The following is a 71,788-nucleotide window of genomic DNA, read 5'->3' on the forward strand; positions in this document are numbered from 1 at the left end:
CAGTGGGATCCGGAGGAGATCGCTAACCAGTGGCAACCTGAGGATCCTCCTCAGTACACTGGAGAGAGCAATTTTGATCCGTGAGCATAAACCAACTTAGTCCAAAAGCCTAAGCTTGGGGGAGTATGTATTTCTCACCGACATTACATTCATGTTCACACACTCATACTAGTTGTCGGTGCTCATACTTTTTAATTGTACTATCCATGCTAGTTTATTTTCTTTTCTTGCTTTCTTCTTGTGTGTTTGAAAAACCTTAAGAAAAACCAAAAAAATAGTTGTAGCTTTTAGCTAGTTTACTTTTTATGCATGTAGTAGTAATAATTAGAAGAAAATCCAAAAAGATTTCTCGTTCTTCTTTTGCTTGTTGGGAGCTTTCCCGTGTAAATAGTTTTATTTCCTTTCTTTTCTTTGGGGGTCGAAAGGAGAGGACCATAATGAAAATGTTGAAGTGGATCTTATATGCATTATTGTTGATTTAACCAAGAGCCCGTATTACCTTGTCTTCTCCCTTGAATTAAATGCTTGCAGATTCCAGCTTAGTCCAATGCACGTGCACCATTATCATTATCCATGCCGTTTGGTCGTGCAAGTGAAAGGCAATAATGATGATATATGATGGACTGATTGAGATGAGAGAAGCTGGTATGAACTCGACCTCTCTTGTTTTTGTAAATATGATTAGTTCATCGTTCCTGATTCAGCCTATTATGAATGAAACATGTTTGCAATGACAATTAGAGATTAGAGTTGCTCATGCCATGCTTAATTAGCTAGGAGTTTATAATGGTTTACCTTGCGTGCCAACATGCTATTAAAATGGTTGTGATGTGGTATGATAGGGTGGTATCCTCCTTTGAATGATTCAAGTGGCTTGACTTGGCACATGTTCACGCATGTAGTTGAAACAAAATCAACATAGCCTCCACGATATTTATGTTCATGGTGGATTATATCCTACTCATGCTTGCACTCAATGTTTATTAATTTTAATGCATGTTCATGACTGTTGTCGCTCTCTAGTTGGTCGCTTCCCAGTCTTTTTCTAGCCTTCACTTGTACTAAGCGGGAATACTGCTTGTGCATCCAATTCCATAAACCCCAAAGTTATTCCATATGAGTCCACCATACCTTCCTATATACGGTATCTACCTGCCATTCCAAGTAAATTTGTATGTGCCAAACTCTAATCCTTCAAATGAAATTCTGTTTTGTATGCTCGAATAGCTCATGTATCAACTAGGGATGTATGTATCTTCCATGCTAGGCGGGTTATTCTCAAGAGTGGACTCTCCTCCTCATTCACGAGAAAATGGCTAGTCACCGGGATGCCCAGTCCCTTGCTCAAACCAAATCAAAATAATTGCAAACAAAACTCCCCCAGGATTGTTGTTAGTTGGAGGCACCCGTTGTTTTGGGCAAGCCATGGATTGATGCTTGTTGGTGGAGGGGGGAATATAAACTTTACCATTCTGCTTGGGAACCGCGTATAATGTGTGTAGCATAGAAGATATCGAGATCTCTTGGTTGTTATGTTGACAATGAAAGTATGCCACTCAAAATATTATTTATCTCTATTTTAAAAACCGAGCTCTGGCACCTCTACAAATCCCTGCTTCCCTCTGCGAAGGGCCTATCTATTTACTTTTATGTTGAGTCATCATCCTCTTATTAAAAGGCACCAGTTGGAGAGCACCGCTGTCATTTGCATCCATTACTATTAGTTTGCATTGAGTATGGCTATGACTGGATCTCTTTTACCATGAATTACAATGTTTAGTCAGCCCTTGATCTTCAGAGGTGCTCTGCATTTATGTTTTGCGGTTTCAGAAAGGGCTAGCGAGATACCATCTTGTTATATCATATTATGATTGTTTTGGGAAAGTGTTGTCATCCGAGATTTATTATTATTGCTCGCTAGTTGATTATGCCATTGATATGAGTAAAAATGAGACCTAAGTGTTATTCTGAATATGGTTAGTTCATAATCTTTGCTGAAAACTTGAATGTTGGCTTACATATTTACAACAACAAGAGCAAACAGAGTTTGTAAAAGTTTTTCTTTATCACTTTCAGTTTTTCAACTGAATTGCTTGAGGACAAGCAAAGGTTTAAGCTTGGGGGAGTTGATACGTCTCCATCGTATCTACTTCTCCAAACACATTTGCCCTTGTTTTGGACTCTAACTTGCATGATTTGAATGGAACTAACCCGGACTGACGCTGTTTTCAGCAGAATTGCCATGGTGTTATTTTTGTGCAGAAATAAAAGTTCTCGGAATGACCTAAAATGTCACGGAGAATATTTTTGGAATTTATAAAAAAATACTAGCGAAGGAATCAAGGCCAGGGGGCCCACACCCTGTCCATGAGGGTGGGGGCGCACCTACCCCCTGGGCGCGCCCCCCTGCCTCGTGGTCCCCCTGGTGCTCCACCGACCTCAACTCCAACTCCATATATTCACGTTCGGGGAGAAAAAAAATCAGAGAGAAGGATTCATCGCGTTTTACGATATGGAGCCGGCCAAGCCCTAATCTCTCTCGGGAGGGCTGATCTGGAGTCCGTTCGGGGCTCCGGAGAGGGGAATCCGTCGCCGTCGTCATCATCAACCTTCCTCCATCACCAATTTCATGATGCTCACCGCCGTGTGTGAGTAATTCCATCGTAGGCTTGCTGGACGGTGATAGTTTGGATGAGATTTATCATGTAATCGAGTTAGTTTTGTTAGGGTTTGATCCCTAGTATCCACTATGTTCTGAGATTGATGTTGCTATGACTTTGCTATGCTTAATGCTTGTCACTAGGGCCCGAGTGCCATGATTTCAGATCTGAACCTATTATGTTTTCATGAATATATGTGAGTTCTTGATCCTATCTTGCAAGTCATTAGTCACCTACTATGTGTTATGATCCGGCAACCCCGAAGTGACAATAATCGGGACCACTCCCGGTGATGACCGTAGTTTGAGGAGTTCATGTATTCACTATGTGTTAATGCTTTGGTCCGGTACTCTATTAAAAGGAGGCCTTAACATCCCTTAGTTTCCAATAGGACCCCGCTGCCACGGGAGGGTAGGACAAAAGATGCCATGCAAGTTCTTTTCCATAAGCACGTATGACTATATTCAGAATACATGCCTGCATTACATTGATGAATTGGAGCTAGTTCTGTGTCACCCTATGTTATAACTGTTGCATGAATAATCGCATCCGGCATAATTATCCAGCACCGATCCAATGCCTACGAGCTTTTCACATATTGATCTTCGCTTAGTTACTTTTCCGTTGCCACTGTTACAATTACTACAAAACTGCTACTGTTACTTTTGCCACCGTTACCATTACTTCCATACTACTTTGCTACTAAATACTTTGCTGCAGATATTAAGTTATCCAGGTGTGGTTGAATTGACAACTCAACTGCTAATACTTGAGAATATTCTTTGGCTCCCCTTGTGTCGAATCAATAAATTTGGGTTGAATACTCTACCCTTGAAAACTGTTGCGATCCCCTATACTTGTGGGTTATGAGACAACAGGGTGCGTCCAGGGGGCAGGTGCGCCCTGGTGCCTCATGGGCCCCTCATTCCTCTGTTTGACCTAATTCTGCCTCTATAAATTCTCTAAAATCGGGAAACCAACAGAGAGCCACCCAAAATACTTTTTTCGCCGCCGCAAATTTCTGTTCTAGCGAGATCCCATCAGGAGGCCTTTTCCGGCACTCTGCCGGAGGGGGAATCAATCACGCAGGGCATCTACATCAACCTTGCTGCCCCTCCGATGATGTGTGAGTAGTTTACCACAGACCTACGGGTCCATAGCTAGTAGCTAGATGGCTTCTTCTCTCTCTTTGATCTTCAATACAATGTTCTCCTCGATGTTCTTGGAGATCTATTCGATGTAATTCTTTTTGCGGTATGTTTGTTGGGATCTGATGAATTGTGGGTTTATGATCAGATTATCCATGAATATTATTCGAGTCTTCTATGAACTCTTTTATACATGATTTTTATAGCTTTGTATTTCTCTCCGATCTATCAGTTTGGTTTGGCAAATTGATTGAATTATCTTACAATGGGAGAGGTGCTTTGTGATGGGTTCAATCTTGCAGTGCTCTATATCCCAGTGATAGAAAGGGACAAGACACATATTTGTATTGTTGCCATTAAGGGGAAAACAATGGGGTTTATTCGTATTGATAGGATTTACTTTGTCTACATCATGGCATCTTGCTTAAGGTGTTACTTGATATGTCTCCAACGTATCTATAATTTTTTATTGTGCCATGCTGTTATATTATCATTCTTGGATGTTTTACAATCATTTTATAGCAACTTTATATCATTTTTTGGGACTAACCTATTGACATAGTGCCAAGTGCCAGTTGCTATTTTTTGCTTGTTTTATACTTCGCAGAAAATAAATATATACCAAAAGGAGTCCAAACGCAGCGAAACTTTTTGGAGATTTTTCTGGACCAGAAGACACCCAGTGGGGCAAAGAAGTACCAGAGGGGTGCCACGAGGGGGGCACAACCCACCTGGGTGCGCCTGGTGTATCGTATAATTAACTCACGATACTGAAATTGTTTGATGTGTGTCGTATAATTAACTCACGGATACTTGTGGTGACATGGGAGTATCTAGATGACATTAGAGTTGGTTGATGTGTATCATATGGTGTTATTTTAGTACGAACTTTTGTATAGATCGAACGGAAAGAATAACTTTGCATTATTTTAGTACGAACTCTATCGAAAAAGGGTTTCCCCCGCTTTGTATTCCAAAGCAACCAACACCGGGTACAGAGATCGCTGTGGCGAGCAGCACAACACACCAAAAGAAAAAGAAGAAGAAACAAATGCCAACCACGGCAGCTCGGCAAAGCACGGATGACCCGCCACCGCGGCGCCCACCGGATACAGACCACCACAGACCGAGGCTCCGAACCGCCGCGTACCAAGCAGCACCTCCAAGAAGGGATGCGACGCCGACGACGCTGCTGCCCGGACGAGTCCTCGGGTTTCCCCCGGCACGCGGAGGGAGGTGGGGGTGGATACCACCGACACCCTCCAGGAAGGAATGGTGTCACCGCGTCGAGGCCGAAGCCGGCAGAGATTTCTCCCGCATTCCAACCCCAACCGCCCAACCGGACGGAACTGACCCGCCAAACCGTCACCCATCACTATGCGCCAACGCAGTAGCGCCGCCGCCACGCCGCCTCACTACAAACACCACCACGAGGCCGAGAGGACCGGAGAGAAGCTCACCACGACGGGAGCGGCAACACCGACGCCGAGCGGGAGGGAACCACCTCCACCGCAGTCGTGCGGGAGGCCCGTGCCTCCGGCACTGTCGCGGTAGCCGGCCGGACGCGGCAGCGGGGCATGCCGGGCCACCCCTGGCCCAGCCAGGCCCGAAGCGGGCCCGTTAAGCCCCGTCGGCCTTGATGCAGCAGGCCGGCGTCGGCGCCGCCGGCACCCAGCCACTCGTCGCGTCTCCCCCGCCTCCCAGAAGCCACGCCGGAGACCATCCCCGCCACCGGCCCGCCCAGGCCCAGATGGGCCCGAAGGGCCCAGATCTGGGCCGAGCGGACGACGCCAGATCCCGCCGCCGCGCTGCCCCGCCGCCCAGCTGCTCGCCTGCATGCGCCACGGAGCCCCGCCGCCACGCCAGACCGCCGCCGCCTAGATGCACCCCCCCCCCCGGAGCAGCTCTGCCCGCGCCGGAGAGTGACCAGGAGGGGAAGGGCTAGGAGGCCGCCGCCACCAGCAGCCCTAGGGCCAAGCCGGCCGCGGGGGCCGGCGACGGCGGCGAGAAGGGAGGAGGGAGGGGGCCTGGAGGGAGGAGACCGGTCGTGCGGCCGGTCGCCCGTGGGGGGCGACGCGGTCGCGAGAGAGAGGGGGGACCTCCGTATGGAAAATCAAACGGAAAGAATAACTTTAAGGTGGTTTCGTACCCTACAAACAATTTCGTCTTATGTTCTCCACTAGATAAGAACTTTGGAGTGATTCTTCATTGCACATTGAGGGATGGTTATATGATCCAATTAGATTAGCATTGTTGAGAGATTGCACTAGCGAAAGTACAGACCCTAGGCCTCATTTTCAAGCATTGCAATACCATTTGTGCTTCATTTTCCACAGTTTACACCTCCGGTCATATTCACGTAGTGCTTAGGTGAAGCCCTGCGTGGATCACTTCACCATCACCGTCACCACGCCGTCGTGCTGACAGAAGTCTCCCTCGACACTTTGCTAGATCAAGAGTTCGAGGGACATCATCGAGCTGAGCATGTGCAGAACTCGGAGGTACCGTATGTTCGGTGCTTGATTGGTCAGAACGAGAAGAAGTTCGACTACATCAACTGCGTTAACAAACGCTTCCACTTTCGGTCTACGAGGGTACGTGGACACACTCTCCCCCTCTCGTTGCTATGCATCGCCTAGATAGATCTTGCGTGAGCGTAGGAAAATGTTTGAAATTGCATGCTACGTTTCCCAACTGTGGCATCTGAGCCAGGTCTATGCGTAGATGATATGCACGAGTAGAACACAAAGAGTTGTGGGCGTTAATAGTCATACTGCTTACCACCAACGTCTTATTTTGATTCGACAGTATTGTTGGATGAAGCGGACCGGACCAACCTTACATGACCACGTTCATGAGACCGGTTCCACCGACAGACATGCAACTAGTTTTAGATAAAGGTGGCTGGCGGGTGTCTGTTTCTCCAACTTTAGTTGAATCGAATTTGACTACGGCCGGTCCTTGTTGAAGGTTAAAACAACAAACTTGACGAAACACCATTGTGGTTTTGATGCGTAGGTAAGAATGGTTCTTACTAGAAGCCTGTAGCAGCCACGTAAAACTTGCAACAACGAAGTAGAGGACGTCTAACTTGTTTTTGCATGGCATGTTGTAATGTGATATGGTCAAGACATGATGTGATATACGTTGTTGTATGAGATGATCATGTTTTCTAAAAGTTATCGGCAACTGGCGGGAGCCTTATGGTTGTCGCTTTATTGTATGAAATGCAAACGCCATGTAATTGCTTTACTTTACACTATGCGTCAGCGATAGTTGTAGAAGCAATAGTTGGCGAGACGACCACGACGCTACGATGGAGATCAAGGTGTCAAGCTGGTGATGATGGAGATCATGACGGTGCTTTGGAGAGGGAGATCAAAGGCACAAGATGATGATGGCCATATCATGTCACATATTTTGAATGCATGTGATGTTTATCTTTTATGCATCTTATTTTGCTTAGTACGGCGGTAGCATTATAAGATGATCCCTTACTAAAATTTCAAGGTATAAGTGTTCTCCCCGAGTATGCACCGTTGCGACAGTTCGTCGTGCCGAGACACCACGTGATGATCGGGTGTGATAAGCTCTACGTTCACATACAAGGGGTGCAAGACAGTTTTGCACATGCGGAATACTCAGGTTAAACTTGACAAGCCTAGCATGTACAGACATGGCCTCGGAACACTGGAGACCGAAAGGTCGAACGTGAATCATATAGTAGATATGATCAACATAGAGATGTTCACCATTGAAGACTACTCCATCTCACGTGATGATCGGACATGGTTTAGTTGATTTGGACCACGTGACCATTTAGATGACTCGAGGGATGTCTATCTAAGTGGGAGTTCTTAAGTAATTTGATTAATTGAACTTTAATTTGTCATGAACTTAGTCATGATAGTATTTGCAAATTATGTTGTAGATCAATAGCTCGCGTTGTAGCTCCCCTATGTTTTTTGATATGTTCCTAGAGAAAACTAACTTGAAATATGATAGTAGCAATGACGCGGACTGGGTCCGTGATCTGAGGATTATCCTCATTGCTGCACAGAGGAATTATGTCCTTAATGCACCGCTAGGTAACAGACCTATTGCAGGCGCAGATGCAGACGTTATGAACATTTGGCAAGCTCGATATGATGACTACTTGATAGTTTAGTGCACCATGCTTTACGACTTAGAACCGGGACTTCAAAAACGTTTTGAATGCACGGAGCATATGAGATTTTCCAAGAGCTGAAATTGGTATTTCAGACTCATGCCCGTTACGGGAGGTATGAGACCTCTGACAAATATTTTGCCTACAAGATGGAGGAGAATAGCTCAGCTAGTGAGCATGTGCTCAGAATGACTGGGCACTACAATCGCTTGAATCAAGTGGGAGTTAATCTTCCAGATAAGATAGTGATTGACAAATTCTCTAGTCACTATCACCAAGCTACTAGAACTTCGTGATGAACTATAATGTGCAAGGGATGACGTAAAAGATTCCCAAGCTCTTCACGATGCTGAAATCGGCGAAGGTAGAAATCAAGAAAGAGCATCAAGTGTTGATGGTTAACAAGACCACAAGTTTCAAAAAAAGGGCAAAGGAAAAGAAAGGGAACTTCAAGAAGAATGGCAAGCAAGTTGCCACTCCCATGAACAAACCTAAAGCTAGACCCAAGCCTGAAACTGTGTGCTTCTACTGCAAAGGAAATGGCCACTGGAAGCGGAAGTTCCCCGAATACTTGGCGGATAAGAAGGATGGCAAAGTGAACAAAGGTATATTTGATATATAGATTATTGATGTGTACTTTACTAGTGTTCGTAGCAACCCCTGGGTATTTGATACCGGTTCAGTTGCTAAGATTAGTAACTCGAAACGGGAGTTGCAGAATGAACAGAGACTAGTTAAGGATGAAGTGACGATGTGTGTTGGAAGTGGTTCCAAGATTGATATGATCATCATCACACACTCCCTATACTTTTGGGATTAGTGTTGAACCTAAATAAATATTTTTTGGTGTTTACGTTGAGCATGAATATGATTTGATCATGTTTATTGCAATACGGTTATTCATGTAAGTTAGAGAATAATTGTTGTTCTGTTTACATGAATAAAACCTTCTATGGTCATACACCCAATGTAAATGGTTTATTGAATCTCGATCATAGTGATACACATAATCATAATATTGATGCCAAAAGATGCAAAATTGATAATGATAGTGCAACATAATTGTGGCACTGCCGATTAGGTCATATTGGTGTAAAGAGCATGAAGAAACTCCATGTGGATGGACTTTTGGAATCACTTGATTATGAATCATTTGATACTTGCGAACCATGCCTCATGGGCAAGATGACTAAAACTCCGTTCTCCGGAACAATCGAGCGAACCAATGACTTATTGGAAATAATACATACCGATGTATGCAGTCCGATGAGTGTTGAGGCTCGCGGCGGGTATCGTTATTTTCTGACCTTCACAGATGATTTGAGAAGATATGGGTATATCAACTTAATGAAACACAAGTCTGAAACATTTGAAAAGTTCAAATAATTTCAGAGTGAAGTGGAGAATCATTGTAACAAGAAAATAAAATTTCTACGATCTGATCGCGGTGGCGAATATTTGAGTTACGAGTTTAGCCTTCATTTAAAACAATGTGGAATAGTTTCACAACTCACTCCACCTGGAACACCACATCGTAATGGTGTGTCCGAACGTCGTAACCATACTTTATTAGATATGGTGCGTTCTATGATGTCTCTTACCGACTTACCACTATCGTTTTGGGGTTATGCATTAGAGACAGCTGCATTCACATTAAATAGGGCACCATCTAAGTCCGTTGAGACGACACCGTATGAACTGTGGTTTGGCAAGAAACCTAAGCTGTCGTTTCTTAAAGCTTGGGATTGCGATGCTTATGTGAAAAAGCTTCAGCCTGATAAGCTCAAACCCAAATCGGAGAAGTGCGTCTTCATAGGATACCCAAAAGAAACTGTTGGGTACACCTTCTATCACAGATCCAAAGGCAAGATCTTTGTTGCTAAGAATGGATCCTTTCTAGAGAAGGAGTTTCTCTCGAAAGAAGTGAGTGGGAGGAAAGTAGAACTTGGTGAGGTAATTGTACCTTCTCTCGAATTGGGAAATAGCTCATCACAGAAAACCGTTCCTGTGATGCCTACACCAACTAGAGAGGAAGCTAATGATAATGATCATGAAACTTCGGATCAAGTTACTACCGAACCTCGTAGGTCAACCAGAGCATGTTCCGCACCAGAGTGGTACAGTAATCTTGTTATGGAGGTCATGTTACTAGACCACGATGAACCTACGAACTATGAGGAAGCGATGATGAGCCCAGATTCCGCAAAATGGCTTGAGGCCATGAAATCTGAGATATGATCCATGTATGAGAACAAAGTATGGACTTTGGTTAACTTGCCCGATGATCGGCAAGCCATAGAGAATAAATGGATTCTTAAGAAGAAGACTGACGCTGATGGTAATGTTACTGTCTACAAACCTCGACTTGTTGCAAAAGGTTTTCGACAAGTTCAAGGAGTTGACTACGATGAGACTTTCTCACCCGTAGCGATGCTTAAGTCCGTCTGAATCATGTTAGCAATTGCCACATTATGAAATCTGGCAAATGGAAGTCAAAACTGCATTCCTTAATGGATATCTCAAAGAAGAGTGTATATGATGCAACCAGAAAATTTTGTCAATCCTAAAGGTGCTAACAAAGTGTGCAAGCTCCAACGATCCATCTATGGACTGGTGCAAGCATCTTGGAGTTGGAATATACACTTTGATAAGGTGATCAAAGCATATGGTTTTATACGGACTTATGGTGAAGCCTGTATTTACAAGAAAGTGAGTGGGAGCTCTTTAGCATTTCTGATATTATATGTGGATGACATATTGCTGATTGGAAATGATATAGAATTTCTGGATAGCATAAAAGGATAATTGAATAAGAAGTTTTCAATGAAAACCTCGGTGAAGCTGCTTACATATTGGGCATCAAGATCTATAGACATAGATCAAGACGCTTGATAATTTTTTTCAATGAGTACATACCTTGACAAGATTTTGAACTAGTTCAAAATGGAATAGTCAAAGAAGGAGTTCTTGCCTGTGTTGCAAGGTATGAAGTTGAGTAAGACTCAAAACCCGACCACGGCAGAAAATAGAAAGAGAATGAAAGTCATTCCCTATGCCTCAGCCATAGGTTCTATAAAGTATGCTATGTTGTATACCAAGACCTATTGTGTACCTTGCCATAAGTTTGGTAAGGGGGTACAATAGTGATCCAGGAGTGGATCACTGGACAGCGGTCAAAGTTATCCTTAGAAGACTAAGGAAATATTTCTCGGTTATGGAGGTGATAAAGTGAAGGAAATATGCCCTAGAGGCAATAATAAAGTTGTTATTTATATTTCCTTATATCATGATAAATGTTTATTATTCATGCTAGAATTGTATTAACCGGAAACTTAGTACATGTGTGAATACATAGACAAACAGAGTGTCACTAGTATGCCTCTACTTGACTAGCTCGTTGAATCAAAGATGGTTAAGTTTCCTAGCCATAGACATGAGTTGTCATTTGATTAACGGATCACATCATTAGAGAATGATGTGATTGACTTGACCCATTCCGTTAGCTTAGCACTTGATCGTTTAGTATATTGCTATTGCTTTCTTCATGACTACATCCAGGTTCCGCTATTGGTTATTGACCGAAAACGTGTCTCGGTCATGTCTACATAGTTCTCAAACCCGTAGGGTCCGCACGCTTAACGTTCTATGACGATTTGTATTATGAGTTATGTGATTTGAAGACCGAAGTTCGTTCGGAGTTCCGGATGAGAACGGGGACATGATGAGGAGTCTCGAAATGGTCGAGACGTAAAAATCGATATATTGGAAGGCTATATTCGAACATCGGAAAGGTTCCGAGTGATTCGGGTATTTTTCGGAGTACCGGAGAGTTACGGGAATTCGTATTGGGCCTTAATGGGCCATACGGGAAAGGAGAGAAAGGCCTCAAGGGTGGCCGCGCCCCTTCCCCATGGACTGGTCCGAATTGGACTAGGGAAAGGGGGCGCCCCCTTCCTTCCTTCTCCTTCTCCCTTCCCTTTTTCCTATTCTATGTGGGAGGTGGAATCCTACTAGGACTAGGGAGTCCTAGTAGGAATCCACACTTTGGGCGCGCCCTATGAGGGCCGGCCTCCTCCTCCCTCCATCCTTTATATACGTGACCAGGGGGCATCCCATAGACCACACAAGTTGATCATTGATCTCTTAGCCGTGTGCGGTGCCCCCCTCCAGCATAATCCACCTCGGTCATATCATTGCACTGCTTAGGCGAAGCCCTGCGCCGGTAGCTTCATCATCACCATCATCACGCCGTTGTGCTGACGAAGCTCTCCCTCGACACTCTGTTGGATCGTGAGTTCGTGGGATGTCACCGAGCCGAACGTGTGCAAATCACGGAGGTGCCGTACTTTCGGTACTAGGATCGGTCGATCGTGAAGACGTACGACTACATCAACCGCGTTGTCATAACGCTTCCGCATACGGTCTACGAGGGTACGTGGACAACACTCTCCCCTCTCGTTGCTATGCATCACCATGATCTTGCGTGTGCGTAGGATTTTTTTGAAATTACTACGTTCCCCAACATAAAGAGTTCGTCGTAAAGAGTTACGTCGATGCAAGCTTTGACACCGATCCGGATGACTCTGAGTCTCGATCTAGATACATATTGAAAGTGGGAGCAATTAGCTAGAGTAGCTCCATGCAGAGCATTGTAGACATATAAATTTGCAAAATACATACGGATCTAAATGTGTCAGACCCGTTGACTAAACTTCTCTCATAAGCAAAACATGATCACACCTTAGTACTCTTTGGGTGTTAATCACATAGCGATGTGAACTAGATTATTGACTCTAGTAAACCCTTTGCGTGTTGGTCACATGGCGATGTGAACTATGGGTGTTAATCACATAAAGATGTGAACTATTGGTGTTAAATCACATGGCGATGTGAACTAGATTATTGACTCTAGTGCAAGTGGAAGACTGAAGGAAATATGCCCTAGAGGCAATAATAAAGTTGTTATTTTATACTTCCTTATATCATGATAAATGTTTATTATTCATGCTAGAATTGTATTAACCGGAAACTTGATACATTTGTGGATACATAGACAAAACACAGTGTCCCTAGTAAGCCTCTACTATACTAGCTCGTTAATCAAAGATGGTTAAGTTTCCTAACCATAGACATGTGTTGTCATTTGATGAACGGGATCACATCATTAGGAGAATGATGTGATGGACAAGACCCATCCGTTAGCTTAGCATAATGATCGTTAAGTGTTATTGCTATTGCTTTCTTCATGACTTGTACATATTCCTTTGACTATGAGATTATGCAACTCCCGGATACCGGAAGGATACCTTGTGTGCTATCAAACTTCACAAGTAACTGGGTGATTATAAAGATGCTCTACAGGTATCTCCAAAGGTGTTTGTTGGGTTGCATAGATCGAGATTAGGATTTGTCACTCCGAGTATCGGAGAGGTATCTGGGCCCTCTCGGTAATGCACATCATTATAAGCCTTGCAAGCAATGTGACTAATGAATTAGTTGCCAGATGATGCATTACGGAATGAGTAAGGAGACTTGCCGGTAACGAGATTGAACTAGGTATGAAGATACCGACGATCGAATCTCAGGCAAGTAACATACCGATGACAAAGGGAATAACGTATGTTGTCATAACGGTTCGACCGATAAAGATCTTCGTAGAATATGTGGGAACTAATATGAGCATCCAAGTTCCGCTATTGGTTATTGACCGGAGAGGAGTCTCGGTCATGTCTACATAGTTCTCGAACCCGTAGGGTCCGCACGCTTAACGTTCGATAGCGATTTGTATTATATGAGTTATGTGATTTGGTGACCGAATGTTGTTCGGAGTCCCGGATGAGATCACGAACATGACAAGGAGTATCGAAATGGTCGAGAGGTAAATATTTATATATTGGATGATAGTATTCGGACATCGGAAGTGTTCCGGAATGTATCGGGTACATATCAGAGTACCGGGGAGGTTATCGGAACCCCCCGGGGGAAGATATGGGCCATATGGGCCATAGGAGGGAGGCACACCAGCCCACAAGGGGTGGCGCCCCCCCAAGGAAGGAGGCCGAATAGGATTAGGGGAGGGGGCGTCTCCCCCCCTCTTTCCTTCTCCCCCTCTCTCTCTTCCCCTCTTTCCCCCTCCGGTAAAAGGAAGGGGGGGCCAAATCCAACTAGGAGCCCAAGTAGGATTCCTCCTACTTGGGCGCGCCTAGAGCTGGCTCCCTTCCCCTCCCTCCTTTATATATGTGGGGAGGGGGCGCCTAGAACACACATCCAACATTGTTAGCCGTGTGCGGCGCCCCCCTCCACAGTTTACACCTCCGGTCATATTCACGTAGTGCTTAGGCGCAGCCCTGTGCGGATCACTTCACCATCACCGTCACCATGCCGTCGTGCTGACAGAACTCTACCTCGACACCTTGCTGGATCAAGAGTTCAAGGGACGTCATCAAGCTGAACGTGTGCAGAACTAGGAGGTGCCGTACGTTCGGTGCTTAATCGGTCGGAATGAGAAGAAGTTCGACTACATCAACTGCGTTAACAAACGCTTCCGCTTTCGGTCTACGAGGGTACGTGGACACACTCTCCCCCTCTCGTTGCTATGCATCTCCTATATAGATCTTGCATGAGCGTAGGAAATTTTTTCAAATTGCATGCTACGTTTCCTAACAAACCAAACTAGTGATAAAACAAGAAACTAAAGATTCAGTTACAAGATCTAAAGATATACCTTCAAGCACTCACCTCCCCGGCAACGGCGCCAGAAAAGAGTTTGATGTCTACTACGCAACTTTATTCTTCTAGACTCGTGTTGGGCCTCCAAGCGCGGAGTTTTTTAGGACAGTAGCAATTTTCCCTCAAGTGGATGACCTAAGGTTTATCAATCCGTGGGAGGCCTAGGATGAAGATGGTCTCTCTCAAACAACCCTGCAACCAAATACAAGAAATCTCTTGTGTCCCCAACACACCCAATACAATGGCAAATTGTATAGGTGCTCTAGTTCGGCAAAGAGATGGTGATAAAAGTGTAATATGGATGGTAGAAATATATTTTTATAATCTGAATAAATAAAAACAGCAAGATAGCAATTGATAAAAGTGAGCACAAACGGTATTGCAATGCTTGAAAATGAGGCCTAGGGTCCGTACTTTCGCTAGTGCAATCTCTCAACAATGCTAATATATTTGGATCATATAACCATCCCTCAAAGTGCAACGAAGAATCACTCCAAAGTTCCTATCTAGTGGAGAACATAAGACAAAATTGTTTCTAGGGTACGAAACCACCTCAAATCTATTCTTTCCTTCATACTAAAATAACACAAAGCTATTCTTTCCATTCGATCTATCCTAGAGTTCGTACTAAAATAACACCAAAGAAAATTCAGATTCATAATACTTAATCCAACACAAAGAACCTCAAAGAGTGCCCCAAGATTTCTACCGAAGAAACAAAGACAAGAAAGTGCATCAACCCCTATGCATAGATTACCCCAATGTCACCTCAGGAATCCGCGAGTTGAGTGCAAAAACATACATCAAGTGAATCAATATGATACCCCATTGTCACCACGAGTATTCATTTGGAAGACATATATCAAGTGCTCTCAAATCCATAAAAGTACTCAATCCGATAAAATGAAATCTCAAAGGGAAAACTCAATTCATCACAAGATAGAGAGGGGAAAACACCATATGATCCGACTATATTAACAAAGCCCGTGATACATCAAGATCGTGACATCTCAAGAACACGGGAGAGAGAGAATAAACACATAGCTACTGTTACAAACCCTCAGCCCCGAGGGTGGACTATTCCCTCTTGGAGATCTATTCAATGTAATTCTTTTTGCGGTATGTTTGTTGGGATATGATGAATTGTGGGTTTATGATCAGATTATCCATGAATATTAGTTGAATCTTCTCTGAACTCTTTTATGCATGATTGTTATAGCTTTGTATTTCTCTCCGATCTATCAGTTTGGTTTGGCCAAATAGATTGATTTACCTTACAAAGGGAGAGGTGCTTTGTGATGGGTTCAATCTTGTGGTGCTCTATATCCCAGTGACAGAAAGGGACAAGACACATATTTGTATTGTTGCCATTAAGGGGAAAACGATGGGGTTTATTCGTATTGATTGGATTTACTTTGTCTGCATCATGGCATCTTGCTTAAGGTGTTACTTGATACGTCTCCAACGTATCTGTAATTTTTTATTGTTCCATGCTGTTATATTATCATTCTTGGATGTTTTACAATCATTTTATAGCAACTTTATAACATTTTTTGGGACTAACCTATTGACATAGTGCCCAGTGCCAATTGCTGTTTTTTGCTTGTTTTATACTTCGCAGAAAACCAATATATACCAAACGCAGCGAAACTTTTTGGAGATTTTTTCTGGACCAGAAGACACCCAGTGGGCCAAATAAGTACCAGAGGGGTGCCACTAGGGGGGCACAACCCACCTGGGCGCGCTTGGGGGCCCAGGCGTGCCCTGGTGGGTTGTGCCCACCTTGGTGGCCTCCCGCACCGCCTCTTCGCCTATAAATTCCCAAATATTCCAAAAACCCTAGGGGAGTCGATAGATTGGAAGCTCCGCCGCCGCAAGCCTCTGTATCCGCGAAAACCAATCTGGACCCTGTTTCGGCACCCTACCAGAGGGGCAAATCATCACCGATGGCCATCTTCATCATCCCGGCGGCCACCATGATGAGGAGGGAGTGGTCCATCCTCGGGGCTGAGGGTTTGTACCAGTAGCTATGTGTTTAATCTCTCTCTTGTGTTCTTGAGATGGCACGATCTTGATGTATCGCCAGCTTTGTTAATATAGTTGGATCATATGGTGTTTCTCCCTCTCTATCTTGTTGTGATGAATTGAGTTTTCCCTTTGAGATTTCGTTTTATCGGATTGAGTATTTTTATGGATTTGAGAGCACTTGATATATGTCTTGCATATGAATACCCGTGGTGACAATGGGGTATTATATTGATTCACTTGATATATGTTTTGGCACTCAACTCACAAATTCCCGAGGTGACATTGGGGTAATCTATGCATAGGGGTTGATGCATGTTTTCGTCCTTGTTTCTCCAGTAGAAATCTTGGGGCACTCTTTCAGGTTATTTGAAATTGTTTGATGCGTATCGTATAATTAACTCGCGGATACTTGTGGTGACATTGGAGTATCTAGGTGACATTAGAGTTGGTTGATGTGTATCATATAGTGTTATTTTAGTACGAACTTTTGGATAGATCGAACAGAAAGAATAACTTTGCGTTATTTTAGTACGAACTCTTGAATGGATTGAATGGAAAGAATAACTTTAAGGTGGTTTCGTACCCTACAAACAATTTCTTCTAATGTTCTCCACTAGATAAGAACTTTGGAGTGATTCTTCATCACACGTTGAGGGATGGTTATCTGATCCAATTAGATTAGCATTGTTGAGAGATTGCACTAGCGAAAGTACAGACCCTAGGCCTCATTTTCAAGCATTGCAATACCATTTGTGCTTAGTTTTATCAATTGTTACCTTGCTATTTTTTATTTATTCAGATTATAAAAATATATTTCTACTATCCATGTTTCACTTTTATCACCATCTCTTTGTCGAACTAGTGCACCTATACAATTTGCCATTGTATTGGGTGTGTTGGGGACACAAAAGATTTCTTATATTTGATTGCAGGGTTGTTTGAGAGAGACTGATGTCTACTACGCAACTTTATTCTTGTAGACTCGTGTTGGGCCTCCAAGCGCAGAGTTTTGTAGGACAGTAGCAATTTTCCCTCAAGTGGATGACCTAAGGTTTATCAATCCGTGGGAGGTGTAGGATGAAGATGGTCTCTCTCAAGAAACCCTGCAACCAAATGCAAGAAATCTCTTGTGTCCCCAACACACCCAATACAATGGCAATTTGTATAGGTGCACTAGTTCGGCGAAGAGATGGTGATAAAAGTGTAATATGGATGGTAGAAATATATTTTTATAATCTGAATAAATAAAAACAGCAAGGTAGCAAGTGATAAAAGTGAGCACAAACGGTATTGCAATGCTTGAAAATGAGGCCTAGGGTCCATACTTTCGCTAGTGCAATCTCTCAACAATGCTAATATAATTAGATCATATAACCATCCCTCAACGTGCAATGAAGAATCACTCCAAAGTTCCTATCTAGTGGAGAACATAAGACGAAATTGTTTGTAGGGTACGAAACCACCTCAAAGCTATTATTTCCGTCCGATCTATTCAAGAGTTCATACTAAAATAACACAAAGCTATTCTTTCCGTTCGATCTATCCTAGAGTTCGTATTAAAATAACACCAAAGCAAATTCAGATTCATAATACTCAATCCAACACAAAGAACCTCAAAGAGTGCCCCAAGATTTCTACCGGAGAAACAAAGACAAGAACGTGTATCAACCCCTACGCGTAGATTACCCTAATGTCACCTCGGGAATCCGCGAGTTGAGTGCCAAAACATACATCAAGTGAATCAATATGATACCCTATTGTCACCACGAGTATTCATTTGCAAGACATATATCAAGTGCTCTCAAATCCGTAAAAGTATTCAATCCCATAAAACGAAATCTCAAAGGGAAAACTCAATTCATCACAAGATAGAGAGGGGAAAACACCATATGATCCGACTATATTAACAAAGCCCGCGATACATCCGGATCGTGACATCTCAAGAACACGAGCGAGAGAGAGAGAGAGAGAAAGAGAGAGAGAGAGAGAGAGAGAGAGATATTAAACACATAGCTACTGGTACAAATCCTCAGCCCCGAGGGTGGACTACTCCCTCCTCATCATGGTGGCCGCTGGGATGATGAAGATGGCCACCGGTCATGATTCCCCCCTCCGGCGGAGTGCCAAAACGGGGTCTAGATTGGTTTCTCATGGCTAAAGAGCTTTGCGGCGGCGGAACTTCTGATCTAGGGTTACCCCGAGGGTTTTTGGAATATTTGGAAATCTATAGGGCGAAGAAGGGGTGCGGGAGGCCACCGAGGTGGGCACAACCCACCTGGGCGCGCCGGGGCCCCCGGGCGCGCCCTGGTGGGTTGTGCCCCCCTCGGGGCACCCCCTAGGTGCTTCTCTGGCTCACTGGATGTCTTCTGGTCGCAGTGTTTGGACTCCGTTTGATATTGATTTCCTGCGATGTAAGAAACAAGAAAAAAAACAGCAACTGGCACTAGGCACTGGGTCAATAGGTTAGTCCCAAAAAATGATATAAAGTTGCTATAAAATGATTGTAAAACATCCAAGAATGGTAAAATAATAGCATGAATACTTCATAAATTATAGATACGTTGGAGACGTATCAGAGACCATCTTCATCCTACGCCTTCCACGGATTGATAAACCTTAGGTCATCCACTTGAGGGAAAATTGTTACTGTCCTACAAAACTCTGCGCTTGGAGGCCCAACAAGAGTCTACAAGAATAAAGTTGCATAGTAGACACCGTTACTCCGTTCTTTGTGAACTTAAGATTCTAGATGCATGCTGGATAGCGGTTGATGCATGAAGTAATAGTAGTATATGCAGGCAGGAGTCGGTCTACTTGTCTCGAACGTGATACCTATATACATGATCATTGCCTTGGATATTGTCATCACTATTCGCTTTTCCATCAATTGCCCAACAGTAATTTGTTTACCCACCGTATGCTTTTTGTTCGAGAGAGAAGCCTCTAGTGAAAACTATAGTCCCTGGGTCTATCTTTCTCATATATAAAATCCAAAAATACATTGCTGCAATTTATTTACCGTTATTTTATTTCATGTTTTTGTTTATCTATCTATCATTACGAGATTTGATCCTTGCAACTAACGGCCAAGGGATTGACAACCCCTTGTTTGCGTTGTGTGTAAGTATTTGTTATTTTGTGTGTAGGTACTGCTAACAAGGTGTTGTGTGGTTCTCCTACTGGATTGATAACCTTGGTTCTTAATTGAGGGAAATATTTATCTCTAATGTACTACATCATCCTCTCCTCTTCGAGGAAATCCCAACGCAGCTCACAAGTAGCAGGCACGCCCGCCACGTCGGACCCAACAGCCTGACCCCACCGCAAGTTGCACCAAGTCCACCACCCAGACCTGCCGAATCCATTTCCTCTCTCCTCTCTTCTTCCTCCTCCGGGCCCTCCGTCTTGCAGCTCCGCGGCCGTTCCTAGCCTTTGTGTCGCCAGCTCGTGTAGAGCAGTCCTCTGTCCCGTCCTTCGCTGCGTGGGTCGTCGTCGCCGGCCCGGATGCAACCGCAGTACGTCTGACAACTGTCTGGTTCCGCCTTGTGCTTGATGTGTTCGACACATTGTCTGACCAGATTTTTTGTAATTTTAATAGGGAAAACAATGGATTCCAATGTTGCGTCGAACGAGGAGTATGGACCGATGGAGCTTGATCAAATGATTCAAGATGAGTTCTTCGATTTCTTGGATTTGGACGAAGAAGTGGACATTATCATGCTCATGAGCATGCAAGAGGATATGGACCGGCAAGTGGAGCATATTCTCAACTTCAAGGGCTCAATCAAATGGAGAAGAGTGATCAACCGGGATAGGGTGTCCGGAGCAAAGCCACTGCACAAGGACTACTTTGCTCCCAAGCCTAGTTTCCCGGATGATCCATGGTTTCGTCGCTGTTTTCGCATGCGGAAACCATTGTTTTTGCCCATTATGGAGGGAGTGGAGGCACACGACGACTACTTCAAGCTCATAAGGGACTACTGCAGACAACTCTCTTTCTCTGCCAAGCAGAAGTGCATGACTGCTCTGAGGATGCTTGCACTAGGTACTGCTGCAGATGCCGTTGGTGAGATGGTAAGGATGGGGGATAGCACGTGCCTGAAGACTACTGTCAAGTTTACCTGCGCCGTGGTGGAGGTGTTTGGACCTAAGTATCTTAGAGAACCAAATGCGCAGGACATGGAGAAGTTGTTGGCTATTGGTGAGGCAAGGGGGTTTCCAGGAATGCTCGGATCAATTGATTGCATGCATTGACAACGGAAGAACTGCCTCAAAGGTTTGCGAGAAATGTATCAAGGTCACACCAAATAGGCCACCATTATACTAGAAGCGGTGGCATCGCATGACTTATGGATTTGGCATGCTTTCTTTAGAATGTCGGGTTCTCACAACGACATCAACGTGCTTCAACGATTCCAGTGTTCATGAGGCTTTGCAATGGGTAATCACCGTCGTGCAACTACACCGTCAACGACCGAGAGTACAATATGGGATACTTTCTGGCCGATGGCATCTATCATCAGTGGGCGGCGTTTGTGAAGACCATATCCGCGCATGGCAATAAACAAAGCCACTTTGCAACAATGCAGGAAGCGGGTAGGAAGGATGTGCAAAGGGCATTTGGTGTGCTTCAAACTCGTTGGGGAATTGTGCGTAGCGGTGCAATGATGTGGGTATCAGAAACTTTGTGGCAGCTAATGACATGTTGTGTTATTTTACACAATATGATTGTCGAGGATGAGGGTGATGGTGTAGCCCAAACCAATGATTTTAAAGCGCTGCCTGGAGAACAAGTTGAAATCCCGAAAGATCAAGATGTAACTCAGCTTATGAACTTTCTGCAGATGCATCAGAATTTTCGAGATCACCAGGTGCACATACAGCTACTCAATGATCTTGTGGGGCACATGTGGACCCATAATGAAAACCAAGGACCTAATGTTTGAGTTGTGCACTTAAAATAAATTTTATGTAAACATTATCTATGCTCGGTACCAACATTTATTATTTACGTGCGACATTAACTTATATGATCGACGTGCATGAATTTGCATCAATTTAAGAATCCGAATTTGAGATATGTGAATTTCAGAGCAAAATATAAGGGCTCGTCCGGATCCGTCCGCGGATGTGTCCGGCGCATCCGCGGACGTACGGGGTGGGATATGCAAGTCCGGCTGCAGATGCTCAAATCTCACTCGTCTCGCCTAGTGCTCCCACAATATATAAACCCTCCATCGCAAAGAAAAGAAAAAGGTTATAAACCCGGCAGGCCGGCACCCTCAACTTTTCTCCTCGTCTCTACTCGAAAAGCGTTACTCCAGTCTAAAACCCACACAGTAGAATACCCCAAGAAGAAAACAACAACAACTAGAGCTTCTAGTTCGAGTACCAGCAATGGTGGGTTTGAGCTTGACCAAGATCGCCATGGAATGGCTCCAAGATCCGCTCAGCTGGCTGTTCGTTGCCTCGGTGGTCTTTGTGGTGCTGAAGCGGCGGCGGCGGCGGGGCAGGGCGCCGCCGCTGCCTCCAGGGCCGAACCCGCTGCCGATCGTCGGCAACATGTCAATGATGGACCAGCTGACGCACCGGGGCCTCACGGCGCTGGCGAAGAAGTACGGCGGCTTTCTCCACCTCCGCCTCGGCAAGGTCCACGCCTTTGCCGTGTCGACGCCGGAGTACGCCCAGGAGGTGCTGCAGGTGCAGGACGCTGCCTTCTCGAACCGGCCGGCTACCCTCGCCGCCACCTACCTCACCTACGACCGCGCCGACATGGCGTTCGCGCACCACGGGCCCTTCTGGCGCCAGATGCGCAAGCTGTGCGTGATGAAGCTCTTCAGCCGGCGCCGTCCGGAGACGTGGCTCGCCGTGCGCGACGAGTCCGCGGCGCTCGTCCGCGCCGTGGCCCGGCGGAGCGGCGAGACCGTGAACCTCGGGGAGCTCATCTTCAACCTCGCCAAGAACGTCACCTTCCGCGCCGCCTTCGGCGCCGGAGCCGCCGGCGACGCCGGGAAGCAGGAAGAGTTCATCGCCATCCTCCAGGAGTTCTCCAAGCTCTTTGTCGAGTTCTGCATCGGCGACTTCATCCCGTGGCTCAGCTGGGCGGACCCGCACGGGATGAACGTGCGCCTCCGCGCCGCGCGCGCCGCGCTCGACCAGTTCATCGACAAGATCATCGACGAGCACATGAAGAGGGGCAGGAACCCCGACGACGTCGACGCTGACATGGTGGATGACATGCTCGCGTTCCTTCCTGAGGCGAGAACCAAGGAGGCCGCCGGCGACGGCGAGGACGACCTCCAGAACACGCTCCGCCTCACCCGTGACAACATCAAGGCCATGATCATGGTACGTGGTAGATCCAAACCTCCGTCACTTATTTACTGCCATATGCGCCAAAAATAGATTTTTTCTAAGAATTAGGTAAGTTTCAGTCAACACTTTAGCTCCCAGATCTAGACATCAAGAGCCGTGTAGAATTTCTGTGTTAGATGAGAAAAAACTGTTTATTTATTGATGACATAGGAATGGACCGAGTGCATTTAAAACTTTAAAATGCTTATTATAAGGTTGATCTACCATTCAAAAGTAACATAATATTTTTTTAATCTTTAATAATGACATAAGGGAAATTAAGATGAATTTATTACTACTATGTTTCTTAAACTAAAATGAGTTTGTTACCCGTACTATGTTTTTTAAACTAAAATGTGCTTGTATATATGTATGTATGTACGACAGGACGTGATGTTTGGTGGGACGGAGACAGTGGCGTCGGCGATCGAGTGGGCAATGGCGGAGATGATGCACTGTCCTGATGACCTCCGACGCCTGCAACAGGAGCTCACCGACACGATGGGTCTCGATCGGAACGTGGACGAGTCGGACCTCGACAAGCTCCCCTTCCTCAAGTGCGTCATCAAGGAGACGCTCCGGTTGCACCCACCCATCCCATTGCTCAACCACGAGAATGCCAAGGATTGTGTCGTCGGCGGATACTCCGTGCCCCGGGGCTCCCGCATCATGATCAACGTCTTTGCCATCGGTCGTGACCCCAGCGCGTGGAAGGACGCCGACGCGTTCCGACCTTCAAGGTTCATGGCGGGGGAAGGGGAGGCCGCTGGGGTCGACTTCAAGGGCGGGTGCTTTGAGTTCCTGCCGTTTGGGTCTGGCCGCCGCTCATGCCCTGGTATGGCGCTAGGTTTGTACTCATTGGAGCTCGTCGTCGCGCAGCTCACCCATGGGTTCAACTGGGCACTGCCCGACGGCATGACGTCGTCGGAGCTCGACATGTGTGATGTCTTCGGCCTCACAGTTCCACGTGCCTCTAGGCTCAGCGTCGTGCCCACGCCTCGACTCACCTGCTCTTTGGTTGCTGATGATGATGTCGCGCGCCAGGCGTGATGTCATCCGCGCACCTATTGTCTTTGTGTGTGCCACCGCATGAGTTTGGTGGGTTTCTCTTTGCTTTTTCTTCTTATTTCTGTTTTCTGATACTACGGAACACAATAATTGAATCTTCTATGCTTAGGTTACAGAAGTATGATGCGTGACTATTTCATATATTGTCTTGGGAAGGGCAACAACACATGATGCACGCTCCTCCGCGGAGAGCCGTATTTCGGTGGTAGTGCGCGTTTCATGTCATCGTCAAAGAGTCTAGGGCGACGACTCGGGGGGGGGGGGGGGGGGGGGGGGAGGGGGTGTCTGTCTCCCGCTCATCGCTCGCTGTGACGAGTTGTTGAGCAATTATGCAACAACAATTAGGACAACCCACTATAGCAATAGAGACATGCTTTTTTGTTTTCCTCTTGATTTTTTACTTTCTAGCTGGTTTTCTCCCAAGAACATCGACTGCTCCCTCCTTTCCTAAATATAACTCTTTTTATAGATTTTAATATGGATTACGTACGAATGTACATAGACGTAGTTTAGAGTGTAGATTCGCTCATTTTGCTCCGTATGTAGTTCATATTGGAATCTCTAAAAGGACTAATATTTAGGAACAAAGGGAGTACAATAGAAAGTTAGTAAAACGATAGAGTCTAAAGATGTACTAAATTACAAAAATGTGCATGAAAGTGAAAAATGTTCATAAATTGCAAAAATATTCGTGTTTTAAAACACGAATTAGAAAAATATCCACTAATATGAAAAAAAATTCGCTTATACAAAAATGTTTGTGAACTCTAAAAAATATTGTCGATTTGAAAAAAATATAAGCACGAATTTTAAATATAATATATATGTATATTTTTTATTCTTAAAAACAATATAAAAATGTTCAAATGTCTTCAAAATAAGGTAAAAGAAAAACGAAAGAAAGAACCAGAACAAACTGGAGAACAGGTGGGGGAAAACGATAACCCGAAAATCCAGTACAGTACGTGCCTAACAGAGGAAACAAAAAAATGGGTGCACTCCCTCCGCGGCCCGGTCCATAGCGCTTACCCTTGTGCGTTTGCTCGATAGAACCGCGAAGCTATGTCTCGCATTAAGCTAGACGGAAGCTGCTCCTCGCGCAAGCACTGGGCCAGCCCATCAGTACACTTTTCTAAAACAAAAGGAAGAGAAAAAAAGGGGATCGGTCCCACTACCTCCATGGAGAAGTCCGGCCCTGCACTCCGCCCGCTTCGTGTTCGTGGCTAGTAGGGGCTTGGGGGGGGGGGGGGGGGGGGGGGGGGGGGGCGTCCTTCTTGAGGCAATCGAGACGGTTTTCACAGGATATTTTCTATTTCTTTTTTTTCTTATCTCTTTTTTATCCTTTTTCACTCTTTTCGAATTTGTTTCTTTGGTTTCTAGTTTCCTTTTTTATTTAGATTATTTTGTTTCTTTTTTGGTTTTATTGGTTTCTTTTGGTTTTCATTCTACATTTTTTGTATATGCCAACAACATTTTTCTAATTCACATTTAAAAGAATTCCAATATAAATTTATCATATTTTTTAATATATTGTCCAAATTTTCTCTATACACATTTTAAACATTTTTAAATGCTTGATTTACATTTTTCATATACAAGATTAAATTTTTTAGTACATGATAAATATTTTTAAATACATTTTTAAAATTATTGAGTAACAGTTTTCAAATAAAAATATTAAAAAATTTCTAATACATAGCCAACATTTTTTCTATACACATTTAACATTTGCCATACGCTTGATTAACATTATTCAAACACATGTTCAACATTTTTATATACATGATCAGAAATATTTCATCAATTTTTAATACATGATCAACATTTTTAATACACATTTAACATTTCTCAAATACTTGTTAATTTTTAATTGATTAAAAAAATTAAAAAAAATTCTATAAACATTCAATATTTTCCAAATGCTTAATTAACATTTTTTAAATATTTTTTCAACATTTTTCAAATACTTTGTAATATATATATTTAGAATATTTTAAAGTATAAACACAAGTACAAAAATAAAGCAAAAAATAGAAAACATAAAAAACAAAAAAATTGTTTGTGGCTAGTCAACAAGGCCCAAAATGGTCAACAAAAGTCAAGAGAGTTCAGGGAAATCAACACAAGTCCCAAGACAAACAACAAAAAACCAAGCAACAATGAGTGACAAGAGAAGGCAAAATAAAAGGCCTAACTGGCCAAAGGCCCATTCATTGATGGAGCTGAGCGGTGCACCGTAAACTATGGACACCTTCAACTTTGGCTAATTTTCATGGACTCATGGGCATGATTTTATCGTACTACACCTCCTACATACCACCACAATGGGCGGCATGGGCATGTAACAGGTTCACTCACATCACTAAACTAAGGGGAGGGCACTAGAGGTCTTAGAGTTTTGCTCCCAAAACGCTCTAGGATAGAGTCCGAGGAGCCGCATCATGACTCAGATCGATGCTAGAGATCTAGGAGCCTACTCTCAAGACGTTGTAGGATCGACCTCGGTCGAGAGTTAGAGAAAGGGTTTCAAGGAGTCGCGTCATGACTCCGAGCCTATGACAGTCCATCCTACCCAAGGCCCTTCTAACATAGGACTACAACGCCTCACTAAGGTGACGCTTTGTAATAATGCGTTTATAGGGATTGAACACAATTTAAAGAAACGTTGTGTCACTTTTTGTCAAGTGTACTATGACATTTGCTATAAAGTTGTCATACACACCTTCTATATTTATCAACGATCACCCTACTGCTAAACTGGCACATAGTCAAAAGTCACGAAACAATGTGATTTACACACCTATTGCTAAATTGGCACATATACATCTGTTGTACTCAATGTTTAAAAATAGAACAACAACCCTGGAGATCAGTGTCTTGACAACTCGAAGATGAATTGCATCTCAAGTTGATGGTGATGGTGTGACCTAGCCCTCTCTCACACACACGCACATGTGAGAAGTTTTTTTTTTGCGGATGTGAGAAGTTTTGGAGCCATGCCGTCAAGCACAAAGCTCTGTCAAAAAAATCAAGCACAAAGCTTGTCTACTTCATCTTTATGGAATTTTCAACCTCGTCAAATTGGACGGCACTGCGATGTTTTCTGCAGCTGATACATCTATTGTGTGATCGATCTTTAAAAAAACTGAAGCCCTCAGTGCCTCCATTAATTAAGACGTAAGTTGCTCAATTAATTAACAGAAAACCAAAGAAAAAATTCACGCACATCTCTTGGTGCCGCATTCTTGGCTCTTACGACGGAGATCTCATCGAGGTCACCCAAATCTGCACAGGAGTTAGGAGTATCATCGAGTGCAACATCAGCAGGGATCTCCTGATTTGTGCTACGAACCTTCCTCATCTCTCTATCCTTGAGTCCTTGAGCCACAACATTCTTCGGTTAGGGTGGACGGTCCTGACTCAAGGATACTTATGGCATTTCACGTGCTTCACAACAAAGTTGGCGTTGAGGGTTGCCCGTCAGGCAGGCAGCTACCCTTGTATTTCGAGAATATCAGAATCTCCATATATGCGGCTATGAACCCCAATAAAAACCTGGCTGTATGAAAACAGAATTGCTCACTGCACAATGCATAAATATGGATGGAAACTGTTGGCAAAAGAGCAACAAGATCAAAAAATTACTCGTACAAGAAATAAACTTGAGCATAGAAGAACAACCTTTCGTCGAATAAACATGTTTTTTTGTGGTAGCTAGCTAGCTAGCTGAAGTTGTTATCCATTTATTTTCTCCCACAGTGGAGAGATTGGCCTATTTCTCTCACAGTATTTGTCCATTTATTTTCTTCCACGGTGGAGAGGTCGGCCCATTTCTTGATGCTCAAAAGACATATATTGCGTAAAAAAGACTCTGCAAACGGAAATAACTTTGTGTGCAGATAAAAGTCAAAACGCCAAAAACAGTTAAACCATACAAAGGATACTGCATCTTCACTCCACCCATAGCTAAGTCCAGTGAGTCATCAACCACAGCCACATCCAGGAGTATATCCATCAGCCATCACCAACATGACTCGCCTAACGGGTGGCCCATAGTACGCTGCAAACAAAAATCAACACTGAAAGGATATCTATGCGAGCATGGCTTCTCTTCTTTATTGGCATCCAAGATGCTCCGATGTACAAGGCGAGTGCAAATTTCCGTGGTGTTTGGACATTCGAGAAGCGCTAGGAAAACAAATCAAGTTCAAACAGTGTTCTTTTTCAAAGTTTCTTTCACAGTCAAAATTTGTTTTTTGGGGCAACCTCCTTGAATGTCCAAAACAACATAAATTTTACATGCATTCAAACATCTTGGATGACAAAAAATCAGTTTTTTCTTAAATTTTAAATTAGTCTATTTGAATTTACTGTTCACGCCCAAGTGCAGATGCACCTGGGCACCAAATCATGGCTCTCGTTTGCAGTACCATAGGATTCTGTTTTCCTCTATCAGAAACCAAGCAAGCATTTTTTTTTGTGCTATATGAGTTCCATGTTGGATGTTGTGCTACATCCAGCTCCGGCAGTACCTTCCAGAATCCATGCATCAGTGGCTGTACATTTTCCTCCATTTCACTCGGAAAAAAATGATATGCATGAACTCTTTCCACACGTCTGGTCCTTGTCGCTTTGAAATAGAGCCGCACAAACATGCATCCACTCTTGTCGGTCTTATCATCGTCCGACTGACTTTTTCTTTTTGAGGCTAAAGAAAAATTCATTCCAAGAGAATAGAGTTACAGTTTGCTAATACAAACTCTAAAACACCGTTCAGGACCTTGCGCAACTAACAAGCGGTGTTACCTTCAGACCGACTGATATTAGAAAGACTATCAACTACTATATTTTGGTTACGACCTAAGAGCATCTCCAGCCATTGGCCCCCCAGGAGGCAAAAAATCACCGCCTGGGGCGAGCCGGTGGTATAATCGGCTCTAGGGGCGGTTGGGCACCCAGCCGTCACCCCAGGCACCGATATCAACCCATTTCTGGCCGCTTTTCGGTCCACTTTCGGCGAAAAAAGGCCCGATATCGGCACGAATCGCCCCGTATTCGGCGTGGTTCGGCGTGAATTCTCAACATAAGTAATTTTTTTATCACATAGTTCATCACAGAAAATCAATAAATAACAAATAGTTCAATACAAATTATATAGTTTAACAAATAAAAACTCATATTTCATCACACGTCGAGCTAGGTGTCGCCCTTGATCCTCCATAGGTGCTTCACCAGATCCTGCTGCAGTTGTTGATGCACCTGTGGGTCTCGGATCTCCTGACGCATATTGAGGTAGGCAGTCCAGGTTGCCGGTAAATGGTGATCAACTTGGGCAAGAGGACCCTGCCTGTAGTATGGTTCAGTGTCAAACACTGGCTCTTCCTGCTCGCTCTCAATGATCATATTGTGCAAGATGACATAGCAAGTCATGATCTCCCACATTTGATCTTTCGACCAGGTCTGAGCAAGGTACCGGACAACAGCAAATCGAGATTGGAGCACACCAAATGCCCGCTCGACATCCTTCCTGCAAGCCTCCTAAACCTTGGCAAAGTGGGACTTCTTGCCTCCTGGCACGGCGTTTGAGATAGTCTTCACAAATGTAGACCATCTCGGATAGATGCCATCAGCTAGGTAGTACCCTTTGTTGTAGTGCCGCCCATTGACCTCGAAGTTCATGAGAATGACCTTCAATAAGCTTGGCAAAGACGGGGGAGCACTGCAGCACGTTGATGTCATTGTGAGTTCCTAGCATACCAAAGAAGGAGTGCCAAATTCAGAGGTCCTGCGTGGCCACCGCCTTAAGTACCACACTGCAACCGCCTTTGGCGCCTTTATACATCCCCTGCCAAGCAAATGGGCAGTTCTTTCATTTCCAATGCATGCAGTCGATGCTTCCAAGCATCCCAGAAAATCCTCTTGTTGCATTCTGTGCTAGGATCCGAGCAGTGTCTTTCGCATTGGGTGTTCGCAAGTATTGCGGTCCAAACACTGTCACCACTGCCCTGCAGAACTTGTAGAAACACTCAATGGTCGTGGACTCGACCATGCGCCCATAGTCGCTGAGTGAATCACCGGGAGCTCCGTATGCAACATACTCATCACTGTCGTGCACTTCTGGATTGAGGTGAATCCAAGTTTGCCGGTGCAATCCTTCTTGCACTTGAAGTAGCTGTCGAACTCCCGGATGGAATTCACAATCCCGAGGAAAAGCTTTCGGCTCATCCGATAACGGCGCCGAAATACTTTGTCGCCGTGCAGTAGAGCGTCGGCGAAGTAGTCGGAGTAGAGCATGCAATAGCCTTCCAGACGATGCCGGTTCTTTGCTTTCATCCGCCCCGGCGCCGAGCCACCTCGCCGCGGCTTTTCATTGGTAGCGAGCAGGCCAGCGAGGGCGGCGAGGACCATGAGATGTTCCTCTTCACGGACGTCAGCATCGGCTTCCTCCTCCAGCAGCACGGCGAGCGCCTCCTCGTCGTCTGAGTCCATTGCCGAGCAGGCAAATCGCCGAACACCTTGTGGGCGTGGTGGGCGCACACCCGCCGGTACACTGTCCTGTGCGGTCGGAACGCCGGAAAAATAGCCCGGGCGGTGGTGGAGGCTACCGCGGCGAAACCTCCTCTCTTTTTCGGCGGGGAATGGCCTATCTAGCGGTGGTGAGCGGTGGGCGGCGCCGGGATCGGCAAGGTGGTGGCCGAGCGCGCGGGGGGGTGGGAGGCGAATCTGGACGATAGGCTTGACTTTTCGCCTGACAGTGTGGCCCAGGCGTGTTTTCCCTTGCCCTGAAACCCCCGAGCGCCCCCCCCCCCCCCCCCGGTTGCGCCGGGTTCGACCTGCGATCGCCAGGCCTAAAAGGCCGAGCCGACGGATTTTGGCGTCCTGGGGATGCGACTGGGACGTTTTTTCGACGCCGGCACGTAAAAAGTCGTCTGGGGGCCTGTTGGAGGCGCGGCTGGAGTTGCTCTAACTTCATAGGAATAAACTTTTGTGGACAGGAGAAGCTTGATTTTGGTTATCAGATGTCCATACGCAGAGCGGTCAAGAGAGTCGTTTGTGAGAGCAGCAATGGCAGCAGCATTGTCACCCTGGATCACGAGGGGGAGCCCGATCTTTGGATTGCTATATGGACAGACCCTCCATGATTGCCTTGATATCCACCTGCACTGCGTCATTACAATTGAATAAGTATCTATAAACTGCAAAAAGTACCGATCCTTTGAATCTCTGAGAATCATACTGGTTCCTGCTTCCCCGGTTACCTTGACAAAAGATCCAGCTTTTCGGTAGCCAAAATATATGCACTCTTTTCGAGGCCGTGTTCAATACCGCACAAAACAGCCGACACGTTCCCGTGAAGACAGTATCGTCCAACTGATTTTCTTCCTCGTCTAGTCAAACTGCTTTCGAAAGAACCCTAATGACATATCCAGCCATATAGTACTATGAAACGATACAAAATCAGGCATGCATGCCTAGCTAGACAATGTCAACGAACGATAACCCACAAGCAACTCGTGTGCACAGCAAGGAATTAACCATTTGCACACATCACATTCGTTGAACAAATATGTTAGCACACATCACATTCGTTGAACAAATATGTTAGCACATATACACGACGATAAGACGTCGACGCGTTAATCTGAATGCATCTGTTCAACACATATATTGCGTACATATACATATAGGAAGACGTTAGCGAAACGGCGATACAAGATAATAAAAAATGCTCATGGAGGAAATAAAAATAGCATAAATGAACCACTTTTTTGTTGAGTAAAATGTATTTTGTGCTAGCTAGCCAGCTGAAGTAGTTGTCCATTTCTTTTCTTCCACGGTGGAGAGGTTGGCCTATTTCTTGATGCTCAAGAGACATATATTGCACAAAAAAAGACTCTAGAAACTGAAAAAATTGTGTGCAGATAAAAAGTCAAACCGCCAGGAACAGTTAAAACCATAGAAAGGACACTGCATCTTCACTCCATCCATAGATAAGTCCAGTTGGGTCATCAACCACAGCCACATCCAGAAGGATATCCATCAGCCATCACCAACATGACTTTGCCTAACGGGTGGCCCATAGTGCACTGCAAACAAAAAATCAACACCATCAGTCCCTCCACAGTCCACACCACTCCCTTCATCTGAAACCACTGAAAGAATATCCATGTGTATGGCTTTCTTTCTTTGCAACTCCAACCACCAAAAAACACAACACATCACCTCAAGAAAATTCCACTGGTCAAATCGTCAGTTCGTAGTACAGCTAGATTTGATTACTTCTGTCTCATTATATTTACATTTCATCAGGCAAAGATTCAAGGAGGAGCGACATCGTTGAGGTTTACATGCAGCCTGGAACCCACTCAAATTGTGACATCGTTGAGCTAGTGCTGCTGTAGTCCGATCCTAACCATGCTTCTTAATCATAACCTTTCTAACTTTGCTACTCGAAGATATACACAGTTTAGTAGATGCTACGGATGGCTAGTGCGTATGGCGTGTCAGAGGATCGATGTCACGACTGTTCGGCCCTTCTTCTTCGCATCTGAGCTCCCCAGGATAGGTTCTCTTCTGCGTCCTTCACCGTGCTCCGCTTCTTCAGCTCGGATATTTGGCCTTCCCAGGACGTCCTCCATCCAGACTTCTCTTCCTGCTCCTGTAGTATGGTTCACAAAGAAAAGAAGTTAGTGTGGAGACAGAGGAAACTCTACAGCAAGTTGGAACTTCGCAAAGAGCATGACAAAGCAATGGTTGACAATTGCTACGGGCATTGTTAATTCAACATCATCAATAGCGATATGAAAAGAGACATCACCTAAGATAGCTCACTCCTGCAATTTTCAACCTTGCACGGAGGACACCACTTTCCAAATTATTAATCCTTTTTGGATTTCTTGTCAAATCTGACAACACCAAATTAACAAATCTCACACATGCGATTCCTTCTTTTCCTCTCCAAATTATTAGCATGAAAATGACTTATCTAAATCCATCTGAACAGACACCAGCCATCATCATGCCACATATGCATATATTCTACATCCACTGAATTCATTCATATTCATATATAAGATCGCATAAGGGAGGGTTTCTGTATTTCTTATTCTGTCTGTTTGTGATTGAAAAGTGATACATCAAGCATATGGAGCGGTTAGTCGGCAAGCACCAAATATTGGGATCTAAACTAGTAGATCTCCAATCAAGTATTTTTTCCCCAGTCCTAGAATACTCCTGGATTAACCAGCCAGCCATCTCAAGCCAGGCTGGATCCCACATGAATGATATGTTAAACTAGGATCCCACATGAATGATATGCTAAACTATGAGTTTACAGGTGTCTTAACTGAATAAATAGGCTAGCACAGAGCTATTGAGGTATTCTATTGAGGAATCTTGTTAAATATATTGAGGATTAGCCTAAAATGTTACTCCCTCCGTCCCATAATATAAGAGCGTTTTTAAAACCTTCTGAGTCCAACAAGTTTGCATGGAGATAGAGCGCAGTTTGAAGGATTTATAATTAATAAGATAAATACAACGAGGTGAAACCACAGATGGATTGAGACGTGGTCAGGAATTAATTCGAGGAGCAGACCGTGATGCAGACAATTTCCATCCATTATCATCCACGGAAAAGAAGAAGGAAGTAACAGAGATATGGAGACGGAGGAGACAGGCAGAGTGGGTGGGCACCTGGTGGTAGAAGGCGGAGGCGTCGTGGCGCCGTGCGGCCGGGGAGAAGGCGAGGCGGCAGACGCCGCGGGCGAGGGCGCGGTCGTAGGTGGTGCGGCGGCTGGGGTCGGAGAGCGTCTCGTAGGCCTCCTGCACCTGGATGAAGCGGCGCGTGTGCTCCTTGGCGGCGTCCGGGGGGGACACGTCCGGGTGGTACTTGCGCGCCATCCGCCGGTACGCCGCCCGCACGTCCTCGAAGCTGCTCCCCTCCGCCGAGATCCCCAGCAGGTCGTAGAACGTCGGCTGCGGCTGCGCCGGCATCGCCGTGTACGCGCTCGCGGCTCCGGAAGCAGCAGCCGCCCGCGCCCGCGTCGTCGCGCGGGGTGGGGGCCGGAACCCGGCGCGGCCGCCGCCGGCGACGGCGACGGCGAAGGCGGCGGACGCGGGGGAGGCGGCGAGGTGGGGCATGTGTGTGGCCTGGTGGTGGAGTGTTTGCGCACTGGGTCGGATCTCTCCCTCTGTCTGGCTCCACCTGATCTGATCTGATCTGATCTGCTTAAGCTTAGCCGTAGGAGCAGAGAGTGGCGGTGCTCCAATTTTTAATTAGGGGAGAGGGGGGCGTGGAGAAGATATAGAGAGGGAGATCTCCAACCAAAGATATGTGTGGAGTCGCTTTCCGGCCATTGTCCATTTCTTCACCCCACCTTGTTGTGTGTTGCTGTAGAACCAGCAAAATTGTCAAGAATTACTGTTTTGCATATGAAAACAAGCCGATTTTACGTGCTACGGGTTCCGTGTGGGATGCCGTGCACACATCCAGCATCCAGGTGAGGTCCAGCAGCACCTTCCAGAATTCATGCATCCGTATGTTGTAACCATTTGAAATGGCCAGAAATACAAATATTTAGGGACGGAGGGAGTAGTAATCCCTAGTGTTAATATGAGATACTTGCACCTAGATATCCCTAGTGTTAATGCATCAGATATGTTTATAACCAACTGTCTCACAAATAATTCGTAAATCAATCTGGAACCCAGCACCATATTGCAAGGGATCAATGCAAATAGCCGCGCGAGGTGTGGGGTGGAACCCAGTGCGGCTGCCGCCGGCGACGGCGAAGGCGGACGCGGCGAGGTGGGGCATGTGTGCGGCCTTTGTGCACTGGGTCGGATCTCTGCCTCGCTCCACCTGATCTGATATGCTTAGCTTTCGTGCTTGCTTAGCCGTAGGAGCAAAGAGTGGTGTGGTGGTGCTCCAATTTTTAATTAGGATAGCGAACCAACATGTGGTTGAAAAGTTAGAGGGACTGTGGTATCCCCGGACCACCAGGGTTCAAATCCTGGTGCTTGCATTTATTCCTATATTTATTTCAGGATTTCCGACGATGCGTATTTAGTGGGAGGAGACGTTCCCGTCGATGACGAGGCGCCTACGGTGACTTCGTAAATTTCCAGATAATATGTCGGTTCAGTCTTTCGAAGGTGCTCATAGGGATAGGATATGCGTGTGTGCATTCATAGGTGTGAGTGTATGCGCGTGTATATGAGTGCTTGTATCTGTACTGATATTAAAAAAATTAATTAGGATAGAGGAAGGCGTGGAGAAGATATATAGAGAGGGAGATACCCAAGATATGTGTGTAGTCGCTTTCCGGCCATTGTCGACTTCTTTCCCCCTTGTTGCTCTAGAGCCAGCAAAATTGTCAAGAATTATTACTATTTTGCATCTGAAACCAAGCAAAGCAATTTTATGTGCTACGGGTTCCGTGTTGGATGCTGTGCACACATCCAGGTCCGGCAGTAGTTTCCAGAATCCATGCATAAGTGGCTGTAATTTTTTCTCCATTTTCACTTTAGAAAAGAGGGGAGATTATACATGGACTCTTTCCACACGTCTGGTCCTTTTTGTCCCGCACAAGGATGCGTCAACTCTGCCCCGTCCTATCACCTCTGACCAACTTGGACGGCAGTATTATTACTTGGATCCATCTTGCATTTCTTCATCGCCTACTAAAGTTAGTACAAAATTGTGTCATCTATTTTGAAACGGAGGAAATAGCCCACAAGCAACTCAGCAAGGGATATATTTACATACATGTGTATACACGCCCATGTTGGATGTTATGGGTTCCATTTTGCATGCAGTGCACACATCCAGGTCCAGCAGCACCTTCAAGAATTCATGCATAACAGCATCTCCAGCCGTTGGCCCCCACGAGGTCCTAAACCGCGTGCTGGGGGCGTGATGCCCCCGGTCGCGGCGCCCATGTTTTTTTGAAAATTTAAATTCCGGCACAAACATGGCGCAAATTCAACCAAATTTCAGCAAGTTCGTTCATATTTAAAATATTTTACAAAAATGAAAAAAAACGCTACTAGGCTGCTCCTCGCCGTCTCCCTCGCTGCCCGCCGCCCTTGCAGTTCTACATGCCGAGGAGACTGTAGAACCGCGTGTAGTCGCCGTCGTCGTCGTTGTCGTCGTCGTCGTCGTCGCCTCCGCCTCGGCCGCCGTCCCTGCTGCAACCCTCCCCCGGTTGGCGCGGCGGGTTGGACGGTCCGGGGGCGTCCTCGTCGTCGTCGCTGTCGAGGATCACGACGTCGTGCTCGTCCTCGCGCCCATGTTTGCAGGCGGCTATCTCCTCCAGGGCCCGGCGTTGCCGGACCATCTCGTCGCGGAGGTAGTCGTCCCGCGCCCACTGTAGGGCGTCCTCGTCGGAGAAGCCACGCCGGGCTATCTCCTCGTACTCCGCGGGGAGGCCGGGCTCCAGCTTGGGCTTGACGAGGACGAGGCGGCCAGAGGCGGGGGTGGAGTCGCCGATGCGGACGCCGGAGCTGCGGGTGCGCCGGCTGACCGGCGTGTCCTGGGGCTCCCGCTTGACGGGGCGGAGGCATGGAGAGCCAGACGGGCGGCCAGACGAGAAGGAGGACGCCCCGTGGTCCATGCGCCTCGGCGTCCACGAGCTCCCACGCCGGCGAGAGAAGGACGGGGGAGCGGGGTACTCCAGCCTCGGCGTGTTGCCGCCCTCGATGTACTCGAGGACGGCCTCCAGCGTGCGGCCGGGCACGCCCCACCATCGGCGCCGCCCCTCGGAGTTGAGCCTTCCGGATGGCACGACGCCGTTGGTGGCCTCGAGCTGCTCGGCGTGGCGGCGGCGAAAATATGGCTCCCAGAGCGGGCTGTCGGGGACGTAGCGTGGCCCCTCCCTCGCCGCCCGCGGCAGGGAGGCGCGGATACGCGCGATCTGGGTGGTGGTGGCACCGGGACCCCGCCGGCGCTGATTCTCCACGCCCTGGCGCATGTCCGGCGGGACCGGGTACTCGGCCTCGAAGAGGAGCCGAGCTTCGTCCTCGTGAAGGTGTCGGCGGTCGAAGCCGTTCGCCGCCGCGCCGTCGCCTGGGAAGCGCTCGGCCATGCTTTGATCTGGAGACGGCAAGAGGAGAGGGAGGAAGGGGGAGAAATGGCGCGTCGGCGGTGGAGACTCTGTGCGTGTCACCAGCGTGCTGGGGGTCGGCTTATATAGGCGGAGGCGCCGCGCGTACGCGTGGCGGGCGAGGGGACGCGCGTCGTCCGGTCTTCACTGCGCCGCCCGTGAGGCATCAATGGAGGAGGCTGACCGGCGCGGCAGCGCGCGACAGCTTTGGCATTGATTCACCGTGGGAAACGAGGCGATGAGGACGACGAAGCAGCGAGAAGGCTCTTTTGCGCCAAAAACGATTCGCCCGGCGCCCCCGAGCGCCCCCCAACGCGCTGGGTTCGGGTTGGGTCCGTCGGCGCCAATTTCGGCCCGAGCCGGCGAAAAATGGGTCCTCGGGGCTGATTTTTGGCGCCGGCGGCCGAAAAGTTGCCTGAGGGGCCTTGTTGGGGGCGCGGCTGGAGATGCTCTAAGTGGCTGTAAATTTTTCTCCATTTCACTTATAAAACAAGATTAATTTTGTTTTGCAGGGTTTGTGAAATATGATTACACATTGACAGTTTCCACTTGTCTGGTCCTTGTCAAGTAGGGATGCAGGTGAGCACGTCCGCGAAGTCCGCAACGACCCACATTGATCTTCTTTTGCATCAACAAGGTCATCAAAGCAAGCAACAGTGATTAGCTTATTTTCGTTTTCGCAACGCGTCCACTTGCATCCAAGTCCTTGTCCCTTCCAAATGGACCAGACAAAGAGCTCCCTATTCTTATCGTGTTCCGACTGACTTTTGATGAGGTCTAAGATGATGGTATTATTTACATTACATCCATCTTGCCCTTCTTCCTCTTCTATTCATACCTCAAGCACAAACCTGCCTCCCGAGACATCCAACCACACATGAAACGAAATACGAAATACAAAAAAACACGCATGCATACCTAGACCGTGTCAACAAGCAACTCGTGTGCACGGCAAGGGACGCGCGCATCACATTCCTTGAACAAAAATACTACACACGCAAACGACGATAAGGCGTCGACGCGTTAATCTTTTTGATCCTCGTTGTTAATCAATGCCAAATTTCTAGACCATGTGACGTACAGCCAGACGCGAAACAAAAGCACGCATATTTGGACCGTGCCAACAACCGTTGGTAACCACAAGCTACCTACCTGCGTACAGGCAAAAGAGTCGCAAATTGCAGAAATATATTTTAACAACAGAGATAAGACGGCGACGTGTTGGCATACACATCTTCATCCTCGACGTTCATCATGCCAGGTTTTTTATATGGACATCAACGGGATCCGATATGCACCACATTCGTCTACATTGTTAGGTCATGGTTCTCTTAGCCGCCTTCTAAACAGTAAACAAAACAACCCCTCGTGTAACTGGAGAGGAATTAACAACGCGGCTTTTAGCTTGCGACACAGGAAAAACAATACGCTTAACTAGTGCTCGATGGTTTCGAGGGCTAGGCTTTGCCGACCACGACTTTGATCAATCAAATAATACCAAATGCCCCTAGTACCCTTTTAGCAGTTCATGGAGGTCAGCAAAGCACACGAGCCATTGCGCGTTGCTGATTGCTTGGCTGATGTCAGTGTGGTATCTATACTTGCACCTAGATATCCCTAGTGTTAATGCATCGGATATAATTCACAAATAATCAACTGTCTCACAAATAATTCACAAATAACCAACTGTCTCACAAATAATTCACAAATCAATCCAGAACCCAGAATCCAAACAACAAAATCATCTTAACTCGCTGATAAGATTTAATTTGCTCGTCTTGTCGTCTGCTAAAATACAATCAAAACTAAAATCTGGCAGGGCAAACTCGCTATGTCCATTTATTCATCTTTGTTGGAAGGAAGACAATACAAGCGCAGGAAGAAAAAGGAAATCCATTACTAAGAGCCTGTTCGCACTCTCTCCCCGCTCCAACTCCACTATGGAGCGGACCAGTATCCAGTTCAAATTTCGCTGAAGGTCCACTCCACGCTGGAGCGGAGCAGCATCCAGTTCAAATTTCGCTGAAGGGCCACTCCACGCGCTCCGCTCTGAAGGAGCGGAGGGTTGCGGAATAGGGCCTAAGACTTGTTCAGATACAAATGCTAGCACACCTATAACTCGTTCAAGATTGTAAAAACAAACACCGAATTTAGAATAGGTTGAAGCGGAAGAACATACAACACATTAAAGGCTGGATTTCTGGACCTGAATAAGTACTTCCGGACCTAAATATTGAGCAATTTGTAGGTGCAGGCCAAATAGCCTGTGCATGCATGATGATACTTGTCACCTACTTCTCCCTAGACAGTTAACACTGGTATTTCTTAGAACTAAGCCTCCCATATAATTCATACATCAACCCAAAACCCAAACCCATTACCAAATGTCAAGAGATTCATTCGATAGATCCAAGCAACCACATTATCAGTGACTCGCCAATACTGTTTAGTTGGCTCAGTCTGTCAACTGCTAGACGCTACTCAATCATCCAGTGACAGGGCGAGACTAGAAAAATGATCTAGCACGTACAGTACTTATAAAGATCCGGATCCCTGGAACAAGCTTGCTATGTCCATTGTACTGTAGCCATCCTATTCAACACAAGCAAATAAAAAAGGCAGGAAAGGCATCAAGTTTATAACTACGAAACTGACATGGTTGCATACTATTTTAATTTGTTGAACACTGTACAAAGTTCCTATAAAAAATCCAGTCCAATGGACAATGGAATAGGCTATATGGCACAAAAACATATCTCGATATCTATCAAGATTGGTTTCTGGACATGGATAAGTATTTCTGGTGTTCACCAGAACAAGTCCACAGCATAAATCCTTACCTCTTCTACACACAAAGCAGCTTTTAAAGTTAGCATGTCCTGTCCCCTCCCAAACATGTTCCAAGTTCCAACGGCAACCAGCTTTCAAGAAACCTGCACATGTTTTTCCAACCACAGCACCAGTCATAGCAGGTGAGCAGTAACTAGCAAAGTTACTCTTTGCAGAGGACAGGTGCTTCTTCCGAAACGAACAAACATGTGCAAGAGCAAAAAGAAGACAAGGAATAATAATATTTGAAGGCATGCTGCTTATCTCTGGAACTATCAAGGGAACACCCTGGAGTAAATGTTCCGACTTTATCAACAATTGCCTCACATCAGTCAGACACTGCCTTCTCAAGCGAGCCCCTGTCACTCAGGAAAGGGGGAGAAGGAAAAGGAAAAAGGAAAGGAAAAAGGAAAAATCATGAATGCCATGGCACAAACTCAAGACATTTATTTTAGGCAGGGTGAGAATTGAGAAGCACACAAAATAACAAATAAATTCTACAGCACAATTGTCTACATTCATCCGAAGGACTAAACAACTACTGAACTTAACATACGGATCAATTAAGCTGCTGAACTTTTTGAATCATCAGATCATTACTGATAAAAGATGCACATGAGAGAATCATACGCAAAAACACAGCACATAATGCAAACTCAATCAAAATATGTTCACAGTATGTAGATAAACATCTCAGACCATTGCACCAGCCAAAGCATGCCAACTGAAATGTAGCATAGCCTAGAGACAAGTTGTTTAATCTTTCATAATGGACTTTACTTGAGTATGGATAAGTGCGCACTCCCTTGAATCTTCAATTCACACCGCAGAATCAGCTCCAACTCTTCACAAGCCTGCAACGACAAATATATATGGTTGGTTTTGACCTCACTGTGCTAAATCACCTTACAATCTCCAGTGTTACATTTAGAAGTTTACTCCAAGGAGCAAATCTCCATCAATTAAGTTAATGAGGAATACATTTTTATAGATCAGATGAACACTCTGGTTGGCACTGAAGCTCTCCAAAAGATCTTCATATCCTGCAAATAAAACTCCTAAATCAGAGAGGAGATAACAAACACCAGTTCAGCAATGCATCCATTGTATGAGTAGACTCTGCAATCAGCCAACTGAACGATGTGGCAGGTAAACACTGTGGTTAATATCACATGGCAGACTCTTCGGTGCCCCCTAAAGCGCCATCTCCTTCAAGTCCATGTTGCCCATTAATGTCGGACACAGTAGAGCACATATCTTCCTCGGCTCTCTGCTTTGATGCAGGCAATAGAGCATCTGCTGAGCATTTATCTGTACCAGTTTCATCAGGAAATTGCTGGTCTTCCTGGATGACCAGATCAGCTCCTTCTAATGAAGCATTTCGCAGCCTAACTTCAGTGTCATGCTTGAAGCCATCAGAGTCTGAACCAGCTTCCGACTGATTAACCATCCTATCTGGAGACCTCCCTTTATGAAGGTTCTTTTTATCTGAAGACAAGGGATCATCAAGGGAATTGTATTTCCTAGCTCGAGTGCCCTCTTCTGATTTCTTCGACTCATGCTGGTCAGTAACATCCCTATGATATTTATCCCCGGAATGCCTTGAACTTCTATGGGACCGTGAAGATGAATGACGCGAACTTTTATCTCTGGAATGTCTTGATTCATCTTCTCTGTATTTTCTGTCCTTGCGAGAAGAATCGTCTTTGTCATACTTCTTGCCATCTGTCTTCATCTTAGTACTCCTACTTGTGTCATGTTTCTGAATATTATCACCATCCTCTACCAAGCTTCTCTTCTCAGATTTTGACCTTGGAGAATCCACATCCTCAATACTGTCTTCATTCTTCCTCTTGTCATACTCCACGGCAGCAGCAGCATCATGTCTAGATTTCTTGTGATTGCCATTGTCAATATCCAGCAATTCATCTTCAGATACAGATGAACTCCTTTTATGAGCAACAACAGAAGTATCTGCATTCTTATCCACTGCGTCCTTTACAGGCCTTTCATCTTTGCCACCTCTAGTACCTCTATCAGATCTTTTTTTGTCATCCTGCACCTCAGATTTTTTGACATCCTTCTTATCACTGTTACGATGCTTTCTCTCTTGAGATCTGGATCTTGAATGCCTGCTACGACGAGAAGAACGCTGATCACGTGTTGGTGATGACTTGCTTCCTTTATGATGTCGTGGTGACCTTGAACCAGCACGAGCTGACCTTCTTGATTTTGATGGGCTTAAACTTTCTTCCCTTTGCCGCTTCGGTGACCGAGAATCAGCTCTTGATGGCTTCTTAGACCTCGGGCTTATACTTCTGCTCCTGTTCCTCCTTGAACTAGATGAGTAATGATCACGAGACCTGTCACTCTCTCTTCTCCCAGACCTGCTATATTTGTCCCTATCATCCCTATATGATCGGTCACTGCCATACTTTGAGTGGTGAGATCTCGACGGAGATCGTGATCGGTGATCCCGGGAGCGTCTAACTGGCGGAGAGTAAGAGCGATCCCGCCTACTCCGACGGTACTTGATAGGTGATCTTGACCGAGACTTGGATTTACGAGAAGGGGGCGATGGCGATCTGTAAAGCAAATAATAAACTGGTCAGGGTTCCTTCTGCAGTTTTAAACCAAAAGAAATTATGCTGTTGATAGTCCTACTCTGAGATATCTCATTCTACTTCACATGTTCCATAAAACCATAGATGCATAAACGTAAATGATGAAATGTATGCCAAATAAATAGAACATCATCAAAAGGGAAGCTATCTCTTGAAAACAACATGTGTTTCTATATCCTAAAAAATTAAGGCATGTACAATAAAAATATATATAAAAAATCCCTTTCACACAACCAATAACTAAAGAACTGTCTGAGTAAAGACAGTGTGCTTCTAATCTGACGTTGTAATGTACAAGTAGAGCAAAATCAGGAACAAGAACTATCTGTTACCATAATACTGGAAAAGATGACAATGATTCATGTATAATCCAACTAGTCAAACATTACCTTGACTTCTCTTTGGCATCCTTTTCTTCCGCACTTTCCCCACCAAAGCCCTCTGCTTTCAACTTCCTGCTTATCTCAGCAGCCCGTGCAGCTGCTGCATCAGTGGCATTTTTCATGGTGGCTGCACGTACAGCGGCCTGCTGAGCGGCTATTGACGTCTGCATCATCAGTGACTGCTGGAATTGCAGCTGTTGCATCTGAACAGCTTGCTGCATCATCATAGGTAAATTGCTATTTGCAATACTAGTTTTTTGAGGAAGAGATTTAGCCATCTCAACATTCAAGGGGCGACCACCAACATCCACGTTACTGAGGGCCAATGCAGCGGTTGCTTCTTCTGGTTTGGAATACTCCACATAAGCAATATGTTTCGAGTCTGTGATAGTACAATCAACAACTTTGCCACAGTACCCAAATAGCTGCTTAATGGTCTCCACCGTAAGAATTGGGCTCAGGTTGCTAATCTGAACAATTTTCTTCAGAGTCTCAGCTTTCTCGGCTTCCGTCATACCTACAGGGACTCAACATGCAGGTGAGCGACATGACTAAAAAAATAAAGTGCATGAAATAACTCATAAGAACATATAGTATACAGTAAACCTTAAGGCGTAGCCATGCTAAATAATACTACCTCTGTATCAAAATATAAGATGTTCGTTTTTGTAGGCCAAGCTAGCCTAAAGAAACATCTTATATTTTGATACGGAGGGAGTACAAAATAGCATCAAGATTTTGTAACTGGACTTGCTCATGCAGTGTAATTTAAGAACCTTATATTATAGAGATAGCATTATAGGGTTGCGATCTAACATGTCTATATTATTGATTCGGCATACTGAGGAAGAAGACAGGGTCATCAGGCAAATTTTAATCTTATACTAGTTCAACAATAGAGCGCACATGCTATGAGAATTCCTTAAGAATTGGCAGGGATTACCTGATGAAGCCTGCTCTGCAGCTTTGGAATCAGCTTGCATCTTAGCAGCATGTGCCTGAAGCGCCTGAGCAGCCATGATAGCCTGAGCAGCTGCCATGGCTGCCGCGGAGGGCGCCATGGGAGCATGGCTGAGCGCACCCATGGACGTAGTGGCAGCCATGACAGACATGAGCAGCTGCTGTGGCGGGTGGCTGAACTTGCAGTCCGTTCCCTTGGTGCACTTCCCATTGATGTGCTCCCGGCATATCTCACCCAACGTGGAACCAACGCCTGGCAGGACGACACCACCAGAAGCGCCAGAGGAGGCACCAGGGATGAGGCCGAGCAAGCCCGGGAAGGAACCGGGCATGGAGCCGGCGTAGTTTGGCATGTTGGGCATGGTCTGGTTGAGCATATTGGGGTACGCGGACGAGGCGGCAGGGTAAGCGGACGAGGTGGTGGGGAAGGCTGCCGCGGCGGAGGCGGCGGTGGCAGCGCTGAAGAAGACAGGGAAGGGGCTCCCCATGATGGGAGCGCCGTCGAGGTCGATGTGGACCATGTAGTTGCCGCGCTTGGGGACTGCGTAGGTGACGGCGTAGGATCCGTCGCCGTTGTCCCTGACGCCGCCATCTAGGTCGTCGCCACCGACGCCAGCCGCGGGGCAGATGCGGACGCGGACGCGGGCGCCGCCCACGGAGACCCTGCGCCCGTCGCGGTCCTTCCCGACGACGGTGAAGGTGGCGGGCGCGCCCGCGGAGCCGCCGGCGATGCCTGGGCCCGCGGCGGAGGACTTGGAGGGGTCGACGGGGCCGGGAGGGGCGCGGGGGCGGTCGTCGGAGTCGGAGTCGGATTCGGGGTCGGGGCGGAAGGCGGGCTCGGCGGGGGAGGAGGGCCTGTCGTGGCGCTCCGGGTCGGCCTGGGGGGACTGGTCGGCGTGGGCGGTCGCGGAGAGGGCCCTGAAGGTGGCGTCGAAGGCGGCCTTGGCGGCGGCGGCGGTGTCGGCCTCGGACTTGAGCTTGGCCTCCTCGGCCTGGCGGACCCAGATGGGCTTGGGCGCCGCCATGGGAGCGAGATGCGAGATCTCGGCGACGGCAGAGCTAGGGTGGGTAGCTTTCTAGGGTTTGGCTTTGGCTTCGCGGAGAGGAGAAGACGAGGATCAGATGGGATGCCGGGATAGATTAGGAGAGGAATCAGAGGACGACGGTAATACTGCCACCGCCTTCTTGGGCCTACATGGGCTTTTCCTTGCGTCTTCTTGGGCTTACATCGGCCTTTTCCTTGCTATTCGTTTAACTTTTATTTTTCATAAGGCCCAAATTTCTTTTGTAAATCTGGCTTTGTGTCTGAGCAACCGCAAATTAACGAGCACTCCTTCGGGAGCCTCGCAACGATCAGTGTCACTTGGCGTGCTCTCAGTCATTCATCACGTGTCGCGCCGTGGGTGCTCCCTCCGGATTTTTTTTTTCGCACGCGTTTTCGGCTTTTTGAACGGTTTTTTCCCGGGTTTTTTCGACGTTTTGGTTTTCCCCCAGTCTTTCTTAGCTTTTTGATCAAAAAAATTGAAAAAAAATTCACGCAAAAAAACATGTTTTTTTCTTTCCCGGGAGTCACGGTTTTGCTTCCGCGAGAGGCACGGTTGTGCTTTCGCGAGAGTCACGGCCGTGCCTCTCGAAAGGAAAAAAATACGTGTTTTCTGGTTTTTTTCTTTCACGAGAGTCACGGTTTTGCTTCCGTGAGAGGCACCGTTGTGCTTTTGCGAGAGTCACGGCCGTGCCTCTCGGAAAGGGAAAAAATACGCATTTTCTGTTTTTTTTCTTTCGCAAAAGTCACGGTTTTGCTTCCGCGAGAGGCACGGTTGTGCTTTCGCGAGAGTCATGGCCGTGCCTCTTCGGAAAGAGAAAAAAATACGCGTTTTCTGTTTTTTTTCTTTCGCGAGAGTCACGGTTTTGCTTCCGCGAGAGGTACGGTTGTGCTTTCGCGAGAGTCACGGCCGTGCCTCTCGGAAAGGGAAAAAAATACGCGTTTTCTGTTTTTTTTCGCGAGAGTCATGGTTTTTGCTTCCGCGAGAGGCACGGTTGTGATTTCGCGAGAGGCACAGGCGTGCCTCTTTCGGAAAGGGAAAAACCCGTGCTCCCGGTTCGGTTTTTTCGTCTGTTTTTCATGAAAAAAAATCGTCAAAACCTATCAACATGGGATCTAGTTTTGAAGATCTCGACGCAAGAAAAACGGCTCGAGATTTGGACGCGTGGTTTAAGAGATAAAACATTTTGAATAAACGAATCTACGAAAAAAAGGAAAAACTCACAGGTTGCGACAAATGGCGCACATGCAGCGCGCCACTTGTCGTGACCTGGGAATGTGGAGTGATCTTTGCAACGAGTACTCCTTAATTAGTGATTTCGAAAACTAAGAGTGAAAATAATTCTCAAAAAACAAAAACTGAGGATGTGTTTCAACTCAACAAAAGAGAAAAAAAAACTAAGGGTGTGTTATTTCTTAAGAAAAAAACAGAGGTGTGTTTTGCTTTGAGCCAAACCAAGCCCTGCCAAGTGCCAACCTCTGGCGGACAGCGTACAATCGGAGTAAGAAAGGCTAGTATGTGTTTTAGTGTAAATTTTAATTTTTTTTACTGGTCGTTCTACGTCCAGTTGCTATCTATTGTGCTGGCCTTTGTTTTTCTTGAGATATCAATCTAATTTAAATTTACTGGTAGTTTTATCCTCATTATAATAGGGGAAGAGTGGTGTGAGAACTCACATTAGATGAGATCAATGAGAACGGTTTTTTATATAAAAATAATACATGTTCAAACATTCTTAATTTTTTTGTAGACATACATCAATGTTTGATGTATAACCTTAAAAAGTTTCAGCTCCTAATTTGACTTACATTAATAGAAACGAAAAAGACAAAATCTAAATAGTGTCAAAATACTATTTTCCCAAAGCTGCCACTATCATATTCGGATTTTTTTAATCTCTAAATGTATATCGAGTTTTGTGCTGACTTTTTTCGGAATTGTAGACATACCCTACATGGATGTTGTCAAATAATTTCAGAGTTTTTCTAAATGTCTAAATATGAACTTTTGGGGTTGATCTCATGATCTCACCTAATGCATGATCTCATACAAGTCCCCCCCCTCCCCCCAAACTATAATAAGCAACATGAAAAAAAATTAAAACATAAATAGTGTCAACATGTTTATGAGCAGTAATTTCAAGTTCCCTAATACAAAAGTTCAACGACAATTAGGAATATAATCACAATTAGGAATAGTTCCCTACATTCTCTCGCAGACTGGATCACTGTGTGAAGGCGGAAGACTTGACTTTAATAAATAGAGATCAATTCTAATAGTGTGATATTTTTTATTATCCAGGTGACAAATTAATACTCTATCATAACATATCTTCTGATTAGGGCCAACCAAGATTGGATAACCAAATAAACTAGCACATGATCCTAAAACGTGAAGTGATTGTTCAAGTCCGTTATTTTCTCAATCTGCATATTTCGCTTTCTTTCACGCAGGAAGCACAATCCCTTGCTTGTGGGTCTAGATCGAGCAAGACTACATCATATCCATCTACACCTCTCAAAACACAATACATTGATTACCTCGAACCAATGTTCAAGAAAGCGGTAAGCGTAAGCGGAGCGGAAGGCCACAGCTTAGAGCAATGGCCACTTAAGCGCAGCTTAACCGAGATTAAGCGTTTTTTTAAAATTGGCCAGAATTTGGCTGTTTTTGAATAATATGCACAAGAAAACAGGAAATATAGCATAGGCCACTGAAAAACTGAAATAGCATATAAGGTTGAGGTTCGGTGGTTCACAAACCACAACAAACAGCCAAATAACACATAAGGATAAGGTTGAGGTTCAGTGGTTCACAAACCACAACAAACAACACAATATAGTCTTAGTCTCTTGGAGCATATAAGATAAATGGCAGCAGTAGCCAAGCAGCAGCAGCCAAACAACAGCAACAGCCAAACAGCAACAGCAGCCAAGCAACAACATTAGCAGCCAAGCAGCAGCAACAACAAAACAACAGCAGACAAGTAGCAGTTCATGACTTCATGGATCAGTCCTCATCCGCATAAGTGCGCCCAGTCACCACTTCATCTTCATCATCCTCGTACTCTATGTCCTCCTCCTCTGAATCTGTCTCCTCTACTTCTTCTTCATCTGACTCAAACTCTTCATCATGGAGATCTCTAACCCTTGCACTTCGACGAAGCTCAAGTTGTTCACTGGTTCCCATAGCATCTCCAACCACACTCCAAGGTATGCCATCTGCTCCCTCATCTCCATCTGGAAACACTATGAAAGCATGATCATCTCCTCCCTCAAACAACAAGCCTTGTGCTTCGGATGCATCAGTACTCAGGAGAGCATCAATGTTCTTCCTCTGCTTGATCTTTTTCTTCTTGGATAACAGTCTTGAGTTGAACTGGATGTACACAAGCTGATTGAGGCGATTTGTTGTAAGTCTATTTCTCCTCTTGATGTGTATCTACAAGTGCCAATGCTACTAGTCAGGAACTAGTTAATAACTTAATATGAACTTGACAAAGCATTGGAACAAATTCAGCTTTGGAAACTAACCGACTCAAAACAACTCCAATTTCTCTCACAGCCGGAAGAACTTGAGGTCAAAGAAAGGATCTTCATAGCCATGTCCTTCAGCCCTGGTGTCTCACCTCCATACATTCTCCACCAAGCCACTAGGAAGAGGAATTTTTTTCGTAGTCAGGAACTAATAATACTATAGGAACTTGAGTCCTGGACAAAATATGCAACTAAGTGGAAGTTTTGCAACTAATGACTAACCAGGATTGTAGTCAAAGTTTTGGCAAGTCCTAGCAAGCTTCTTTGCAAAGGAACCCTCTCTGCTTTGGAACTTGCCTATTTCATAGTTCACAACTTTGTCTTGCATGTTTTCATCACCATGATAGAATGTCTCCACACAAGAATAGAAGGCTGTATTGGTGTCAACAGAATCAAATATGCTGTCATCTGCATAACTATAGTGTGGATTCAACAAATATGCAGTCAACTGCAGTGGGGCATCAAGCCTATCTTTCATCTTCTTTTGAACTATAGCTAACACATCTTTGTACCACGCCTCGCGTTACCAAAGGCCTCTTTGATTTCTTTCTTTGCCTTCACAATCTCTCCATACAGAAAGCCCATTGAGGGCCGTGCATCACCATCAACCAACCGGAGGACCTTCACCAATGGCTCAAACACCTTGATGCAAAGATTCACACCCTTCCAGAAGGGCTTGTTGAGAATTATGGCTGTAGCATCCTTTCCTTTCTTTGAGTGCACATCCTTGATCTTATCCCACTTAGAGGAAACCACCATCTTTCTTAGTGAATCAGCCTTGTCTGCAAGGCTTTGCAAAGTGAGGAATTGGGAAGCAAATCTAGTTACTCCTGGCCTTATGATTTCTCTCTTCTTGGTGAAGGATCTCATGCACTCTAAGGTGCGATGGTGCCCATACACAAATATTGTGAAAGCCTTGGCTTGATCAATTATCTTCTTGAACTTAGCTAAGTTGCCAATCCCTTGGAGCATCAAATTGACAGTGTGAGTCGCACATGAGCTCCAAAATATCTTCTGCCTCTTCACTTTCAAGAGATCCTTAACACCCATGTTGTTCGAAGCATTGTCAGTCACAACCTGCACCACATGTTCAACACCTAATTCTTCAATTGTCTTGTCAACTAGATTGAAGATCATCTCACTTGTATGTGGTGTGGCTGATGTTTCCTTTGACTTGATGAAGCTAACACCTTCCGAGCAATGTGTGACCAGATTCATAATGCTTCTCCTCTTCATGTCAGTCCAAGCATCAGTCATGAGAGAGCAACCATGCTTGCCCTTCTCAACCTCTCGTTCCTTGAGTTCACTCTTGGTTCTTGCATATTCAGACTTCAGGAAAGTCTCCCGGAGATCATATTGACTAGGTGGATCTAGATCTGGGCCAAATTGACCAACGGCTTGAACCATCTGCCTAAACTCATCATTGTTAATTGCATTGAACGATATTGCTGCATTGCATATAAGAGAGACACATCTTAGCATAGGAGGGCAGCAAACAATCTACAATTTAATTGGAAAAAACAGGGCAACAAGCTCATACCATGGGTATACACCCATCTTGCAATGTACTCATGTGCTCGAAGTGATCTCTCCTCCCATGCTGCCTTTTTAATCTTCATTTGCTTGAGTCTTGCTTCTCCGGATAACTTGGGGTCAATTGTACGTGTCCACTTATCTATAGGACCTAACACATGAGGTTGTGAGCTACCAATACAAGTGAGTTCATCATCATCTCGAGCTTGACCTTGAGGAGTAGATGATGCATCAATAACAACAACATCTCTCACAGCCTTCTCGTGCTCATACTTTTTTTGCGTCTTTGATGCCTTTTCTTCAAAAGCTTTTAAGCAAGCTTCTTTAGCTTCTTGTGGGCACCGCAGGCAGGTCCTCACCGCATTTGAGTTTGCCGCAATGTGTTGCTTCAGCCGGTAAATACCTCCCGTGAAAATCTGACTGCAGAAATTGCACTTCACTCTCTGAAGATTGTTAGGATCAACAAGCTGACCATAAGCCCAACCCATATCATCGGAATTCCTCTTCAGAATCTTTGCTCTCTCTTCTGCTGTTGTTGCTGCAGCAGTAGCACCAGTACCATCTCCTTCTCCTGACTCCATACTAGTACAGTAGTACTAGACAAATTCCTCTTTCGTGCCTACCTTTGCAGCTTTGCTATTCCTAAACAAACCACTAAACTATTGCTTCCTGCTGCCTGCTTAAGCAAAGACCAATGCGGCAATGAATGAAACAAAGAACTGAACTAGAAGTCTAGAACAACAAAGAAACTACTGCTGCTGTGCTGCATGCCTGCTTATGGATGAGAAGTTGAGAATTGAAGAAACATTAGAGGAGGATCTATGGATCTAAGGAACAGAGGAGGAGAAGAGGAGCTGAGAAGAAGGAGGAGAGGAGAGGTGAAGATCCTCACCTGAGCTGGTAGGAGGGGACGTCCAGGAGGAGGAGGAGGAGCTGCCGGTGTCCAGATCCAGTGGACTGCCAAGGAGGAGGAGGAAGAACGCCAGGAGCCACCGCTGGATCCAGAGCAGGAGCAGCCGCCACAAAACTCTCTTCGTTCCCCTCTTGTGGATCCTATAACATAACCCTAGCCGAACATGCCTGTTTTGGGCCAAGCCCTTTATACCCCTTGTGGCCCTCCAGCCCAACCGTTTTCGGAGCCCATCGCTTTTCCGTTGAGTAAGAGCGCTCAACTCACGCTTAACCAGCGCCTAATGCTAAAGCAACGCTTAATCGCCGCTAAAAACCGCTAAACGCTAAAATCGCCGCTAAGGTCAGAAGCGAAGCGTTTACTCAGCGCTCAGCGCTTAAGCGCGATTAAGCGTCGCTTAAAAACGCTTTCCCGAACATTGCGTGGAACCATGTGTAGTGTTGCAAAAGTGCAACTGTAAATACTAATTGAGATCGTATAATCTTTGACTCCTCATTTTTATTCAATTATGAAATGACCCAATTTGATGGAGATTTGCAGCATCATTCAAGTAAATACTAATTGAAATTGTAGAAACATGACCTTGTGATAGAACTACACCTGATTCCAAATCTGTTAATGCTAGAACTATAAATACGGGACCAACTGACCAAGATCTCCTTTGAAATAGAAAATACTCCCTCCGTCCAGAAATACTCGTCGGAGAAATGAATAAAAATGAATGTGACACATTTTTATTCATTTCTCTGACGAGTATTTCCGGACGGAGGGAGTATTATTCAAAAATAGCATAGTCCAAGCAAACCCACTTAAAATCTTTACTAAACTATGACCGGTCACCATATTAGCAAATAAACGTATTCCTAAGCTTAATGCACGAAAACAATAAGAGATCAGCTCAAGAGTACTAAGAAAGTGCTAACAAAAGTGGGACTCCCGCAATTAATAAGAAGCTAAAAACATGAAGCCCATGTCTTTGAGATCCAACATTTGTAATGGCTATAAAAATGAAAAATGGAAGAACCAAAGTAATGAGAAAGTGACTTGTCACTGTGAAGCTAAATGGTATCATACCAACATACGTTGGGGTTATGAAATAACAAAAAAAGTAAAAGTGACTGAGATGTGAGGGAAAAGCTTTTGTTTCACATTTCCAGAAAGACCATATATTTATTTGTTTACCAGGTTTAGCCCTAAGTCATAAATAAGTTCGATCAAGGATTGTCATGCATTTGGCACTGACTTTCCACCTCCCTTTTTCATAACAATAAAATACAGAGGTGCGGCTAAACAGAGAGTGGGATGTCTTTGTAAATGAAAAGTAATAGTTGGCTATGTTCAGATGAATTATTGGGTGAATGGCAAATTGGCCGAGTGGGCTCTCCAAAACATTTTGAACCAGAGCAGCCATAAAGGCATCAACAACTTATTGAGGGGAGGGAACACCCTTAAATGAATATCTGGATCGCTTATTGGGCCACCTGACAATGTGACTTCCCACATTTCTTCCCAAACATGAGTCGAGCCTCTCTCCCAAGTGAGGCTTACTCGAGCCTTAAAAATAAATCCACGAAAGTTCCCTGAAGACTTTGGGGGGAAATCAGGGCATAGAAACTGATAATAAAAGTCGAAAACATCATAGCCGGGTGGGAAAACCATTTCTGACTCTCGCAAGTACAAATCTATTAGGTGTTAAATACCAGAAAACAAAGACTCTTTATTCTCGCCCGAAATGCCATACTTTTTGAAAAGTTGGTCAATCGGGTCGGCAGCTCCACCCCTTCATATAGATGCTGGAAATCAAAATTCGGATCTAACTCTAGATGGGTGAAATCTCTAATATAAGAATGGACGTGGGAGACTAATTGAATTTGTTCATTTTGTATGGTAACTCTAGTTTTTTGAAAGGGTTGATAGTTTTCTTTTCTTGTAGATAGCTGTACCAGTGGCAGTGGCAGTTCTATACACTAAATATTCTATGCATTAAATATTCTAGAAAGTGTTGCGTGAGCCTATCAACTTTGTTTCACAGTGAATTGTATAAAGATTACATAGTGAATTGAATAAAAAATATGAAGGAGACCTAGTAAAGTAAACCTACATGCACAGCACTCACATCCATTGTCTAGGCAACGTGACCGTGAGCGGCTGGTACTGATGTTGGACATGATGCATGCCGCCGGTCGCCTCCTTTCCTCGCAGCAGCAGCCGTCCTGAGACTATGGCCACTTGGTGCTTTTTTTCCTTATTTTTTTTTTCTGCTTTTTTTGGGCATGTTTGTGTTGATGCCCCAATAGTACTTCATACTCCCTGGCACCGGTTACTCTTGTATGGATGTGGTTGTGACTTTATTTATAAAGTAGGGCGAAAGTTATTTCAAGAGATAGTGAATTCCCCTAGGTTGGGTTGCGAAGCTCTTACAATTCATATATATTACATTGTCACTGAATCTAATTTAAATTCAGTGGGGGGTTTTATCCTTATTATCTGCAGCGACATGTAAAGTTTTTTAAACATAAACAGTGTCAATATGTTTATTAGTCGCTAAGCAGATCAACATATGTGTACTAATCACAATCAGAAATAGTTCCTAAACCAACGAAAGTGTAATGATAATCAGGAATATAATCACAAGCAGGAATAGTTCCCTGAATCGTTTTCCCATAAACTGGATACCGTGTGAAATGAAAAGACTTGAATCGAATAAATAGGTAACAGGCCTCCACGATATGACCTCGCTCGGTGTTCATTTGGTTCAGCTCACACTGCTAGTATAAGTTGGGCGTTCCTGATGATGATTAACAGGCATCAATTCCAACAGTGTGTGGTTTCTAAATATCATTATGGCGAATTAACACTCCCACCTGGGCAATCCAACTAGGTCACGAAGCTCGTACAGTTCACGTCACGTGGGCACAATGACAAATTTGCATCTTACCCTTAGGGTATCTCCAACGCCAACCCGCAAAAAACCTTATGCATTTGTCCGCAGACAGGGGACCAGTCCGCGGACATGGATGCGGGAGACAGCCATCCAACGCTAGGCGCATACAACGACTCAAATCAACCGGAAGAAATTCAAGCAAACAAGTGCGAATTTCATATAAACATGTCCTGATTTTATGAAAATGCCGGATTTCATATAAGCATGACGAATTTTACTACAAATACATGAAAACGGTCCTAGGCGGGCTAATCTAAATGATCGCCGGCTCCGGTCCCGTCTCCGGCCATGAACCAAGAGAACGGAAGCTTCGCCTTTTCCAGCTCCGTCTCTGTGACCTCCGCCTTCGGAGCCCCGGGAACTGAAGCTGTTCGCCTCCACGTCGCCGCCAAGCAACTAATTGGCCAAAGATATTGAGCCCATCAAGCTTGGCATCGACGGGAGGGGAGGAGCAGTGGCCTTCCTGGGACACGAGCGGCGGCGACATACCGTGCACTACTCTTCCTCGCTGTCGGCGGCGCCCGCGGACGTGCCGGCTTCTTCGTGGTCGTGGCGCCGGGGCACGACCTGCTCGTCGTCGATGTCGCCGAACAACGCCTCGCCCGCATCGTCCTCGCGCTCCTTGCCGGCAGCCCTTACCTCCGTCAGCGGGCGAGGCGGATCTCACGGTTGGAGCGGTAGGACTCGAGCAGCACCTCCTGCTCCGCCAGGTCCGCGTCCGGCGCGGCCGCCCGACCGACGTCGATCTTCTCCTCCGCCAGATGATGCTCCTGGAGGAGGCTATGGTTGTAGTTGGCGTCGGCCTGCGCCTCCCGGAACTGCTGCTCCCGCACCATGTCCATATAATGGGCATGGGCCTCGTCGATGGTCAGGTTTCAATGCACCAGCGAGAGTGGAGGGGAGGAGAAGGGTGCCGCGGAGGAAGAGAAGGGTACCATTGGCTCATCGTCGGAGGCGTCCTCCATTTGCATGTCCTCTGGCTGGCTGCCGGCCTGCCAGTCGGCAGCAATGGCGACCATGACCTTCTTCTGCTCTGGTGTTAGCCCGTCCCAGAGAGCTTTGGCCGTGGAGGGATCCATGGCGAGGAGTGGTGTGGAGAGGGATGAATGTGGCTATGGCCGGGACACCGGGGCCGCAGTTTATATAGCATCGGTGGGCAGCAGACGGACGGACGGGTGGCAACGGATGAGACGCCTCGGCAACCGCCCGCCATCAATGCGGACGACAGACGGACGGATTGGCGGCCATCATGTTGTTTGAATGCACGACAGCCGCCTGCACCGGGAAGCGGCACGAGCGGCGCGCCGCTTCAATGTCGGCACGAGTGAGCAGTCGCGTCCTCTCTGGGCAGACATGAATGCGGGTGCTGACGCTTTGAAGCGGCGCTGACCGAAAATGCGTGAAGGGGTGAGGGGGTTTTAGTGGGCCGGGGCGGTCAGAAACGGGCTTGGGATCGGTCCGGACTCCCGCAAACCTTCCCCAGTTTTGTCTCCGGTTTGCGGGAGAAATCGCGTCCGGACTGCTCTGCAGACTGATACAGGTCGGCGTTGGATGGCTTCCGTGGTCCGGATTCAGTTGTGTGTTGCACCTGATCACCCCCACTTCTGTAGCCTTGTTTAGTTTGGTTGCCCACACTTGCTCTCTGGCGCGCTACGGCAACACCCCTTGCTTGGTTCTTTATGTTCGACACAGAGCTCCCAGCCTCCCCACCCTTGCTTAGCATTCCACTTGTGATCCTCGAGTATTTGGAGAAATGCCCCGAATCATGAAGAATCGATTTTTTAATCTCACGTGAACAACACACATGCAGCTATCCAAACACAAGGCATAGAGTTGCACAACATGATTTTTACCCTGTATCCACTCAGCCAGGCCAGTTAAGCCACAAATGTAGAAAGCCAGAAAAGCAACCAAACACATCCTAGAAGTATAATCACAATCAAGAATAGTTCCCTAAGAGGATCTACAACCGGACCCCCCCCCCCATACCTGCCCCAAACGCCCGGACGGCTGCCCGATCAGTGCCTAGATGCAAAAACGCCACCCAACCGGCCTCCCCGTAGCCGACACAAACGCCTGGATTGACCGACACTCCCCATATCCACCACAAATCTAGGGCGGATATAGGGATGCCCAGACACGCCAGATACGTCTCCAACGTATTTATAATTTTTGATTGTTCCATGCTGTTTTATTATCAATCTGGGATGTTTTATAATCATTTTATAGTCATTTTACATCATTTTTTTGGGTACTAACCTATTGACATAGAGCCAAGTGCTAGTTGCTGTTTTTGCATGTTTTTTACATCGCACGAAATCAATATTAGACGGAGTCCAAATGCCACGAAACTTTACGATGATTTTTTATGGACCAAAAGGAAGAAGTTGGCCCCTGGTTGCACCTGGGGGCAGTCCCGAGGAGGGGACAACCCACCAGGGCGCGCCAGGAGTCCCAGGCGCGCCCTGGTGGGTTGTGCCCACCTCGGGTGCCCCCTGGACCGCCTCTTTGCTCTATAAATACCCCAAAAATCCAGAAACCCTAGGGGAGTCGGCGAAATATTCATCCAGCCGCCGCAGAGTCCAGAACCACCAAATCCAATCTAGACACCATCACGGAGGGGTTCACCACTTCCATTGGTGCCTCTCCGATGATGTGTGAGTAGTTCTTTGTAGACCTTCGGGTCCGTAGTTAGTAGCTAGATGGCTCCATCTCCCTCTCTCTCTTGATTCTCAATACAATGATCTCTCGGAGATCCATATGATATAAGTCTTTTGCGGTGTGTTTGTTGGGATCCGATGAACTTTGAGTTTATGATCAGTCATATATTTTTATATCCATGAAACTTATTTGACTTTCTTTGATCTCTTATATGCATGATCTCTTATAGCCTCGTATTTCTTCTCCGATATTTGAGTTTTGTTTGGCCAACTTGATCTATTTATCTTGCAACGGGAAGAGGTGCCCGGTAGTGGGTTCGATTTTACGGTGCTTGATCCCAGTGACAGAAAGGAAACCGACACGTATGTATCGTTGCTACTAAGGATAAAAAGATGGGATCTATATCTACGCAATAGATAAACGGATCTCGTCTACATCATGTCATCGTTCTTATTGCATCACTCCGTTTTTCCATGAACTTAATACACTAGATGCATGCTGGATAGCGGTCGATGTGTCGAGTAATAGTAGTAGATGCAGGCAGGAGTCGGTCTATTAATCTTGGACGTGATGCCTATGTAATGATCATTGCCTGGATATTGTCATAATTATTTGAAGTTCTAAGTAATTTGTTTACCCACCGTTGCTATTTTTCTCGAGAGAAGCCACTAGCGAAACCTACAGCCCCCGTGTCTTCTTTATCATATATTTGCCTTTGCGATATATTTTTCCTTGCTTTTGTTTTCAGATCTATTAAAAAAATCAAAAATACCTTGCTGCACTTTATTTTATTTGCGATCTATCTATTCAATCTATTACAACTTTCTCCCGTCCACACGCCGTTTCTGGCGCCGTTACCCGAAAGGGCTTGACAACCCCTTTAACACGTCGGGTTGCGAGGTGTTGTTATTTGTGTGCAGGGGCAGTTTACGTTGTGTTGCTTGGTTCTCCTACTGGTTCGATAACCTTGGTTTCACATCTGAGGGAAATACCTACCGCCGTTGTGCTGCATCATCCCTTCCATCTTCGGGGAAATATCGACGTAGCTTCAAGCGGCATCAAAAAGAATTTCTGGTGCCCTTGCCGGGGAGGATCTTCAACATAACCAGGTTCCTAATCACAAACCTCATCTCCTCGCAATTACACCATTTGCCATTTGCCTCTCGTTTTCCTCTCCCCCACTTCAAAAAAGTTTGTCGTTTTATTCGTCTCTATTTTCCCGTTCGCCGTTTTCTTGCCGGATCTGTTTTTGCGTGCATTCTTGTTTGCCGTTATGGATAGTTCTTCCTCTATTGCTTGCACTCGCGAGGACGAGGTCCTCAACTTTAAACAAAGGGGAGGAGAAAATTTAAAAGATACTTGGTATAGAATTTGCAATGCTCATAATAGATCTATCCGTAAGCAATCTACCGTTGTGCTTCTACGTTGTTTTTACGTTGGCATCACCACTTGGTATAGATTCGTCCTTAATATGATTACCGGTGGAAATTTATTAATGAGTCCTCCTTTTGATGCTCTTAATGCTATGGGAAATTTAGTGGGCTCACCACCTCTTATGGTTAATGAAACAATTTTGACTCTTGAGCATGTTAGAAAATGCTCACCGAAGATCATATGGAAATTATACATAAAAAGATGCATAATTTTGCTACTAATCTTGGGTCAAAACGGGTAATATTTTTAAGTTGTTAAAAGAGAGGGGTACCTTAATCCATGAAAGAATAGAAGAAAGTCCGTCTCGATAAATTGAAAGAAATCTTTAGTAATCTAAGCATGGCTTTTACTACCACTAAAATTATTGAGGAAACTCCCGTAAAAAGTAGGAGATCGAGGAACAAGGGTGCAACTTCTAGTAATAATGATAAGGAAGACCTTAAGATGATTAGCATCCATCCGAATTTTGTTGAAGTGATAAGAGATCCTTTTTGTAAAAATGAAATATTTAAATTTACTCTGAGGAGTATTGCTATTAAAGGTCTTTATGCTAAATCTTTGAAGGATTCTAAATGTTTGATTGAAGAGTTGGACAAAGATGACAAAACTTAGATCCTTGCCTTACGCCTAGCTAAGGGCGTAAAACTATAGCGCTTGTTGGGAGTCAACCCAATGAATATAATCACAATCAGGAATAGTTCCCTGAATCGTTTTCCCATAAATTGGATACCGTGTGAAATGAAAAGACTTGAATCGAATAAATAGGTAACAGGCCTCCACGATATGACCTCGCTCGGTGTTCATTTGGTTCAGCTCACACTGCTAGTATAAGTTGGGCGTTCCTGATGATGATTAACAGGCATCAATTCCAACAGTGTGTGGTTTCTAAATATCATTATGGCGAATTAACACTCCCACCTGGGCAATCCAACTAGGTCACGAAGCTCGTACAGTTCACGTCACGTGACATGGATGCGGGAGACAACCATCCAACGCTAGGCGCATATATTTTCACAACGACTCAAATCAACCGGAAGAAATTCATGCAAACAAGTGCGAATTTCATATAAACATGTCCTGATTTTATGAAAATATGCCAGATTTCATATAAGCATGACGGATTTCATTACAAGTACATGAAAACGGTCCTAGGCGGGCTAATCTAAATGATCGCCGGCTCCGGTCCCCGTCTCCGGCCATGAACCAAGAGAACGGAAGCTTCGCCTTTTCCAGCTCCGCCTATGTGACCTCCGCCTTCGGAGCCCCGGGAACTGAAGCTGTTCGCCTCCACGTCGCCACCAAGCGACTAATTGGCCAAAGATGTTGAGCCCACCAAGCTTGGCATCGACGGGAGGGGAGGAGCGGTGGCCTTCCTGGGACACGAGGGGCGGCGACATATCGTGCACTACTCTTCCTCGCTGTCGGCGGCGCCCGCGGACGTGCCGGCTTCTTCGTGGTCGTGGCGCCGGGGCACGGCCTCCTCGTCGTCGATGTCGCCGAACAACGCCTCGCCCGCATCGTCCTCGCGCTCCTTGCCGGCAGCCCTTACCTCCGTCAGCGGGCAAGGCGTATCTCACGAGTGGAGCGGTAGGACTCGAGCAGCACCTCCTGCTCCGCTAGGTCCGCGTCCGGCGCGACCGCCCGCCCGACAACGATCTGCTCCTCCGCCAGATGATGCTCCTGGAGGAGGCTATGGTTGTAGTTGGCGTCGGCCTGCGCCTCCCGGAACTGCTGCTCCCGCACCATGTCCATATAATGGGCATGGGCCTCGTCGATGGTCAGTTTTCAATGCACCAGCGAGAGTGGAGGGGAGGAGAAGGGTACCATTGGCTCGTCATCGGAGGCGTCCTCCATTTGCATGTCCTCTGGTTGGCTGCCGGCCTGCTAGTTGGCAGCAATGGCGACCATGACCTTCTTCTGCTCTGGTGTTAGCCCGTCCCAGAGAGCTTTGGCCGTGGAGGGATCCATGGCGAGGAGTGGTGTGGAGAGGGATGAGTGTGGCTATGGCCGGGACACCGGGGCAGCAGTTTATATAGCATCGGTGGGCAGCAGACGGACGGATGGGTGGCAACGGATGAGACGCCTCGGCAACCGCCCGCCATCAATGCGGGCAACAGACGGATGGATTGGCGGCCATCATGTTGTTTGAATGCACGGCAGCCGCCTGCACCGGGAAGCGGCACGGGCGGCGCGCCGCTTCAATGTCGGCACGAGTGAGCAGTCGCGTCCTCTCTGGGCGGACATGAATGCGGGTGCTGACGCTCTGAAGCGGTGCTGACCGAAAATGCGTGGAGGGGTGAGGGGTTTTTAGTGGGCCAGGGCGGTCAGAAACGGGCTTGGGATCGGTCCGGACTACCACAAACCTTCCCCAGTTTTGTCTCTAGTTTGCGGGAGAAATCGCGTCCGGACTGCTCTGCAGACTGATACAGGTCGGCGTTGGATGGCTTCCGTGGTCCGGATTCAGTTGTGTGTTGCACCTGATCACCCCCACTTCTGTAGCCTTGTTTAGTTTGGTTGCCCACACTTGCTCTCTGGCGCGCTACGGCAACACCCCTTGCTTGGTTCTTTATGTTCGACACAGAGCTCCCAGCCTCCCCACCCTTGCTTAGCATTCCACTTGTGATCCTCGAGTATTTGGAGAAATGCCCCGAATCATGAAGAATCGATTTTTTAATCTCACGTGAACAACACACATGCAGCTATCCAAACACAAGGCATAGAGTTGGACAACATGATTTTTACCCTGTATCCACTCAGCCAGGCCAGTTAAGCCACAAATGTAGAAAGCCAGAAAAGCAACCAAACACATCCTAGAAGTATAATCACAATTAAGAATAGTTCCCTAAGAGGATCTACAACCGGACCCCCCATACCTGCCCCAAACGCCCGGACGGCTTCCCGGTCAGTGCCTAGATGCAAAAACGCCACCCAACCGGCCTCCCCGTAGCCGACACAAACGCCTGGATTGACCAACACTCCCCATATCTGAAGGAAATATGACCTAGAGGCAATAATAAAGTTATTATTTATTTCCTTATATCATGATAAATGTTTATTATTCATGCTAGAATTGTATTAACCAGAAACATAATACATGTGTGAATACATAGACAAAGAGAGTGTCACTAGTATGCCTCTACTTGACTAGCTCATTAATCAAAGATGGTTATGTTTCCTAGCCATAGACATGAGTTGTCATTTGATTAACGGGATCACATCATTAGGAGAATGATGTGATTGACCTGGCCCATTCCGTTAGCTTAGCACTCAATCGTTTAGTATGTTGCTATTGCTTTCTTCATGACTTATACATGTTCCTATGACTATGAGATTATGCAACTCCCGTTTACCGGAGGAACACTTTGTGTGCTACCAAACGTCACAACATAACTGGGTGATTATAAAGGTGCTCTACAGGTGTCTCCGAAGGTACTTGTTGGGTTGGCGTATTTCGAGATTAGGATTTGTCACTCCGATTGTCGGAGAGGTATCTCTGGGCCCTCTCGGTAATGCACATCACTTAAGCCTTGCAAGCATTGCAACTAATGAGTTTGTTGCGGGATGATGTATTACGGAACGAGTAAAGAGACTTGCCGGTAACAAGATTGAACTAGGTATTGAGATACCGACGATCGAATCTCGGGCAAGTAACATACACATGACAAAGGGAACAACGTATGTTGTTATGCGGTCTGACCGATAAAGATCTTCGTAGAATATGTGGGAGCCAATATGAGCATCCAGGTTCCGCTATTGGTTATTGACCAGAGACGTGTCTCGGTCATGTCTACATAATTCTCGAACCCGTAGGGTCCGCAGGCTTAACGTTTCGATGATAGTTATATTATGAGTTTATATGTTTTGATGTACCGAATGTTGTTCGGAGTCCCGGATGTGATCACGGACATGACGAGGAGTCTTGAAATGGTCGAGACATGAAGACTGATATATTGGAAGCCTATGTTTGGATATCGGAAGTGTTCCGGGTGAAATTGGGATTTTACCGGAGTACCGGGAGGTTACCGGAACCCCCCGGGGGCTTAATGGGCCATAGTGGGCCTTAGTGGAAGAGAGGAGAGGCGGCCAGGGCAGGGCCGCGCGCCCCTCCCCCTAGTCCGAATAGGACAAGGAGAGGGGGGCGGCGCCCCCTTTTTCCTCTCTCCCTCCTCTTTCCCCCTCCACTCCTAGTCCAACAAGGAAAAGGGAGGGAGTCCTACTCCCGGTGGGAGTAGGACTCCTCCTGGCGCGCCCCTTCTGGCCGGCCGCACCTCTCCCCCTTGCTCCTTTATATACGGGGGCAGGGGGGCACCCTAGAGACACAACAATTGATCGTTTGATCTTTTAGCCGTGTGCGGTGCCCCCCTCCACCATAGTCCACCTCGATAATACTGTAGCGGTGCTTAGGCGAAGCCCTGCGTCGGTAGAACATCATCATCGTCACCACGCCGTCGTGCTGACGAAACTCTCCCTCAACACTCGGCTGGATCGGAGTTCGAGGGACGTCATCGGGCTGAACGTGTGCTGAACTCGGAGGTGCCGTGCGTTCGGTACTTGATCGGTCGGATCGTGAAGACGTATGACTACATCAACCGCGTTGTGCTAATGCTTCCGCTTTCGGTCTATGAGGGTACGTGGACAACACTCTCCCCTCTCGTTGCTATGCATCACCATGATCTTGCGTGTGCGTAGGATTTTTTTTGAAATTACTACGTTCCCCAACAATATCCACCACAAATCTAGGGCGGATATGGGGATGCCCAGACATGCCTGATACGTCTCCAACGTATCTATACTTTTTGATTGTTCCATGCTGTTTTATTATCAATCTGGGATGTTTTATAATCATTTTATAGTCATTTTTGGTACTAACCTATTGACATAGAGCCAAGTGCTAGCTGCTGTTTTTTGCATGTTTTTTACATCGCACGAAATCAATATCAGACGGAGTCCAAATGACACGAAACTTTACGATGATTTTTTATGGACCAAAAGGAAAAAGTTGGGCCCTGGTTGCACCTGGGGGGAGTCCCAGGCGCGCCCAGGCGCGCCCTGGTGGGTTGTGCCCACCTCGGGTGCCCCCCGGACCGCCTCTTTGCTCTATAAATACCCCAAAAATCCAGAAACCCTAGGGGAGTCGGCGAAATATTCATCCAGCCGCCGCAGAGTCCAGAACCACCAAATCCAATCTAGACACCATCACGGAGGGGTTCACCACTTCCATTGGTGCCTCTCTGATGATGCGTGAATAGTTCTTTGTAGACCTTCGGGTCCGTAGTTAGTAGCTAGATGGCTCCATCTCCCTCTCTCTGATTCTCAATACAATGATCTCTCGGAGATCCATATGATGTAAGTCTTTTGCGGCGTGTTTGTTGGGATCCGATGAACTTTGAGTTTATGATCAGTCATATATTTTTATATCCATGAAACTTATTTGAGTTTCCTTGATCTCTTATATGCATGATCTCTTATAGCCTCGTATTTCTTCTCCGATATTTGAGTTTTGTTTGGCCAACTTGATCTATTTATCTTGCAACGGGAAGAGGTGCCCGGTAGTGGGTTCGATCTTACGGTGCTTGATCCCAGTGACAGAAAGGGATCCGACACGTATGTATCGTTGCTACTAAGGATAAAAAGATGGGATCTATATCTACGCAATAGATAAATGGATCTCGTCTAAATCATGTCATCGTTCTTATTGCATTACTCCATTTTTCCATGAACTTAATACACTAGATGCATGCTGGATAGCGGTCGATGTGTGGAGTAATAGTAGTAGATGCAGGCAGAAGTCGGTCTACTAATCTTGGACGTGATGCCTATGTAATGATCATTGCCTGGATATCGTCATAATTATTTGAAGTTCTATCAATTGCCCAACAGTAATTTGTTTACCCACCGTTGCTATTTTTCTCTAGAGAAGCCACTAGCGAAACCTACAACCCCTGTGTCTTCTTTCTCATATATTTGCCTTTGCGATCTATTTTTCCTTGCTTTTATTTTCAGATCTATTAAACCAAAAACTCAAAAATACCTTGCTGCACTTTATTTTATTTGCGATCTATCTATTCAATCTATTACAACTTTCTCCCGTCCACATGCCGTTTCTGGCGCCGTTACCCGGAAGGGATTGACAACCCCTTTAACACGTCGGGTTGCGAGGTGTTGTTATTTGTGTGCAGGGGCTGTTTATGTTGTGTGGCTTGGTTCTCCTACTGGTTCGATAACCTTGGTTTCATATCTGAGGGAAATACCTACCGCCGTTGTGCTGCATCATCCCTTCCATCTTTGGGGAAATACCGACGTAGCTTCAAGCGGCATCAAAAAGAATTTCTGGTGCGGTTGCCGGGTAGGATCTTCAACATAACCAGGCTCCTAATCACAAACCTCATCTCCTCGCAATTACATCATTTGCCATTTGCCTCTCGTTTTCCTCTCCCCCACTTCAAAAAATTTGCCGTTTTATTCGCCTCTATTTTCCCGTTCGCCGTTTTCTTGCCGGATCTGTTTTTGCGTGCATTCTTGTTTGCCGTTATGGATAGTTCTTCCTCTATTGCTTGCACTCGCGAGGACGAGGTCCTCAACTTTAAACAAAGGGGAGGAGAAAATTTAAAAGATGCTTGGTATAGAATTTGCAATGCTCATAATAGATCTATCCGTAAGCAATCTACCGTTGTGCTTCTGCGTTGTTTTTATGTTGGCATCACCACTTGGTATAGATTCGTCCTTGATACGATTACCGGTGGAAATTTCTTAATGAGTCCTCCTTTTGATGCTCTTAATGCTATGGGAAATTTAGTGGGCTCACCACCTCTTATGGTTAATGGAACAATTTTGACTCTTGAGCATGTTATGGAAAGACTAGATGCTATTGAAAAGAAAATGCTCACCGAAGATCATATGGAAATTATACATAAAAAGATGCATAATTTTGCTACTAATCTTGGGTCAAAACGGGCAATATTTTTAAATTGTTAAAAGAGAGGGGTACCTTAATCCATGAAAGAATAGAAGAAAGTCCGTCTTGGATCGATAAATTGGAAGAAATCTTTAGTAATCTAAGCATGGCTTTTACTACCACTAAAATTATTGAGGAAACTCCCATAAAAAGTAGGAGATCGAGGAACAAGGGTGCAACTTCTAGTAATAATGATAAGGAAGACCTTAAGATGATTAGCATCCATCCGAATTTTGTTGAAGTGATAAGAGATCCTTTTTGTAAGAATGAAATATTTAAATTTACTCCGAGGAGTATTGCTATTAAAGGTCTTTATGCTAAATTTTTGAAGGATTCTAAATGTTTGATTGAAGAGTTGGGCAAAGATGACAAAACTTAGATCCTTGCCTTACGCCTAGCTAAGGGCGTAAAACTATAGCGCTTGTTGGGAGGCAACCCAATGAATAAAATTTATTTTTGCTTTTTGCTTTCTGTTCTTGCTTGTTTACACAATTATCACTACTAGGGAAAACCCTAGCAGTAGCGCGGGATGTTGCGCTACTGATAAGGCGCTACAGTTAACGTGGAGCAGTAGCGCCTGTCGTCCCACGCTACTGCTATACATGGATATCAGTAACGCACTTTGGTGAAGAGCGCTGCTGCTAATATATGCAGTGCTTTTTAGAAGGAAGCGCTACTGGTAAGGCAGCGCTACTGCTAACTTTGTTCCCCTCGCTACTGCTAGTTTTATTAGTTTTTTTTTGCGTATTTGTTTTGTATTTGAATAGGCTTTATACAATAATCTTTAGCATATCATACACATACAAATGTAATCATAGCATATACATACAACTAGTCTCATCAAATCATGTCATCATCATAATCATCATCCAAAACAAAGTGGTCTCTCATTATCATGTCGAAAATAGCGATACAAGTCTCGATTACTTGCAACTACATCGTCATCCATATCTAAACAATGATATACGCGAGAAGAGCTATCACTTTGAGTGAGAGCGGAACTATGCAGTACATGAGTTCATATCCCTCTCTCGCATTAGCGTGAACCTAAACTAACTACTGCCTGTCGCTCAGAAACCGGAAACCGGTACACCTGGGCCTGACACTCCGACCACTCGTCGTATATATACTCCTGGCGTAACACTTCTTCCCCATCGATGATCTATGCACCTGCATCGTCACATGAGTCGATGATATGCAACATATATAGTTGAGCAACAGAAAGAGACATACTTGGCAAAAATAGAAGCAACATATCATAAGCATAAATAACAAAGTTGATCGTACCCAAAATGCCCTAACTAGAGTGATCGTCGCTAGTTGAGGAGGACGGTTTAATTACATCACAAATAAAGTTTCATCGTGCATAACTCAAAGTTTCGTCATACAGAAAGTATGGACTAAACGGACACATTGTCATATATTGACAATCGCTCCAACATGTCATGCCATCCATCCAACTCAGGGAGATAGTCCCCGATCCTAGTGAAAGGCTTCAGGTCGAGACGCTGAGAGGCTACCCGTGTTCGGACGTCTTCCCGTGACATTTGTCCTTCTTCGTAGAACATCCCTATTTTTCCGACGACCTCCTTCATGATGATTTGGGCAAGTTCACGCTGGATGTGATAGAACTCAGCTCGAAGTCGATGATCCTTGATATCTTCTATGTTCTTTGCCCATTGTAGAATATGGGCATCGCCCGATGTAGGTGACATGCGAAGGTTCTGGTGATCCCGTCTGTACTCCAGCATGTGGTGTAGGACATAGAATCCATCATTAAGAGAATCACTCGGTTGCTGGATGCAGCAGAAGTCGGTCTTATGGCCGAAGGCGGGCCTGCCGCCCCTTCTCTTCTTGTCCTTGACCTCTCCACCCCGTGCGTCGTAGTAAAACATAGCACTATCGAGAACATCCTTGATGTGGGTGTAATCCTTTTTGTTAATGTTCTTCGACGAGTCCAAGTAAAGAGCGTGGGAGTATCGGGGGTAGAGGATGATGAGGACAGCGCGCCCGCCGCTGCGCAAAATAAGTACACCTCAAATTAATTAGCCTCCACCGTGCAAATGAATGATTGAAATCGAAGGAAGGATATCCGCGCGGATGACTTACAGGGGATGATAATGTTGGGGAACGCAGTAATTTCAAAAAATTTCCTACGCACACGCAAGATCATGGTGATGCATAGCAACGAGAGGGGAGAGTGTTGTCCATGTACCCTCATAGACCGAAAGCGGAAGCGTTAGCACAACGCGGTTGATGTAGTTGTACGTCTTCACGATCCGACCGATCAAGTACCGAATGCACGGCACCTCCGAGTTCAGCACACGTTCAGCCCGATGACGTCCCTCGAACTCCGATCCAGCCGAGCTTTGAGGGAGAGTTCCGTCAGCACGACGGCATGGTGACGATGATAATGTTCTACTGACGCAGGGCTTCGCCTAAGCACCGCTACGATATTATCGAGGTGGATTATGGTGGAGGGGGGCACCGCACACAGCTAAAAGATCAATGATCAATTGTTGTCTCTATGGGGTGCCCCCTGCCCCCGTATATAAAGGAGCAAGGGGGAGGCGGCCGGCCAAGGAGGAGGGCGCGCCAAGGGGGGAGTCCTACTCCCACCGGGAGTAGGACTCCTCCTTTCCTTGTTGGAGTAGGAGAGAAGGAAAGAGGGGGAGAAGGAAAAAGGGGCCGCACCCCTTGTCCAATTCGGACCAGAGGGGGGGTGCGCGCCTCCTTCCTTTTGACCTCTCTCCTCTATTCCCGTATGGCCCAATAAGGCCCAATACTTCTCCCCGGCGAATTCCCGTAACTCTCCGGTACTCCGATAAATACCCGAATCACTCGGAACCTTTCCGAAGTCTGAATATAGTCGTCCAATATATCGATCTTTACGTCTCGGCCATTTCGAGACTCCTCGTCATGTCCCCGATCTCATCCGGGACTCCGAACTACCTTCGGTACATCAAAACACATAAACTCATAATATAACCGTCATCGAACTTTAAGCGTGCGGACCCTACGGGTTCGAGAACTATGTAGACATGACCGAGACACGTCTCCGGTCAATAACCAATAGCGGAACCTGGATGCTCATATTGGCTCCCACATATTCTACGAAGATCTTTATCAGTCAGACCGCATAACAACATACGTTGTTCCCTTTGTCATCGGTATGTTACTTGCCCGAGATTCGATCGTCGGTATCTCAATACCTAGTTCAATCTCGTTACCGGCAAGTCTCTTTACTCATTCCGTAATACATCATCCCGCAACTAACTCATTAGTTACAATGCTTGCAAGGCTTATAGTGATGTGCATTACCGAGAGGGCCCAGAGATACCTCTCCGACAATCGGAGTGACAAATCCTAATCTCGAAATACGCCAACCCAACAAGTACCTTCGGAGACACATGTAGAGCACCTTTATAATCACCCAGTTACGTTGTGACGTTTGGTAGCACACAAAGTGTTCCTTCGGTAAACGGGAGTTGCATAATCTCATAGTCATAGGAACATGTATAAGTCATGAAGAAAGCAGTAGCAACATACTAAACGATCGAGTGCTAAGCTAACGGAATGGGTCAAGTCAATCACATTATTCTCCTAATGATGTGATCCCGTTAATCAAATGACAACTCATGTCTATGGCTAGGAAATATAACCATCTTTGATCAACGAGCTAGTCAAGTAGAGGCATACTAGTGACACTCTGTTTGTCTATGTATTCACACAAGTATTATGTTTCCGGTTAATACAATTCTAGCATGAATAATAAACATTTATCATGATATAAGGAAATAAATAATAACTTTATTATTGCCTCTAGGGCATATTTCCTTCAGATAAGGCACGAGAATTGCCTCCTTGTCCTTATTGGCGAGCATGAAATTGACGATGTATTCCCTCGCGTATTCACGGTGCTTTGCGCAGACTCCCAAGAAGACCTCGTGCATGAAGTACGGGTCAGCGACACAGATATGAGGTATCTGCTCAACCCCGATGATGTAGTTCATGTGCAAGGCATAAAGGCGGACAAACGTAAAATCCAGCTTCTTCACGTGAAACATGTCGAATATGTAATCGAATCTAAGGAAGAACTTATCTGCCGGGAAGAAGTCGACGTACGACAATTGCCGCGGAATGTTAACCACGTAGAGTGGGTATCCTGGATCTTTTGAGGCGATGAGGCCTTTCTCTATCCACAGCACATCGTCATGAAGTCTCCTTAGATCACCAAATCTGGCCCCTAGCGCTGCTGCAGGTAGGATTGGTTGACCGGGGATATGACATTTATCCGCACCGGGGATATCTATACGGTCTTGAACCCGAGGCTGCTGAGGCGGCTGGATCATAGAATTAGCTTTTTTTGCCTTTCCTCGATCTCTTCCTAGACTTCTTTACTATCGGAAGGTCGTCCATAATACGTTCAGCCTCTGGAGACGACAATTCAGGCACCGACTCATGACGCTCAAACCCTAAGTAGGCGCCAGTATAGACATTACTGTTGAGTGCCATCGTCATCCTCATCCTCATCCATGGCGACGTCATCAGCGACTAATGGAGCCTCTTCCTTACCCCGTCCGCTATCACCCAACCCGACACCCGACGCTAATTGGGTAGGTGGGGTGTTGATGTTCATACCTTGCTGAGGCTGCGTGCTCGTGGGTGTGCTCCCGGCCGCCTCCAGACGAAGCAGACTCTTTGGCCACAACAGGACCCACCCATTGCAACAATCACCAAGCCACCGTAGGGTCTCGTCGTCATCCCCCACTAGTACCAGAGGAGACAAATTCTCATGGCCCGGTTTGACACTGGCCACGGAAACCTTGAAGACGTTCGGGGGGATCCGCCGGCTGTGGAACAATGGTTCCTTTGGCCTGATTATCGTCGCCTTCCCCACGTCCACCTTCTAGTCACCGATGGTGTACAATATGGTGCACGGGGTTTCGTCGGCCTGCAAAGAAAAGTCTGTGACGTGAGACATCCGAAAGGCAACGAAAACGGGAGATTATACATTTATTGAAGGGGGCCGGTGTGACAGATACCGTGAGGGCGTCGAGCTTAGCCAAAGACGAAGCACCGCCGAGCACGTCCGGTGCCGGAGCCGGTGCCGGAGCAGGTGCGGGAGCAGGTGTGGGAGCCGGTGCGGGAGTAGGTGCAGCTCTAGGTGCTGGTGCAACGCTAGTCGAGCTGCTCCCCAAGAAGTCAGCAAGGGGAAAGTCCGCTGCATTTTTTCTTCTGGATTTTGCCTGGTCCAATTGAAAACGGCCGGAACCAAGGAAATAGACATATCTACAACCACCTGTTTTGCGGCAGCTACCGCTGTTGCGACTGTCTGAGATGATTTCTTCTCAACCGCAATCTCAACCTTCTTGTCGATGTTTTCTTCAGTTAACCTCCGTCTTTCCTTTCTCTCCTCTGTGGTCTCATGGTAGTACTTCTTCCACGTGGCGCCGTCTCTGACACCGTGCACGCGTCCATACGACGATCGAGTCTCCATCGGGAGTCGTTTCAATATGTTCAACGCTCGGTTGAATGGAGTGTCCCACTTGGGCCTTGCCAACGCCTCAGACGGCGAGTCGCTTTCGGCCGCAATCCTGTGCTGCTCTCTCTGCAAAAGGCACAAGGATCGTTTACAAATATGACTAACGTGTAGTCGAATTGATCAGAAACTAAAATTACCAGCAGTCTCATGAACTCCGTCGTGACCGCGTTCGTCTCGAAAACCTTCTTCACTGGGTCCCAACGGTGCCGGGCCCTGAGGACGTCACTCTCCTGTGGGACGATGAACTCCGCCAAGGGGTCTGGAATGCCCAGACTCGCGGCTTCCGCGTCCTCCTTGGCCCATATGGACCTCTTCCCACTGTAACCACGGCTTCCGAGGTGGTGGCACCCAATGTTCCTCTGTTGAAGCCCCTTCATGTACTTCGACTTTTTTTGGCATCTTCGGCCTCGCAAGCCGCCTTGAATATTTCAAAGTGCTCTGTCGTGATTGTCGGATTATCCTTTACAATCTCGGAGTAGGGTTCCTTTTTGTTGATGATCCTTGCTTTCACCCTTGTTTTCCAGGCGGCCAACGCGTCGCTAAACATGGACATGGCGTGTTTGCTTATCTTCTTCATTGCCGGGTCCTTATCTGGATCTTTATAATCCTTTCATTCCGGCCCGGGAACAAGAATATCTGGTGCAGCTTCTTTAGGAGGGAGGGCCTCATATTATCTATCTTCTGTAGTTTCTCATCGTTGATGGTGGCAGTTGTCCATACGATGCAGCCTATTTGATTGCCGTAGCACGCGCGTGCTTCCTCGGGCGCGGTTGACTCAAAATTGCCGTCGTCCACCTCCGTGACCACCAGTCTAGTAGTCCTGAGTTTGTTAGGAAGCCGTTGCCTCTTTGCTTTCGGTTCTACACCGGCTCCACTCCCCGAGGTAACGCCGGCCTCAGTCTCAGCGCCGGTCTCGATGCCGGTCTGAGTCTCAGCACTGGTCTCAGTCTTAGCACCGGTCTGCGTGTCGGTCTCAGTCCCCGATGCGACCGGTGGGCCCAGCAACAACATCGGTTGATCATCGGCAAGGCTCAAAAATTCGTCTGCCGCCAGGTGGACGTCGTCGCAATAACCAGAACCCTGTCCTTCATCATTGCTAGCCATGTTTCCTACGATTAAATCTAGTCAATTAATTCTAGACCTAATAAAATGAATAATGACATAAAAAAG

At 46.1% G+C, this 71,788-nt stretch overlaps 4 protein-coding genes and 1 pseudogene across 6 annotated transcripts; 2 read left to right on the forward strand and 3 right to left on the reverse strand.

Moving 5' to 3' along the window:
• Nucleotides 1-20,378: 20,378 nt before the first annotated feature.
• LOC109737079 (uncharacterized) lies at nt 20,379-20,987 on the forward strand. Its single transcript, XM_020296300.1, has one exon. It carries the CDS (start codon nt 20,379-20,381, stop codon nt 20,985-20,987), a length of 609 nt encoding a protein of 202 aa, XP_020151889.1.
• A 1,033-nt stretch (nt 20,988-22,020) lies between these two features.
• On the forward strand, nt 22,021-24,294 carry LOC109737080 (cytochrome P450 84A1-like). Its single transcript, XM_020296301.2, has 2 exons — nt 22,021-23,081; nt 23,475-24,294. Exons 1-2 carry the CDS (start codon nt 22,131-22,133, stop codon nt 24,135-24,137), a joined length of 1,614 nt encoding a protein of 537 aa, XP_020151890.1. The 5' UTR covers nt 22,021-22,130; the 3' UTR covers nt 24,138-24,294.
• Nucleotides 24,295-32,426: 8,132 nt separating this feature from the next.
• On the reverse strand, nt 32,427-34,543 carry LOC109737076 (chaperone protein dnaJ 20, chloroplastic). Its single transcript, XM_020296298.4, has 2 exons — nt 33,852-34,543; nt 32,427-32,814 (listed from the first exon to the last, which is right to left on the reverse strand). The coding sequence occupies exons 1-2, from the start codon at nt 34,296-34,298 to the stop codon at nt 32,674-32,676; spliced, it is 588 nt and encodes a 195-aa protein (XP_020151887.1). The 5' UTR covers nt 34,299-34,543; the 3' UTR covers nt 32,427-32,673.
• A 4,896-nt stretch (nt 34,544-39,439) lies between these two features.
• LOC109737077 (uncharacterized) lies at nt 39,440-45,199 on the reverse strand. Of its 3 annotated transcripts, XR_002226512.4 has the most exons (6): nt 44,041-45,199; nt 43,104-43,614; nt 41,072-42,675; nt 40,871-40,944; nt 40,102-40,449; nt 39,440-39,853 (listed from the first exon to the last, which is right to left on the reverse strand). XR_002226512.4 is itself a non-coding variant. In XM_020296299.3 (3 exons), the coding sequence occupies exons 1-3, from the start codon at nt 45,080-45,082 to the stop codon at nt 41,259-41,261; spliced, it is 2,970 nt and encodes a 989-aa protein (XP_020151888.1). In that variant the 5' UTR covers nt 45,083-45,199; the 3' UTR covers nt 40,718-41,258. The 3 variants fall into 3 exon arrangements, 1 of the variants encoding a protein (XP_020151888.1); XR_005771841.2 differs by lacking the exons at nt 39,440-39,853; nt 40,102-40,449 and having other exon boundaries at nt 40,718-40,944; XM_020296299.3 differs by lacking the exons at nt 39,440-39,853; nt 40,102-40,449 and having other exon boundaries at nt 40,718-42,675.
• Nucleotides 45,200-48,109: 2,910 nt separating this feature from the next.
• On the reverse strand, nt 48,110-50,750 carry LOC109737081 (uncharacterized; annotated as a pseudogene).
• Nucleotides 50,751-71,788: the final 21,038 nt, after the last annotated feature.

The sequence above is a fragment of the Aegilops tauschii genome, chromosome 3 (assembly GCF_002575655.3).
Source record: "Aegilops tauschii subsp. strangulata cultivar AL8/78 chromosome 3, Aet v6.0, whole genome shotgun sequence".
Taxonomy (NCBI): domain Eukaryota; kingdom Viridiplantae; phylum Streptophyta; class Magnoliopsida; order Poales; family Poaceae; genus Aegilops; species Aegilops tauschii.

Excerpts from the sequence above, each read along its gene's own strand:
- LOC109737080 (XM_020296301.2), top strand. The coding sequence starts at position 22,131 with ATGGTGGGTTTGAGCTTGACCAAGATCGCCATGGAATGGCTCCAAGAT. Across the intron at positions 23,082-23,474 it reads ACATCAAGGCCATGATCATG|GACGTGATGTTTGGTGGGAC; the intron begins GTACGTGGTAGA and ends TATGTACGACAG.
- LOC109737076 (XM_020296298.4), bottom strand. The coding sequence starts at position 34,298 with ATGCCCCACCTCGCCGCCTCCCCCGCGTCCGCCGCCTTCGCCGTCGCC. Across the intron at positions 32,815-33,851 it reads CCTCCGCCTTCTACCACCAG|GAGCAGGAAGAGAAGTCTGG; the intron begins GTGCCCACCCAC and ends ACCATACTACAG.
- LOC109737077 (XM_020296299.3), bottom strand. The coding sequence starts at position 45,082 with ATGGCGGCGCCCAAGCCCATCTGGGTCCGCCAGGCCGAGGAGGCCAAG. Across the intron at positions 43,615-44,040 it reads TGCAGAGCAGGCTTCATCAG|GTATGACGGAAGCCGAGAAA; the intron begins GTAATCCCTGCC and ends GAGTCCCTGTAG. Across the intron at positions 42,676-43,103 it reads GATGCCAAAGAGAAGTCAAG|ATCGCCATCGCCCCCTTCTC; the intron begins GTAATGTTTGAC and ends TTTGCTTTACAG.
- LOC109737079 (XM_020296300.1), top strand. The coding sequence starts at position 20,379 with ATGGAGCTTGATCAAATGATTCAAGATGAGTTCTTCGATTTCTTGGAT.